The sequence below is a fragment of the Nicotiana sylvestris genome, chromosome 5 (assembly GCF_000393655.2).
Source record: "Nicotiana sylvestris chromosome 5, ASM39365v2, whole genome shotgun sequence".
In the NCBI taxonomy this organism is placed as follows: Eukaryota; Viridiplantae; Streptophyta; class Magnoliopsida; order Solanales; family Solanaceae; genus Nicotiana; species Nicotiana sylvestris.
Window position 1 is genome coordinate 76694955 of NC_091061.1, and position 72089 is coordinate 76767043.

Below are 72089 nucleotides of genomic sequence, written 5' to 3' on the forward strand. Positions count from 1 at the left end.
CCGGATAAGCAGCCGCTAAGGGCATGACCCACCAGCACCATGAAATCAGCAAACCCCGAGGACCCTTGGGAAGCGGAAGCAACCTCACGACTACATACGAAAAGGGCAGGAATGATTCAACACCAACCAAAGGCACCAACCATCGGCACTGCCTCCAAGTTTCGAGGTAATGCTCAACCCCGAAGACCTCCGCCATAGCAAAACAGCGCCCTAGCAGGCCAACAATGCCTTCACCAAATTGGCGTACAGCTTCAAAAGGCCTCCGCCCAAGAAGCCTAGCTTACGAAGAGATGGGCGTCCCTAACAAACGCTCGGTAATGACCGGGGCGGCCCGAAGCACGGTCAGGCCTCCATTCAGAGATTGCCTCCAGGAAGTCACCGGCGTCTCGGGACCGCGAGTCCTCAGGCAAGTCTCTTCTTGAAGGCCATTATGAGGCTCGAAAATGTTATCCACACTTTCACGCAAGGGTCCCGGCGGCCCAAGGTTATTGGCCTAATTCGGGTCTAGTTTGAGAAGTCACAAAAGACCCCACGCGAAGTCGTGTCATCAACCAAAGGCCAGGAAGAATACTCAAGGCCAGTATCACAGGCGACAAAACAGATCATGCATTCGAAGCTGCAAAAAATATAAAGAGATACAACAAGTGTCGAAGGAAGAAATCAAGAAAATATCTTTGTATTTATACAAATGTTCGCTTACAACGACCCTCGAGGGGTCCTTACATATGATTACATTACATATGATTACAAAAGCCCACAGGGGATCCTTATGTAAAAGTAAAAAAGTACAAGTGATATGCATACAGTAGGAGCCTAAGGACCTAGCCTATTCATGTTGTGTCTCTGTCGTCATCCTCTCAGACATATGACCTCAAAGACAATATCTTCCGAGTCTGATCCCCTCGAGTACCACATCCTAATCCTCTCGAAATAGCATCTTCAAAAGGGAGGGCATGGAAAAGGAAGGTAGGGGAGAAGGGAAAAATGACGAAGGAGAAGCCGGAAGAACACAAGAAGTGGCTGGGTGAAAATTTTGGCTAGTACGAACTCCGCCAGTACTGCCGTTTAGAAGCCACTTTTTGAGACGTTGCCTCGGCCCAGAAGGCAATAGACGACAGAGATCGCTGACACATCCCCCTTGGAATCCAAAAAGGGTGTAACACGCCGAGCCAAGGGAGGACGGTGAGAAGCGGTGTATAATTTGAGCCCCCTCTTGAGCAGCGGTGCACAATCCAAAGTATCCCCGGGGTTGGAGGAAATCGGTCCTCTACCTCATCACCCCGGACCAACGATAACAACAACAACAACAACAACACAACGACATAACTTCGCCCAATCAAAAGAGGATTGAGGGTTGGGCCATGGTGCACATGGTATAATATCTTGAGGATGCGAGCTTCAAACATGACTAGATGGCAGAAATTCAAGATAGTAGGAAAGGAAGAAAAGATGGGTGTCAAAGGAAATTTGGATAAAAAGCCAACCACGAAAAGTCCCATTTATAGGGAGAGCAAAGTAACCAACGGCGCCATTACCTCCCTCGAAAAGCGTAACATCAGGCACAATCAATGCGTTCATAGAAGCTGAACTGATAGCAACGAAGATCAAAGAATTGCGATATTCGGGTAATCCTGGAGAAGCGGAAATGAGAGGCTCGTCGACACCTATAAAAAGGGGGCTGCGCCATCGGCGCGACGTCGTTATGAGAGATTGAGAAGTGGGGTGTCAAAATCATTTCTTATCACTTCCCTCTAAGAAATGCGGAGACTATCTGTGCACGGTGAAATCTGGGAGGCCGATTTCTCCTCGACTGAATACCTCGAAGGGTGATCCCGGAAGCCCGGGATCTCGAGCCAGTCATTTCCCTCAAGATCGGCCGGTACCCTGCCAAGGATAATGTTGACTAAAGCCCTGATGAATGCAGGGATCTCCCGAGGAAGGCACCGGGGGTCGATCAGGTCTATTCAAGCAGCTCGACATCAGCCCACGCGTACATCACAAAGTTAGCTGGTTATCCCATCTTATTTCTTTTATCATGCAACGTATCTTGTACGAAGTTGGTACTTCCCCCTTTCTATAAAAGGGGAGTCGCTATAACACCCTGTAAAGGCAGAGCTCCAACCATTCTACTCAAGTGCAATAATATCTTCTCTCCCTTTCTCCTCTCTAACTCGCTTGCCCTCACTGGCTCGAAGCCGTTTAGCTTTTATTACTTTCTTGTATGTTCCTTGTTTATCACTTGGTACTGGCCCGAAGTCACCTTAATATCCATTGCTCTCATACCTGTTCTTCATTATATTACTTAGTATTGGCCGTGAAGAGCCTTGTTTAATTATACCCTCAACTGTTATCCTATCCCTGATAACTCGAACTCGACCCTATCATCGACCCCGAGGTCCCCCATCGACCAGACCTACACCCGGGCAGCAGGCCCTTCGGTTCGATTACTATCTCGTTTTCGCCTACATTTCATCATTAAACTCCATATTATTAGCATCAACTATTATAACAACTAGCTCAGGAATAGATCACGTATTTTTAGAATCCTATTTACAAATTTAATTGTTGTTACCATTTTCATGGTAAACAACCATACGAAGCTATTGGAATTATCAAAATACAATTCCGGAGTCGTCTACGCAAAAGTCAAACACCGGTCAACTCTTTCCACTTATGCTACTAATACAAGAACCACTCTTCCAAATCAATTCCGAATTACCCGAAAATCAAATCCGACTTTACACACAAGTCATAATACACAATACAAAGCTACTCGAGACATTGTACCACTGAACGGGATGTTAATTCTCTAAACGACCAATCGGGTCGTTATATTCTCCCCCTCTTAAACAAATGTTCGTCCTTGAACGTGCCAAGAACCGTTCCGAAGCCACGAAATTAGTGAATGAACTCACCATACATATTCTCAAGGGTGATCCCACGTCACCCCAATCCACATATGCCCGAAAACACCATCTCAACTGAAGATTATTCTTTCTATCCCACCGATAAGCCTTAGAACCAAAATTTTCACCATCCGATCATTTCCCAAAGACCCGATTCCCATATAAGCACACTGTATCATTCTCAACCAGTTGCCAAAGCTCATGCATACACCTACCATGTATGACCACCCGACGTAATACGTCACCCATATGCCCATAACAATATCTCTGACCACAATAGATGCCCAAAATCAAATTGAGCACCGGCAAATAACCTCATATCAGTTAAAACGTTGTCCCAAACCTTCACAACATTGACAACGATGCAAGAAACATAATGATATCATAACCACTCACCCAAATCAACAAGTCACATCCAACGCCACCTGGGCACATACCTCGCAAGCTAAACCCAATAAGCACAATGCGAATATGGAAAGAGAAACACATGAGAGAACTATCAAACTAGTCAGATAGGAAAAAATCCCTATCAGTACCATACTACGAATCCATTCCAAAGGGGAGAATCAAAACATTCTTATATAACTCCGTCGTGGCACGTAACCTGATTCAAATTTATCAAACCACATGAAAACACAAGGATCCCATCCTTAACTGTGAATCACAAGTAGAATACACATCACACCAAATGAAACCTTCCACTAACTCAATTAAGCGAAACAAAATTACAACACGTAATAGACTTCCCATACCGAAAGAGCACCTAAATCACAAATCCTAACCAAACAATCTAGAATCACATCAAAACCTACCGTAATGAGTAACAAAAAGTTCATTCTAGTCTCATAGCTCTCAATAGGGAACAAACCGAAACAATAGACACGAGCTACTACTCTAGAGTCTCTCAACAAAGGTAAACACATAAGCGGAGTACAAGAATCGCGAAACTCACCCATATATAAGGCATGTAGGAGGACTCACTCCGATAAACAGGAATGAATCAAAATACGATTGGAAAATTGAAACCATACCTATAACGACACCATCTGGTGCAACACCTTCAGCCCTACCATGAAAAACATATCAATGGGCCGAGCCTCCCCCTCTAAGGTGCCCTCTACCCACCTGTCCTCTACCCCTAGCTGGTTGTGCAGGTGGAGTAGTAACTAGAATGGAACCTATAACATGAGTGATCTGATGAAATCCACCTCTCCCGAGTTACAATCTCTCATGATGTGCCTAGTATCGCCACACTCATAACAACCCCTCTACGAGCGTGGCTGCTAGTATTGAGTCGGTACAGGGTAACTAGAATAATTGCTGTAGGAATCCCGTGCAGGTGGTGCGCTAAAAGATGAATGCCCCATATGAGTACCCTGAGGTTCCTGACTAACTAGAGTACCACGAGTAGTCTGAAGTACAGGCTGGACTAGCCGACTGGCCGAGCCTCCATCATGATGGGTCATAGATGAAGAGTAGAATTCACTGAATCCTCCAGAACCCCAAGACCTCTAGGCCTCCTTATCCTCCCTCTTGTGACCCTGATTACGCTCTAACCTCTAGGCAATCTCCACAACATGCTCAAATGGAATATCTGTCTCCAACTCTTGAGCCATGTTGAATCTAAGACCATAACTAAGCCCCTCGATAAATCGGCGGTCTCGCTATTGAATGTAGGAACTAAAGTAGGTGCATAACGGGATAACTCACTAAACCTAATAGCATAATCTAACATCATTATGGTTCCTTACCACAACTACTCGAACTCTGTGCGCCATACATCCCGGAGGGTCTGGGGAATAAACTCCGTCAAAAATATCTCAAAAAACTGATTCCAAGTGAGTGGTGCTTCATTAGCTGGCCTACCTTCCTCATAGGCCTGCCACAACTAATAGGCTACTCCCGACAACTGAAATGTTGTAAAAGCAACTCCGCTCACCTCCATAACACCCATGGTGCGGATAATACGGTGATACTTCTCTAGAAACCATGTGCATCCTCAGTAACTGTGCCACTAAAGGTAGGTGGACCATACTTATTGAACCTCTCAAACCTCTTCTGTTCCTCCTCTGATGCCCTTGGGCTAACCTTAGGCTGAACCGCAATAACAGGTTGTACCAGTACCACACCCGGAGTATGGCGAATATGAGCCTGCTGCTCTAGAGTACGGGGGTGACAGTCTGAGATCCTCCCTGAATATGTGAAATAGCTGGTGCAACAGAGATCAATTCCGCCTGAGCCAATTTACCAAACATGCCTAGGAATTGCGCTAAAGTCTTCTGAAGTCAGAGGGTAACTGTCACGACCCTAAACCCAGACCCGGTCGTGATGGCACCTCTCGTGAAGACAAGACCAGCCGACACATTTCCAATTCCGTTTTAAGCAATTAAACAATAGGTTTTTAGTCTTAAACATGATATAAATCCAAAAGTAAGTAGTGCCAGTACAAATAATTTGCGGAATACAACCCAAAATAGCCCAATACCGGGGTGTCATTAGTCATGAGCATCTATAAATCCCAACACAAGTTTGAAAAGCCTACTAAACTATTACAGAATAACTGATAAAGAGATAAAGGGGGAGAAACATGGGACTACGGACGCCAAGCAGCTACCTCGTGGACTCCGAAGTCTGCCGGGAGCTCTCAACTCGCGCTAGCAGGATCCACAACGCCTGAATCTGCACATGGGGTGCAGGGAGTAAAGTGAGTACTCTAACTCACTAAGTAACAATCATAAATAAACGACTGAGAGATATGAAAACACGTAAGGCACATTACAGGCTATAATGAAGCAGTAAAAGAGGTAAAAACAGTGATTTAGTAAAGATATGTAAAATCATATAAGTTTAGTTTAACTTCATGAAATGCCTATTCAACAATTAAACAGGTAAACGATAGATAAATAAGAAAGATAAACACATAAAGGTTCACCCCTCGGGCAATATCACAGAACAATACCAGCCCCTCGGGCTATATCTCACATCACAATGGGTACCCGCGCTCACTGGGGGTGTGCAGACTCCTGGAGGGGCTCCTTACGGCCCAAGTGAAATATCAAGTCATCTCGTGGCATTATCACTAGGCTCTCAGCCTTATATTAACAAACCACCTCGTGGCGTACAAATCTCAGGCCCTCGGCCTCATAATCATAATCAGTGTTTCCTCATAACATAGGCCCTCAGCCTTACTCAGTCAGAATCTCACAAGCCACTCATGCAACAGTAAAACATAATGCTCAGCCCAGAATATTATTTAAAACATCATTTAAGTGTTAAAACAGAGGAAACATGACTGAGTTATGAAAACAGTAGAATATAGCATGACTGAGTTCAAGTATAAAGTCAAACAGTGAGGAAATATCAATAAAAATCCCCTAAGGGTTCAAATAGTTGGCACGAAGCCCAAATATGACATTCAACCCAAAACATGATGATAGCAAATAGATTTCAGTCAAATACGCGGTAAAACAGTCATTTGGGATGGACTAAGTCACAATCCCCAATAGTGCACGACCCCACGCTCGTCATCTAGCGTGTGCGTCACCTCAATATAGTACAACGATGTGCAATCCGGGGTTTCATATCCTCAGGATATCATTTACAATCATTACTCACCTCAATCCGGTCCAAATCTAGCCCGCAACGCCTTTGCCCTTCGAATCGGCCTCCACTCACGTTGAATCTATCCAAAATCAGAATCACAACGTCTAAATATGCTAAGGGAACGAAGCCCAAGCAAAAATAATCAATTTACAACATTAATTCCGAAATTACCAAAACCCGACCCTCGGGCCACGTCTCAGAATTCGATAAAATTCGCATCAATAGATTCTTCATCTCCCCACGAGTTCGTACATATCAAAAGTACCAAAATCCGACCACAAATGGTCACTCAAATCCTCAAGTCTAGGTCTCCAATATGAAGCCCTAGTTTCCCCAATTTTTAACTCTTAAATTCCATTAATTATAGCTCTAATCCATGAAATAATACCCTAGGAACGGGTTTTTGGTCCAAAATCCTTACCTCAATGAAGTTCCCTTGAAATCCTTCTTCAAAATCGTCCAAAAAGCTCCAAAGCCGACTTAAAAATGGTGGAATAACTCAAAAATCGTGAAGGAAACAATTTATACTTTCTGGCCCAGGGATTTCGCATCTGCGGCCATATTCCCGCTTCTGCGGTACCGTATTTGCGGTCAACGAACCGCTTCTGCGGTTTCCACATAAACTGCCCAACTGCGCATCTGGAATGCAATATCCGCACCTGCGCCATCGTAGGTGCGGCTCCTTGACCGCTTCTGCAGTTTCTGCTCTCCTAGCCCTTTTTCACTTTTGCGACCAGTCGTCCGCAAATGCGGCATCGCACCTGCTGTCCCCAATCTACAGGTGTGGAAACAACAAAAGCAGCAAAATCTGCAGCTTAACTAAACTCCCAAACTCTCTGTCAACCATCCGAAATCACCCCGAGGCCCCCGGGACCTCAACCAAAAGCATAAACATACCCCATAACCTTATTCAAACTTGTACCAATCTTCACAACACCTCAAACAACATCGAATCAACCACAACACACCAGATTCAAGCCTAAGTTTTCCAAAATCTTCCGAATTACGCTTTTGATCAAAAGCCCAACCAAACCACATCCGAATGACCCGAAAGTTTGCACACACATCCTAAATGACACAACGAAACTACTGCAACTCTCGGAATTCCATTCCGACCCCTATATCAAAATCTTACCTATCAACCGGAAAATGCCAAAAATCCATTTTCGCCAATTCAAGCCTAAATCTACTCCAGACCTCCAAAACTGATTCCGATCACGCTCCTAAGTCCCAAATCACCTCCCGAATTTATCTGAACCCTCGGAACTCACATCCGAGCCCTCTAACACATAAGTCAACATCCGGTTATTTTTTTTCCAATTTAAGCTTCCTCAAAAGAGACTAAGTGTCTCAAACCTTACCAAATCCTTTTCGAACCCGAGCCAACCAACCCGATCACATCTAGAACCAATAGACAAAGCAATAAGAAGCAGAAATGGGGAAAATGGAGCGGTAACTCATGAGACGACTGGTCGGGTCATCACAGTAACAATAGATGACTTCGGTTCCTGTCCCCCAACCGGAGCTACTAGTGACTCCTCAGCTGCTACTCTGCCAGGTGCTCTAGATATGGCACGTGCTCCTCCTCTGCCTCTACCTTGGCATCGACCTCTCGCATCTCTAGCAGGGGGTGCGAGTGTCCGCTCGGCTGATCTGGTAGAGCGTGTCTTCACCATCTGTGAGAGAATATAGATACAAAGGCTTAAATTTTGAAATCAACTAATCTGTACAACAGGAATGAAAGAAGTGGAATTTTCCTAATAGTTTCGTAGCCTCTCGAAGACAAGTACATACGTCTCTGTACCGATCCGTAATACTCTACTAAAATTGCTCGTAACTCACAGAACCTATGAACCTAGAGCTCTAATACAAACTTATCATGACCCAAAATCTTGCCTTAGGCGTCGTGACGACACCTAGTTTCTAAAACTAGGTAAACCGTTTATTTACAACAATTAGGCCAGTTTAACAATGATATTTTAAAATAGAGTTTAATATAAAAACCAAAATATAGGTGAAACAAGCCTATGCGGCGATAATCACAACAACCTTCCAAGACTAGGCAATACAGATTCACGAACTCTAGTTTGATCTGCACAAAAATGTATAAAAGTGTAGTATGAGTACACCACGGTCGGTACCCAAAAATTATTATGGCTAACCTTGGTGGAATAGTGACGAGGTACAAGCCAAGACACATACTAGTCAAATAACGTGTGTAGTATAGAAGTATAAAGCTAATAATGAAAGCAAGAATCAGTAATTGGCAACAAGAATCAATATGTTATAAAAACAGAAAAGTAATAAGAGCATCGTTAAAGTACAAGTGAAACCAAATAAGGAAAAGAAATAACAATCAATTAATCAAGTCGTTCTAACACAAGCTTCACAACGAAATTACTCCGAGATACCTCATCTCATAATCACAAGTCACGAGTCCCAAATCACGAATCTTACGCTCACGACACCTCGTACCTATATTATCAATCACCACCATGCGAACAACTCACGTGCTAATATCTCAATCCGCCCGACGTGGTCACAGAATTGATATCATAATCTGCCCGACATGGACACAGGCTCACTAACACAATCTGCGCAACATTGTCACAGGTTCAATATCACAATGGAAGCAGATAATACAAGAATACATGAGCATGATCAATGAATTTCAAGTTTCATACCCCTGAACTGGTATAAGTGGCATGCTATTGTGTATGCTTGTGCAAGTGTACTATCACCGTCCAAATCAACAAGTAATTTTAATGACATCGAGTAGATCACTGAAAGCAGCACAACAAGTCATATAATGTGCAAGACCTACACAAGGAAAGTCGCACCATTACACGAATATCATAAACATAATGCCCCTAGGACATCACATATCATTCCTGACATAGATACCATTATCTCTACATGTTGTTAACATTATAGTAGCCACCATTATCACTCCACCCAGAAATTTAACATAATAACCACCTCTATCACTCCGATAGACACCAGTATCACTCCGATAGCCACCTGTATCACTTTGCCCTGACAATATCATCAGCCACCCGTATCATTCCACATAATCACCAACAGTGAGATGCCACCTTTATGCCCCGTACAATGACAACAATGAAATGTCACCCTTATGCTCCGCATAACAACAATCAATCCACACAAGAAATTCACATATGCTAATATTACAACAACACAATATATCAACTCGTACCACAAGTGCCCATAGACCACAACCTTTTAACAACAACAATACTAGTATCACTACAACACAGAGCCCACGGCTCAAACACGATGTGTAGAAAATCTCAATAATGTTGATATGAATGGGGAAAGTAACTCAACAATGGACAACACCCCATTAAACAACAACTCCAACTAAAATAGATTACATACTTTCAGTAACTTCAACTTCAACTAATTGCTCAGCAATAAACTCAATAATGAAGGTATTTTCATGAATTGGAAAACATCAGATTCTAGTGTATGAAATAAGCTAACAATGAAAGAGATGGCATGAACTAGCAACTACATCTGAATGCGTGAGAATAACCCGACAACAAAAGGATATCATGTAATAACAATTTCAATTAAGAATAACTCAAAAATGAAGGAAGTCACATAATGATAAGAGAGGCGACAACTTCAAATGAAGCATATAAGAGTAAAATTGACAAGTAAAATATATAACATGTACTAACAACTTCATATAAATGCATGAAAGAAGCCTAAGAGTCTAAACCGGTGAATATCCACATATAAGTCCGAGTTCGCACTCGTCACCTTGCATACACGTCTTTCACATAATTCAAATAATACAATAAATCCCAAATCCTAAGGGGTAGTTTCCCCACACAAAGTTAGGCAAGATGCTTACTTCAAAGATGCTAAATCAATACTAAAATTACCTTCTCGCGTGAAACAACCTCCGGACGGATCGAATCTATCCAAAATAACTTAATATCATAAATAAAAGCCATAGGAAATAGTCCCAAATAATGAAGCTTCAATCTTTAATGAAACCCAACCGTACCAACAAAATCAAAAGAATCCGAACACCCATTACGATACGAGTCCAACCGTACCAAAAATTTTCAATTCCAACATGAAATTGACCTTCGAATCATCATTTTATATTTTTGAAAGTTTTTTCAAAAATTCCCAGTTTTCTCAAATTTAATTCACTAATTAAATGATAAAAACAAGGATGAAATCATGAAATATAACAAAATCCGAGTCATGATCACTTACCCCAATCCAAAGCGTGAAAATCCCCTCCTAAATCACCCAAAACCAAGCTCTACAACTTAAGATATGATAAAAATGGGCAAAGCCTCGAAATAGAGTACTTTTATATTCTGCCCCAATATTCCTCTTAAGCAATCGCGAAGCACAAATCAAAAGCTTCCAAAACACTCTTCGCGAACTCGTAATATACGTGACTCATGATATCTAGCAACCTTAGTAAACGCGTTATCTACCACGCGAACGCGGAGAGTAAACCCCTGATGAACCTTCCAAATTCCCTTATACGCGATTGTGTAAGCAAAGGTGCGAACATGGAGAGCATTAATTCATACCTTCGTGAATGCATATCCGCTATTGCGTTCGCGATGACCGAAAATACTCAGCTCCTATAATCATTATATGATCACGGCCATATCTTCGTGATTGCGAAGAACACTGAAAAATCAGAAAAACTAGCAACTCCAAAACATGAAGAAATGGCCCGTCGCCTATCCGAAACACATCCGAGGCTCCCGAGACCCCGTCCAATAATACCAACCAATCTCATAACACAATACAAACTCGCTCGAAGCCTCAAATCACACACAACCAACACCACAACCAGGAACTAATGAACTTTCAACTTCTACAACTCACGCCTGATCATATCAAACCAACTCGGAATGAACTCAAATTTTGCATGAAAGTCCCAAATGACACAACGAAGATATACCAACTCTCGAAATTGAAATCCGGATCCGGTATCAATAAATTCAACTCCCATTCAAAACTCTCAACCTTCTAAACCTTCAACTTTCCAACTTTCACAAAAATGCATCAAATCAACCTACGCACCTCCAAAACCAAACCCGGATATATGCATAAGTCCAAAATCACCATATGAAGCTATTAGAATAATCAAAACATCATTTCGGAGTCATCTACATAAAAGTCAAACTCTGGTCAACTCTTCCCACTTAAGCTTCTAACACAAGAACCATTATTCTAAATCAATCCCGAAACACCCCAAAACTGAATCCGACAGCACACGCAATTCATAATACACAATACGAAGTTACTCAAGACTTTAAGCCATCGAACGGGATGCTAATTTTGGAAACCATCGATCGGGTCATTACATTCTCCCACTTTTAAACAAACGTTCGTTCTCGAACGTGCCAAGAACCGTTCCGAAACCCCGAAATCACTAAATGAACTCACACATATACTTGTGGGTGATCCTACATCACCCCAATCCATATAAGCCCGACAACACCATCTCAATTGAAGATTATTCCTTCCACCCACAGTGATAAGCCTTAGAACCAAAACATTTTCACCATCCGATCATTTCCCAAAGACCTGATTCCCATATAAACACAACGTATCATTCTCAAACAGCTGCCACAGCTTATGCATACACCAACCATGTATGACCATTCGACGTAATACATCGCCCATATTCCCATAATAACATCTCTGACCACAATAGCTGCCCACAATCAAATCGAGCACAAATAAATAACCTCATATCAGTTAAAACCTTCACAACACTACCAACGATGCAAGAAATATGAATATATCATAAGCACTCACCCGAATTAACAAGCCACATCCAACGCCACTTGGGCACATACCTTGCAAGCTAAACCCAATAAGCACAATGCGAATATATTGAATATGGAAAGAGAAACACATGGGAGAACTATCAAACAAGTCCGACAGGAAAAACTTCCTATTAGTACCATACTATGAATCCATTCCACAAGGGAGAATCAAAGCATATGAACTAATCACAAGGATCTCATCCTAATATAACTTGCGAAACAAAATCACAAAATGCAATGGACTTCCCATACCAATAGAGCACCTAAATTACAAATCATAACCAAACCTTCTAGAAATCACATCAAAACCTACCGTAATGAGTAACAGAAAGTTCATTCTAGTCCCATAGCTCTCAATAGGGAACAAAACCGAATAATAAACGCGAGCTACTACTCTAGAGTCTCTTAACAGAAGTAAAGCAGTAAGTTGAGTACGAGAATCACGAAACTCACCCATATATGAGGCAGATAGGAGGACTCACTCTGATAAACAAGATCGAATCAAAATAAGACTGATGCTCCTCTATGACAAATCAGAACCATACCTATAACGACACCATCTGGTGAAACAGCCTCACCCATACCATGGAAAGCATATCAATGGGTCATGCCTCTTCCTCTAGGGCGCACTCTACCCCTAGTTGGTTGTGCAGGTGGAGTAGCAACTGGAATGAGTCCATAGCCTGAGTGCTCTGATGAAATCTACCTTTCTCGAGTCTGGGACAATCTCTTATAATGTTCCTAGTATCTCCACACTGATAACAACCCCTCTGTGGGCGTGGCTGCTGGTACTGAGTCTGTGCGGGGTAACTGGAATAACCACCGTAGGAACCTCGTATAGGCAGTACACTAAAAGATGATTGCCCCATATGAGTACACTAAGGTCCCTGACTAACCGGATCACCGCGAGTAGTTTGAAGTGCGCACTGGACTGGCCAACTGCCTGAGCCTCCGCCATGATAGGTCATAGCTGAAGAGTAGAATCCACTGAATCCTATAGAACCTCGAGACCTCTCAGCCTCCTTATCCTCCCTCTCCTCACCCCGAATACACTCTAACCTTCTGGAAATCTCCATAACCTGCTGAAATGGAGTATCAAGTCTCCAACTTTCGAGCCATGCTTAATCTAAGACCATTACTGAGCCCCTCGATAAATTTGCGGATTCGCTACCAAAGTATGTGCATGACGGGATAACTCACAGAACTTGATGGCATATTCCAACAACATCATGGTTCCCTTACACAACTACTCGAGCTCTGTATCTCACGCATTCGGAGGGTTTGGGGAACAAACTCCGTCAAAAACATCTCAAAAAATAGAGTCCAAGTGAGTGGTGCTGCATTAGCTGGCCTACCCTCCTCATAGGCCTTTCACTACTAATACGTTGCTCCCGGCAGTTGAAATGTAGTAAAAGCAACTCCGCTCACTGCTATAGTACCTATGGTGTGGATAATGCAGTGACACTTCTCTAGAAAACCATGTGCATCCTCGGTAGTTGCGCTAGTGAAGGTAGGTGGACCATACTTCTTAAACCTCTCAAGCCTCTTCTCCTCCTCCTATGATGCCCCTGGCCTAACTTTAGGATGAACCGGAATAACATGTTTTATCGGCACTACACTCGGAGTAAGACCAATATAAGCCTGTTGCTCTAAAGTACGGGCGTTTAGTGTCTAAGCTCCTCCCCGATTTTGTGAAATAGTTGGTGCAACGGAGATCAATCTTGCCTTATCCAATTTACCAAACATGCTCAGGAACTACGGTAAAGTCTCCTGAAGTCTGGGGGAAACAACAGGCGTCTCCGGCGCTTGTCCCTTAACCGGAGCTACTAGTAGCTCCTCAACTGCTGCTCTAGCTGTGGCACGTGCCCCTCTTCTGCCTCTACCTCGGCCGCGACCTCTCGCGGCTCTAGTAGGGGGTGCGAGTGTCTGCGCGACTAATCCGGTAAAGCGTGTCCTCACCATCTGTGAAAGAATAGAGATATAAAGGCTCAAAATTTGAAATCAGCAAATCTGCCCGACAGGAATGAAAAAGTGGAATTTTCCTAATAGTTCTGTAGCCTCTCGAAGATAAGTACGGATGTCTCCATACCAACCCGCAAGAATCTACTAAACTTACTCGTGACTCGTAGAACCTATGAACCTAGAGATCCGACCAACTTGTCATGACCCAAAATCCTGTCTTATGCATCGTGATGGCACCTAGTCCCTAAGACTAGGTAAACCATTTACTTAAAAAATTAACCTAGTTTAATAATGATATTCTAAAACCGAGTTTAATATTAAAACCGAAATATAGGTGAAACGAGGCTATGTGGCGATAATCACAACCACCTCCCAAGATTAGGTAATACAGAGTCACGAACTCTAGCTAAATACATAGAAAGATCTCAAAAACTGAAATACAATACTGTTTGGATAACAAACTGACAGTACAACAAAAAGGGAAAGGACTTCAAGGGACTGCGATGACCAAGCAGCTCTACCTTGAATCCTCGCGATCAAGAAGCTAACTCTGCCTGAGTCTGATATCTCCAATACCTGGATCTGCACAAAAATGTATAGAAGTATAATATGAGTACACCACGGTCGGTACCTGGTAAATATTAAAACTAACCTCGGTGGGATAGTGATGAGGTACAAGTCAAAACACCTACTAGTCAAATAACCTATGCAGTATAGAAGTATAAAGCTAATAATGAAAGAAGGAATAGGTAAATGGCAACAAGAATCAACAGTGATAAAACTAGAAAAGTAATAAGAGCACCGTCAAAGTACAAGTGAAACAAACTAAGGAAAAGAAATAACAACCAATTAATCAAGTCATTCTAACATAAGACTTGCAACGAAACTATTCCGAGATACCTCATCTCATAAACACTAGTCACGAGTCCCAAATCACGAATCATACGCTTATAACACCTCATGCCCATATTTCAGTTAAGAATAACTCAAAAATAAGGAAGTCACATAATGATAAGTGAGGTAACAACTTCAAATAAAGTATATAAGAGTAAACATGACAAGTAAAAGATATAACATGTTCTAACAACTTCAAATAAATACATGAAGGGAGATTAAGAGGCTAAACCGCTCAATATCCACATATAAATCCAAGTACGCACTCATCAGCTTGCATACACATCTTTCACATAATTCAAATAATACAATAAATCCCAAATCCTAAGGGGTTGTTTAAATCCTTATAATCTACGCACATTCTAAGTTTGTTTCCCTTTTTAGGAACTACAACTACATTGGCTGACCATTCAGGGTATTTTACCTCCTGAATAGACCCTATTTTGAGAAGTTTGGTTACGTCATCCTTTATGGATGTATGCTTCACCTCAGACTAGGGCTTCCTTTTTTTCTTTATCGGTTTGAACCTAGGGTCGAGGCTTAGCCTGTGTATTATTATTTTCGATGGGATCCCTGTCATGTCTAAATGGGACCAAGCAAAACAATCCATATTATCAATAAGGAATTGAATAAGTTTTTTCCTGAGTTCGGGGGTTAACCCCATACCCAGGTATACCTTTCTCTCAGGCATGTATTCGATCAGTCTGACCTATTCCAGTTCCTCGACCATGGACTTGGTTGCATCGGACTCTTCGGGAACAATGAAAGTTCGAGGAGTAAGGAGATCATCTTCTTCTTCTTCTTTGGTTACATGCTACTCCAACTCGGTCGAGGCTAGGGGAGTTGATTGCTATTTCGTCGTCTGCTTATCTTTGGTGCTTGACTTTTCTGAGGTCGAAGGCGCTAGTATCAGTATCACCTCCTCGACTGCAAACATTTCCTTTGCAGCATGCTATTCTCCATAGATCGTTTCACACCATCCACTATTGGGAATTTCATCATCTGATGAAGGGTTGAAGGTACTGCCCTCATGTTGTGGATCCATGGCCTCCTCAGAAACGCATTATATCTCATGTCACCTTCGATGATATGGAATATTGTATCTTGGATGGTCCCGACCACGTTTACTGGTAGGATTATCTCCCCCTTCATTGTTCACTCGCCATGTTGAAGCCGTTCAGGAGTCGAGATGCAGGTACAATTTGGTCCTGTAGGGCGAGCTGCTCTATAACCCTCGATCTGATTATATTTGTTGAGCTACCTGGATCCACTAGAACACGTTTAACTTGAATTTTATTTAACAAGATAGAAATTACCAGGGCGTCATTGTGCGGCCGAGATATGCCTTCTACTTCCTCGTTATTGAATGATAGGAAGCCCTCAGGCGCGTAGTTCCGAGTCAGTTTTTCTCTAGTGATCGATGCCTTGGTGCGTTTGAATATAGGCCCTTGTGGAACATCGACACCGCCAACGATCATATGAATTACATGTTGTGGTTCTTCCTGCTCATTTTTTCTGTTTTCATCTCTTTCCCTGAAGTGGTTCTTAGCTCGATCCCTGAGAAATTCTCGAAGATGACCCTCGTTGAACAACCGAGCTACCTCTTTCCTCAACTACCTACAGTCTTTGGTTCTATGGCCATGTGTGCTTGGCCTCAAACCACCAAACGACGCGCTAAAGCTCAAAACGACTGGTCGGGTCGTTACATGTGTGCCTGCACAAAAATGTGCAGCAAGTGAAGTATGAGTACGTAAATCAATGCGTACTCAATAAGTATCTAGTCAAACCTCGATAATGGCGAATGACAATTTTTTTTTCTTGAGGTGTATGTTAAATTGTTGTACTGAACTATTAATGCTAATTATCAATAAGACTTAACATCAATGGAAATATAATTTTATTTCATACATTCTGCAAGATGAACATGTACATACACTCATTACAACAAATTACTGGAAGAAAACACTACGGGTATCCTTGATAATTGGGTACATTGGATGAACTTCCACCGGGAGTTGAATTAACACCGCTACCTAGACCAGCTGAAGGATATTTATCACAGTTGTGTCCTGTTTGCGAGCATATGCCACATTTACGCGCATAAACGGTAGCACCAACATCCATTTGGTTCCGTATATGCATTTTTTTGCACTTGTCGCTGACACAAATAATCCTTGTTACACACTATTTCAAATGGTTCTGGCGGCCAATAATGCTCAGCACCCACTAGCTGCAACAGTCCACTATAGGTGTTTAAGTATGCATCAACACTGTATTCCTTATCAACATAGCCGATTGCCATGAAACCTGTATGTTGAAAGCACTTCATGGCATGAGAGCACAACATGTGGTAGATGGACCATTACCACAAGAGCATAACCTTTTGGCTTCATTTACGGTGTATGTATTATTCCCCCGATTTTGATCAATAGCGGTGCGAACTTCAAAAATATTTCGCTTGTTGCAATACTGTAAATATGAATGCTAATGTGCTCGCATCCTGTATTTCTCAAATATTTTCATTGATATTAGCATAAATTCAACACCCCTCTTCATAAATGATGATGCACATCTAGCCCTTTCAACAAACCTCTCCGTCATCTGCTTGAATGACATCTACACCATGGCAGTGACATGCAATCCATGTGCAGACTTCAATAACCCGTTGAAAGACTCTAACACATTTGTAGTCAGAATTCCCCATAGTCTACCACCATCCGCATGCAATGTCCACTTGTCAAGCTCATGTCGTATCAACCAACGATAGGCTCCTTCGTCTTCCTGCCTGATCGATTCCATGAGCCTCCTAAATTTACACTCTTGGTGATCTGTTGCAGCCATCCACATTAAATCATGCAAGTCCTTGTTGGGATATGCCTTCTGGAAATTGGCCTTCAGGTGCCTCATACAGAAACAGTGGTATGCATACGGTTCCTGCCATGCAGGAAAATGCTGTACAGAACTTAAAATACTGCCATGCCGATTAGATATTAGACAAATACCTGAACGATGTCTGACAACGTGCTCCTTCAAGTGGTTCAAAAATAGCGTCCACGTCTCTTGGATTTCATTGGCATAAATAGCAAAAGCTAGGGGAAATATACTTCCATTAGCATATACTGCAACGACGATCAACAACTTAATATCATACTTTCCATAAACATTAGTGTCGTCTATGGATATTACCAGCCGGCAATGCACAAAACCATCAATTGTTGGTTTAAATACCCATAACACATATCTGAATATATGTTTTGGTATTCCCGGACTCCGCTCAAGCTTCCATTCAACAACAATCCCGGGGTTAAAGTGTTGCAATAGGGCCATGTATCTGGAAGAGATGCAAAGGACTTATCCCAATTACCATAAATAATTTCAAAAGCGCGTTTGTGCCCGAGAAATGCCTTTCTTTTGCTAATGGTATACCCATATTCCTGGTGGACAGATGTTATACACTCTTTGACCTTGTACCTTATGGACGCTTCAATGTGTAGAATCAAGACAAGAGAAATCAAGTCAACATCCAAGTTAAAGTGATTCCCATTGAATGTGTCGATTTCACAATTGCGGGTGCCAATGTATTTACCCACAACCCACATATTTGTTTTCTTCTTCCTCGCACGCAACATCCAATTACAACCCGTAAACCATCTACGGCAAATAACTTTGTATACATCCGGAGATGACTCTCATACCATCATCTCACGACACTCTTTTACGCTGTACATTTTCACTGCCATGCTTAGGTGTGCTTTATCAGGAAAAAGCATGCCCTTTGACATCACCGTTCGTCTAGATTCATCCCATATTGCTGTCCGAATTTCGTTAATATCCCTTGTGAGAGCATCCGCATCCGACATACTTGGCAAATGATCAAAGTAGGGAATCTCCCTTGAATGAAACGACACGTGGGACTCTTGGTCTAACGGGAGGTGGAGTATGCTCCTCGTCAAATCAGGTTCAACATTATCTTCCTCTCATCATTACCCTCGTCAGGGAAGGGTGTGTCATCTCCAGACTCATTAACGTTGTTGTCATGGTCACTATTCTCTTCCTGACTCTGCGTATCTCCCATATCCCGATTAAATATGTCATATTCGGGCAATTGAGTAAGGACATGACTATCAAGTTGCTCGTTTTCACGACACAACCAACAAAATAATGAGTTACCCAAATTGGTCCAAACTTTACATTTAACTTTATATATTCACTTACAAATCATAATGTGTTATATCCCATGATGCACATTATCATGTTGATGATGACTCCCAAATGGACCATCATGATCCTCCAAATGGGCGTTGGTTCATAACTTGTAAAATTCATATCAGGTCGGTACCCCCTTGTGTAATATATGAATGTTAATACAAATTCAATACACAAAAATATACATCGTAATACTAAGGAAAATTGAAGTTTACCACTCGGCTTGTAGATTATGTAAACTAGGGGAGAAATTATTTTCTCGCTCCTCATTCGCCCATGGAGATAAGTTTAGATCAGTCCAAACTCTTTCAGCCGGAACCTGTTCGGCTAAAACTGCTCCAAGAAAACCATCCGATGATTGAGGAGCACAACCTCATTATTGCGAACGTCTTTAGCCTTGACGTACATTTCCAATAGTTTTATAACAATAAATTCCCCGTATTTATCCGGAGTCCTCAAAAAATCTCTCAGAGTTTCATCGTCTTCGATGTTAAACTCAACATAACAAGCAACCCTTTGTGGAGTCACATAATACGGATATCTTCCAGTTACTTTAATATTCACCGAACGTTTGTTCACACTCATTTTTTACATAACAACGATACCAATGTATCGTACTCCATTGTAAGTGGCAACTTAACATGACACTGTGGAGATAAACTATAGCTTACTAAGTTATTCGCCACCACAACTTCACCCCCCATATAATGAAACCCTTCGCTCTTCAGACATTATAACAAAATGCAAAATAACTACACGAAGAAATATTTCAGAAGACTTGAAAATGTTTATGAATGGATTTTTACAAAAATCCTTCGCCTCTTTAAATAAGGCAAAAACCAGTCCGGGGTTCAATTATTTGAGGTATAGCGCCGTAGCTCCAAGTGGGTAGGACCTAAAAAGCGAGACAACTGGCGAGTAAAATTTCCCCAGCTAAAAGAATCTTAAATTGAATGAACACACAATAAATGGAAGTCAGAAGGTTATTTTGGGCAACAATCACAGGGGATCAAAAGTTGCAGAGATGTTTGTCGTGATCATCAATGTCGCCATCAGGAGCTTTCCTGGTAAATTACCCTGCTCTTAGATATATCCCTTCTCCTATAAGATTCTACATCCACTCTCTTTCGTTTTCTCTTTTTCTGTACTTATACATACACACACACAGGGACGCACTTTTGTACCACCATATTATAGGTTCACGCATACAACACCTCATTGCAGATGAGAAAATAGACCTCTCGAAAATCTTTGAGATTTTCTCTACAATGGTGGTCAATTTTAGCCAAGAGGTGACGTTTCTCTAAATGACTGACACTTTCTTTTTGGGTTTAAATTAATCTGTTTTTCAAGTTTTTCTCCTCTAATTTTAGCTGCATTATGCTGAACTGTGATTATGGCATTATCTTGTTGCAATATTAACGTTTAGTTCAGTAGTAAATTATGTACTCCATGTTTGTGGATGTGTCTCTTTTTGTGTGTATTGATCAACTTATTTGCTACTATCGTTTGACTAGATACAAAATTTAAGAAAGAAAGAAAGACTTTTGAAACTTGTGGTCGAAACCATGCCTTAGACATAAGATATTTGTGTGATTATAGATCCTCTCTTTAAGTTAAAATGATAAATTTAATATTTCTAATACAAAAAATAGAAATGTGTCATTATTTTCGGCACAAACTAAAAAGGAACAAGTCTCACATAAATTGGGACAGAGGGAGTATTATTGTAAAGCTGGAATTTAATGAGTTCTTTTCGGCTTCAGCAGAAAATTTTCCCCATTTTGTTCCATAATACTGACTATTTAGGGCTCGCTTGTTAGATTCTAGCTTAATGTAGGTTTCTGTTTTATTCGAGTTCTTTGAATTATGTAGTAATGTCTTAGTTGTTCTTTCTATTTCGGCAGAGCCAAGATACAACGAATGCCTGCTGTATTACCTGATAAAGGAGTCATCAACGCACCCTGTGAATCATATATAAATTTGCCTAGTCTTTCAAGTCCAAGTTCTGTGAAAATTCCGATTTCTATGGATGCCCTATCAAGTTTCCAAAATAATGATAACCTAAAGAATGATAGCGCAAATGTTTATTCCACATATATTTTGAATATAGATATTGAGAAAGGAAAGCCCGAGGCTCTTCAATCCACTGAAGAAATGGGAGGAAATGTGATAACTGAGGATTCTTTAGCTGTAAGTTTGTAATTTACATTTTGGCATTACTGCAGGGGATGCTTTTTCTATGTTTACTCGGATATATTGCCAATTACAGTGCCTGATTTAAAACATGATCGTGTTATCTGATTTTGGATATTGACACTGTAATCTGAAACAATAACATATTGTTTGCTATTCAGATAATGTTGCAGAAAGAAATAGCATTGCAGATGGGAGGAAAGCTCATCCAGTTCCTAATGAATCACAACTTTGAGTTACCCAAGTTCACTATTAAAGGTAGATATCATTTTGCTCAACCAATTTGATGCCTGTTTTGCGAGGTTACTTTGACGTGCTCCATTGTCACTTTCCTCACTGCACATGTTTCAAATTCATTTTTTGCCAAATTAACTATATGAATGAATGCTTCTAATAAGCTTAATCTGCCAGCGAACCTCCCTACATCTTCCAATTCTTCCCTCCCTGCCTAACTAGATGATCTGCTAATGCTTCAGATAGATAAAAAGACTGTTCCTATTGGAAAGAAGAGCTATCTTAATTCATAACTAGAGCCGTAGTTATTCTAATGAATAGTATCAACATTGGACAGCATTAAAAATACCTCGTAAAACTGGTATTCATACCCTTTAAAGTCAAGAAAACTAATATAGCTATATCTTAAGTAATGTTTAGATTAATTTTATTAAGTCTAGGTTTCATAGTATATAATATTATGTATATTCTTAATAATTGTGTCATAATTAGAATCTTGGTAATTAGCAAACTTTTCTTATTTGATGTTGCTTGTGATTTTCTTATTTCATTTCGTGTAATCTAAACCCGTGTGTTAGAATCCCTCTACACGTTTTTTCTCACCAATTCAGTAAGAGTTTTCTCTCTTTTTTTCCTCTTTGCTTTACATGGTATTAGAATGAAATCTAAGTAGCTTCCATCCTAAGTTGCTCGTGGGTGCGGGTGTACTACACGGGTGCGGATCTACATGTTGGATCCTTCAAGATGTAAATTCTAAAATTTAGGGATACACATCCTAGTACGGATACGGATGCAGGGATCCGGCTAAAAGTAATTCAAAACAATAAAAATATGAAAATATATCTAAATTATGAGAAATTTTGTGGAATACTTACGTATAGCTTGTGAGTGTGGATTTCTTTTTTATTGTTGTAGCTAAGTAAATGATTGATTTCCTAGATAAGGTATGCTATTTTCTTCAAGTTTACCCTAGTTTTGATTCTGATTCGGGAATCAAATTATATCTCGTCTCGAATTTTTCCGTCCGTCGTGGTCAAAGTACCCAAAATTGTTTGACCAGATCCGGTACGGATCCTATACCCGCACTCGTACTAATGTCATGTCGACACGGGTGCGGCACCTAAACTGCCATGTCGGAGCAACTTAGCCGTCCACTGGAGGGTGGCCTTATGCTACTCGTCCTACTAAAGTTCTGTTGTGTAGTTTTACTAGTTTTTTCTTCTCCGATCACAGGTTCGCTGGCATTACATATCATCTGACCAATGTTCTTTGGGGTTCCATCTTGTTGAGGTGAACATATTTTTGAGGGTCTTTTTATGTCTTCGACAAGTCAGCAAGTCCAGTTTTCCCAGTCAGTGTCATATCATCGCAACCATGTCATTGCATAATCTAAACCCCTTTGTATATAAGTAGCCCTTTATATGTTGTTCAACACTAATTCAGTGAAAGTTTACTCTCTTCTTTCCTCATTTCACACATTGATCTGAAATATCTTAGCAGAAAGATCGTATATATTTTCTGAGAGATCTTAGCAGTAATATTATGTATTGCTGCTTTGTTTCCACCTGCCAAACCTCTGACGCTTATAAAAATAGCAGGTCTGATGAGAGGAAAGAGTACTCAATAAATGAAGTTGCTAGTTATATTACATAGGTTTGCCTTATGCTATAAAAGTTTAAGGATCTTTACCTTTACTTAATGGCACGAAAGCAAAGTTTAAAAAACTAATGTATTTACATTAGCATGAAGTTGTCCAATTGCGTCAATTTTTTTTCCCCTGTGACCACCAAATATTTTGTCCGTTGCTCGATTATCCAAAAGGGAGCTAAATTTGAACTTTAAAATCAATAGGCTAAACCATAAATCCCAGCTACCCCATTTGATGGAAAAGCCCTTACAGCATTATCGCTAATCAATTCCATTCTCATTTATCTGGGAGTACGGATTTAATCCTTTTTGCTTTTTCCTGAACACTCGCTTTAAAAATGTGCATGTTGGTATTGAAGATCGATACGGTACCGTCATTTTGTACTGCTAATCAAGTTCTCAAGCTTTTACCATCATCACTGGTTGAATTAACTTTGTAATCCGTTATCCTTGGATCAGTCAGTTCTAGTGTGACTTCTCATTGTGTCCCCCAACAAGGTTGACATGATGAGTAGTCTGATTACAAGGACAAGGCTCCAACAGACTTCCTGCTTAAGGGGAAAAAGACTAGGTCTTTCACTTCATATCAAGACCTGAACGATACCCTTTACAGATTCGGTCAAGAGGAAGAAACTTGTAACATCGTAACCGCTCAAATTTTTAAATTGATTCAATTATGAAATAACATGACATGTGATCTTGGGAATTTCCTGTGACTTCAATCCTAAATCTGTCAGAAACCTAGGACATTCATTTTGAGCATTATTTGTACGATGCGATAGGCGTTTTACAAATGTTTCTTGTTTTATGTAACAGATAAATGGGTGGCTGATAAAATCTTTGATACTTCTAGCAACAGAGTGAGAAAATACAAGCGCACTGCATCATTTAATTCAAGAAGAGTTGTTCTCCTCTTCTCTGTACTGTAAGCTTATTCCTGTTTTATTTATTTATTTTGTTTCTGTTCGGGCACTATAAACACCTGCATCTTTTGAAGTTAATCTTGATCTTCTGCAATCTATTTGTTGATGCAGTAATCAATATTGAATTATTTAGACTTTTGAGTTGGACTACCAAAAACTGTGACAATTAGTTGCCGGGTGCAGTTGCACCTATAAGTAAATAACTCTATATTTGCGTGCATGAACGAATCAACAAGGCCATGTGCCTAACCAACTTAAACTTTCAAGGAAAGATGAGTGTATCAAAAACTAAGAATTAAAGCGTATAGGCTGCAGAATGAATTAAAGAAGCTATGTTTTATTAATGTGGAAGGATCTCTTTATATAGAGCAGAATTACAGCAGAATAGATATAGAAAGATATACATAAAGATACAGAAAGTTCAGATACAATTATTAACCTAACAAACTCCTAAAGTAACGGCTAACAAAAGGAAACAAAAAGATACAGAAGATAATCAAAAGCTCCTATGTTAAAGGAAACAGTTGAACCAAAGTCAGGAGGCCTTTATACGCCCCCGCAAGGTGGGACCGATGTCAACAAGACCCAACTTGGGATAAATACGCATAAATTGCAGAAAAGGACAGTGGCTTTGTAAGAATATCTTCAATTTGATCTGCAGAATTAAGATGATGGACCTCAAGAACCTTAGACTGCACAAGCTGACGAACAAAGTGAAAATCGATCGCAATATGTTTCATACGGCTGTGAAAAACCGGATTGGCACAGATCTAAGTAGTGCTCATGTTGTCACAGAGAACCCCAGGAGGACCTGACAGCGTAAAGTAAAGCTCATGAAGCAAGTTGGTGAGCCAGACAACTTCAGAAGTTGTAGCAGCAACAGCTCTGTATTCGGCCTCAGTAGACAACCTAGAAACAGGACGTTGCTTCTTAGAAGACCATGAGATGGGAGAATCACCAAGATAAACAACATACCCCGTGATAGAGGTTCGATCAAGTGGGTCACCAGCCCAGTCTGGATCTGAATAAGCAACCAATTGAGCAGTAGATTTTAGCAAGCTTAATACCAATATGAGCAGTGTGATAAAGATATCTCATACTCAAAAGACACTTGATAGCTCTCTAATGAGAAACACCAGGTTGATGCATATTGAGATAATTTACCTACTGTAAAGGCAATGTCAGCCAAGTAAAGGATAGGTAATGAAGCTTTCCAATGACTCGACGATAAAGAGTGCCATCAACTTTGGAATTGTCAGGAGAAGTTTCAAAGGTACATGTCATAGGGGTGGGAACGCGTTTGCATTCAGCCATGTTAACATCTTGGAGGTCTTTGACATACTTATGCCGAGATAGGAGCAAACCATTTGTTGTGTGAGTAAGCTCAATGCCAAGAAAGTAATGAAGCAACCCTAGATCTTTAAGGGAGAACCGTAAAGACAAAGCATCAATAATGGACACCCTGTGGCTAGTTACCCGTCACAATGATATCATCCACATAAACAAGAATGTAAACAGTAAGTCCAAATAATTTGGAATAAAACCAAGGGTAACAAGATGATTTTCAGCTTAGTGTACCAAGCTCGTGGAGCTTGTTTCAGACTGTAGATTGCTTTATTAAGCTTACATACATGAGCATGATGCTGAGTTGATTCAAAACCTGTAGGCTGCTTCATGTAGACCTCGTCTTCAAGCTTTCCTTGTAAGAAGGCGTTATTAACATTCAACTGGTGAATGGGCCAGAATAGTTGATTGGCAATAGCAAGAGCTAAACGAACAGTTGTGGGTTTAGCCACCGGACTAAAGTGGAATGATAGTCTAAATCAGGTCATTGAGTGAACCTTTTCGCAACACGTCTTGCCTTGTACCTGTTAACTGTTAACTGATCCTAAACAACCATCTGCAATCAACCACATTCCATGAGAGATCACTAGGTACTAAATACCATGTCCTGTTTCTGACTAAAACATCAAATTCAGACTACGTAGCAGTTTGTAATGAGGGTAGGATTGGGCTTGTTTGAAGGTATTTGGTATAGGACTATAGGTTTAGATATGGGGGTGGATTGAATTGAGAGATGTAATTGCTTGGGTTCAGACTCTTAGTCTAAGACCGTGTGACCATTAGGTGACGAGGGGGAGGGTGATTAGAGTTGGTCGGGAGCGAGAGTTGGTCAGGGTTTGGTGCAGGTTGTTGAGGGAGGGTGCTTCGGCATTAGTAGGTTATGGTGATAGGTGGGTTGGATCTTGGAGGAGCCGTGGAGGTGGGTTGGTTTGGAATTAAGGATGGGTTTCGCTTATCTTGGCCAAAAGGGTTAGTTTTGGGTGGTGAAAATTGAGATGAAGTAGAGTGAGAAAACGAGGAGGAGAGATGATTACCTGAACGTGAAGATGAACGCATAGGGAAAGGAGGAGCATTCGATGACTGTTTATGCATGGAAATCGAAGATGGCAATTCAAAACTTGCACTTAAAGGAGATATATTAGTATATATTCCTTTTTAAAACTGATCTTTAACTAATATATCCCATGCTGGAAGTTTATTAGTATCCTTATACAGGGGCGGCTCAACAGTATTTGTGGCCTAAAGCCAAATATTGATTAGAGGCCTTAAGCATTATTTTTTTATTTAAAAACACCATATATATATATATATATATATATATATATATATATATATTACACACACACACACTTACTTGAAGATTATTTTTCTAATGTTTTGATGAAATAATTAATAACTCTTATAATTGGTTTCTCCTAATAATCCTTTTGGTGACTGTATTATAGTTTTAGTTTTTTTATTCTTTTTTGAGTTTTCGAATTACCATATTCATATTTTCTAATTGACATATTAAAATTCTAATAAAGAATTAAAAAAACAATATATAACTGTAAAGTAAATTTAACATAAACAAAAAATACGCTTGAAAGTTAGATAATGGAATCTCACTCAAAGAAAATTGATGACTTGATTTCAGAATATATTCTACCTGCTTCAGTAATTCAATAATATCAAAAGTGCACAATATATTCTATTAATAGTGCTCTTAAGCTATGATTTTCAGAGAATAATACTAAGTTACTAACTTATCAGACTTGAACTCGAAAAAAATAAACGGGAATATAGAAGTATATAAATGTTGTGTAAGAGATTGACTCTTCAACAAACCAAAAAAGAGTTAATAGTGTAAAATATACTACTTTACATGTTTTCTGATTGAAAAAAAGAAAAAGTGGAATATAATTATTTCACTTGATAGATCTTTTCACACATAAACGGCTTGGAAGAGTTTACTTAAAAGTATTGTAATTGTTTTTCCAAAAAAAAAAAAAGAAGAACAAATTAACCTATTAACGTATTATTGATTAAAAAAATAGGGCCTCCCAAATTTAGGGGCCTAAAGCACGTGCTTTAGGTGCTTCACTCTAAAGCCGGCAGTGCCTTATATTTTTGGAAAATATCTGCAAAGGGATAATTATTTTCAAGAAATACCACATCTCGGGAAAAATATATTTTAGAGGTGACGTGATCAAAACATTGACGAGAATATTTATTTGAAAAAACCTAAATAATAAAGGTTGTTGATTTTGGTAAATGGAACCACTGAACTATGTCTGATCAAACATATGTAAGTTTAAACTATCTATTCATTGAAAAAGAAGCACTTTAGAACAGTGATAGTCATTGCTGCTGGATGGAATAGGCAACTACATATTGTTCTTAAACGATCTTCTAGGAGAAATGTTGATGAAGATCTCATGTCAGATAACTGCAAACATTTGTTAGAAGAAAAATAGGAATTTTGCATTCATAATGTTGGCTGGGTTGAAGAATGAAGCAATCTAGAACTTGGCCAGTCACTATAAGAAACTACATACTATGTTTGAAGAATTCTTCAAAGAGAACTGTTGGCCACTTAGTCTAGAACTTGGCTAAAGAAGTAAGAAATGCTGATCTACATTGCTCTAAGAGTTGTCTGTTGTTATGTGTTCCTTCTTTTTTTTGGGTTTGTGTGTTGGTATACTACTTAATAGAACAAATATGCCTTTCTTTATTAAGACTTATGTCACCTAGGCAGGACTAAAAGGAGACTTTTCACAATATAAATTATCCCTTCTTGATATCTGCTTTGAAGTTTTGGTTTGTTTGCAGAAACATGCTCTCTGTGAGTTAATATGGGCTCTCCAAATCTGGAACTTATGCACATTAGTTGTCTCTGTGTGTGTGTTTGAATTGTGTGTATTTGGAATTTTGTGTGCTCCTATTCTTACTCGGACTTCATATATGTAACGTGTTTTGGTTCATTTCTCTTTTCTTGCAGCTCAAGCGTGGGAACGGTTATACTAATATTTCTGACTCTAAGAGTTAGAATGAATGTGAATGGCTCTGGTGTTTGATGGCGGCTTTTATCATCTTCCAGCCACCGTATTTGTAAAATAAATCTTTCCCGGAATTTTTGCTTTCTTTCTAAAGAATAAGATCGACGACGCCGAAATTTGGTCGATGACATGTCCAGTGTTGATAAATTAAAAGGAGATGCCAGGGACTTCCTTAATGCCAAAAGATCTGGCCAGTCGGTGGACGATGTTGCAAAAGAAGTTGGCAACTGTAATGTGACTGAAACAGCTAATGGAGAATTAAATAAGGCTAATGCTGGCCAACAGAAATCTGCTGAAGGAATTTCTGATGATAATCGAACAGGATCAAAGGTTGTTAATGGTCAAGCTAACGTAATGGAAACTGTGACAGGGGCATTGCAAGATGCTACTGATCATGAAAAGCAGACTGTCAATGTAGAGGCTAAATTTCCAAATGCTCAAGCTGAAAGGGAGTAGGGATTTGAGCAGGGGACTCTGGCTCAGGGAACTGCTGTTGCACCTGTTAAGCCAGTGGACAAAGCAGCAGTAGAATGTGCTGAAGGTGTTGGTCAATTCAGGACTGCTTCTAAGTCCCCTTCAGTTACTGGACAGGTTAATACACAGCAGAAACAGTCTAATGTTCTGCAAGTATCAGGCCCAAAGGATGTTGTTGATCGAGGTGAGGTATCTGCACAATTTGGCAAGGACAAGGTTGGTACTGGTGCTTTGCAAGCTGCAGCTAATGCTAAATGTCCTGATGCTCGAGCAACCAATGCCAAGAACCATGCAACTAATGGTGCTTTGGTCACATTAAATACCTCTGTTTTTGATGTTCCATCACAATCAGTTGAAACCTACAGCGACTTTGAAGGTGAAGCTGGGTAGATTTTTCTGTCAACTGGAAACAATGATGAATTTATCCAAGCAAAAGTGATCAAATCTAAATTTTGGTTACAACAACGTGAAGAGGATGACGAATACGAGGATTGGGGTGATGGTCAGGGTTTTCATCTGAAGAAGCTGATCAGGAGGTCGATCAAGAGAGTGCAGGTGAAGATCTTGACTGTCTAGCAATGGCAAAATATGATGAGGGACCAGTAGCAAGTCATAAGAGCAAATTGAATATCAACGCTCCAATATTTTTGCCCAGAAATTCTCCAAATGGAAGCTTGAAGCGAACTGCAACAACACATACAAAGCAGTTAGTCCTAGCTGAAACTGATCAAACAGCTGCTACAATAAAATCTGGGCAGCAACATATTGTAACAGATAATCCAATCTTCGATGCAATGGAGCAACAACTTAATCAAAATGATCCAGTTATTAAACCTACTGCTGATCGCACATCAACAGTAACAACAATTTCTGGGCAACAACAAATTGTGACAACCACTCCTACTATTACACCAGCGGAAAGAAAGCTATTGGATGCAATGGTAAGCTCAAAACCTGCTAGCTCATTAAATCTTACTGCTTTAAGCACTGGTCGAGTGAATTATAGCAGGAACAAAATGCAAAGCATATTACAACACAAAAACAAGGCAGCGTTGGTTAATAAACAGGATGGAAACAGTGTGGTAATTCAAGAACATGTTCAAGACTTGCAAAATCAGGTGTTTGTGGGCAGAGATACATATGAAGAAGGTGAAGAAGATGATATTCTAAATCAATGCAGGGCAGAGGCAACAAGAAAAGGTGATTTGTCACCTATGCATAACGGAAAAAATAGGAAATCTCATACAAGGAAAAATAGTTGGGACGACAAGGTTAGTGATTTTTTAAATGTTAGGCGACTCCCAATGAGAGTTGCCAAACAAAAGAAGGCCGCCCCAACTACATCTACAAAGTCCAATCGTTCAAAAAAGAAATCATGAATTTTGAATACATCTTGAAGAATTGGGATTGTGATGAAAAAGAGTTACAAATTGAAGAAATTACAAGTTCGGACAAGAAGGGACAACATTTTAATTCCTTCATCATTTTATTCTACCATTATATTAGTATTCTCATTTGTAATATCATCACAGAGTATGTTATAAACTCTGTGATGATCATTGAATATTTGGTAATTTCCAGCTCTTATTTTTTACATGCATGCTAGTAGGTGAGGCTACTTAAAGCCTCAATAGGAATAGTAAGGTAAGGTTTAGCCCGGTTAGTGTTGCCTTGGTCCTATGCCTTTGGAAAATATCCTCAAGGTTATGAGATTATATGCTCTCGTGAGACTTTGCCGGCAGCTACCCCATGAATCCTCGACATGAGGCTGCCATCATAAGGCAATGTGAGGCGCAGAGGAGTGATTATATAGCCAAGGCATATGGGTAACAATACCGGTGCTATTGTCCCCCTTATTTGTACTCTTCCTAATTGTTGTATTTTTCTTTTCTCTTGTTAATAAAAAACTAGCCCTAGGCGCTTGCGTAGCGGATTGCCAAAAAAAAAAAAGTGTCTAATACACACCGCTTTTGACCAGGACTCAGCATGTGTAAAACACCACGATAGAAGCGCGTCTACTAATAAAAATACTGTCTAATTATTTATTTTATGCCATGTGTCTGCAATCTCCTCATCTTCCCCATCCTTCCTGTATCTCTCTCTTCCGCTAGCCAACACCTCCCCCCACCAAATCCCTTCTTTTTCTTTTTCTTTCTGATTTTCTCTTAAATATACATATTTTGTATTAATCTCAAGCTTCCAATCTATTTTGAAGAGGAGGCTGAATTTTTTATTCTGAAAGTTGGTGGTGGCGATGACAACCATGGAAATGACAAACAAAATTTTAGAAGAGAGCTATAAATGAAAATAGTCCGTTTATGTCTTTGTTGATGTAGATAAGCTTCAATAGATATGGTACCCAAGCAGTTGTAATTTTCGATCTACCTTTGCCATTGTTGCATTTGTTTTAACAATGGCCTTGTTGTGGTGATGATACGGTGGTGTGAGCCATGGCTTATTGGCTTTTGATGTTTTTATTTCTTTTTGGGATTAAATCATTTGGGCTCCTAATTTTTGGGTTGAATTGTGTGTTCTAATTTTTTGGGTGGTCCGTGGAGGAGGAGATGGAGGTGGAAGAGATGGGGTTGGAGAAGATGAGGGTATATGTGTAATTTTATATTTTTTGTTTTATTTATTTATGTTAATGACACGTGTCACGACCTTATTGGTGCGTGACATTACCCATATTTAGGTAAAGTGGTCAAGAAAAAAGTGGGGTGTATTAGACACACTTTTAAAAAGTTGAGTGTGTAATGTTATTTGTGTCCACAGAAAGTGTGTAACAGGGATTTGAACCATTGTTCGAGTGCCAACTTATGTATTTTGCCATTATGAAGATATATCGTTAGATTCAAAAAGATGCACCTCGATCATCATTGTCTGTGCGTGTGTTGTGAGAACTTTGACAAATGAAAAAGAACTCCCCCCGATATGTTAAGTGGCGTATCAATAAATAATAGGTGGTACAACAAGCTAAAATGAATGTAAAATACATTGACTTATCCAGAACAAAAAAGGTTCCTGAACTAGCTAGGAACCATTAAACACAGGGAGTTTTAAACAAAAATGCGATGACACTAACAAACGCGTCCTCAATGGTCAGACTGTCTTCGGCTACCTCTTTGATGGAGTTGTACATCATAGAAGAAAAAGCCTACATTCTTTTAAGTACAATCTAGCATGCACAATCTCCCCCTTGCTGCTCATTTTGGGATGTATTTGTGGTAGGCTTCAAATTAACGTCCACCATATCTTCCCCTTTTGTGGATGATAGTGTCTCCATCCCAGGTAACGCAGCAGCAATCTTTCGGAATAGAGGCTGCAATATTCAATTTCATATTCTTAGGATCATGCAATTTGAGTATGAAAAAAATGATGCCATTCTGAGCAGAATTAAGTGAGATCAGGATATGATATGTAATTTGACTGATGGGCAAAAGAATTTCTTGAATGATAATTGCACTTAAGAGTGTGTGTACCTTGATATTGAATCCAGCTTTAGCACTGGTTTCTATATACATTACTCCAACTTCACGAGCCTTAGCATCTCCTTCTTCTGTGGAGACTTGCCTGGCGTAAGATAAATGAAAAAGATCCATACACTAGTGAGAGGCCGAAACATTTTAGTCATACCCAGCCAGAATACAGAGGAAAATAATCTAAGAAGTAGACGGCCCTACCTTTTATCAACAAGATCAGTTTTGTTCCCAACAAGAACAATAATGACATCACTGCCACGTTCAGTACGTACTTCCTCAATCCACTTTGAAGTGTTAAGAAATGATTGGCGGTCTGCAGATATATATATATATATATATATATATGATGATTAATGTCAATGAATATCATACAATATAGAAATATTGTGCCATGTCAAGATATCACTTACTGGCAACATCATATACAATGACAGCAACAGAAGAATCTCTAATGTAGCTCGGAATAAGACTCCTAAATCTCTCTTGACCAGCAGTATCCCTGCGCGATAATGCTTTAATTAGAACAAATAAAATAAGATGATTTTATTGGGCAAGACTCTGTTTGCCCAATATCGTCAACACAACAGATTTGAGACTATTTCCGATCCTAAGCAAAGCATGTAAGCTTTTCTCCAAGTTTGCTATTTTCTCATATCACCTAACATAAGAATAACTGAATAACAAAAGCAGATGGAACACAGACGTGCATTTGAAAACTATTAGTCTTTATAAAGACTATTCTAGCTATAATTAATTCACGCTTCTCTTTCACATTTTCGAGTACACCCTACAGATAAGTTTAAAATAAATAATATTAGCTGAAACAATCTAGCTAATCAAAACTAAAAACAAGAGAGAGAGAGGGAGGGAGAGAGAGAGAGAGAGAGAGAGAGAGAGAGAGAGAGAGAGAGAGAGAGAGAGAGAGAGAGAGAGCCTACCAGAGCTGCAAGCGAACTGTTCGATCTTCAAGGTACATTGTCTTTGATAAAAAATCAATGCCAATGGTAGCCTGCATATATAGGGGGAAAACACTGATTTAATTGATAATCTGGAAGCAATGTATCCATCCAAAACCATCATAAAGGATGGTAAAATTTGATCACTTTTAAAAACTGAGTTTTCTCAAATAGACAGTATCACGCACAGCTGTAAGTCATGTATTCAGAAATAGAACAGAAATCAGGAAAAGATTTTTTTTCCTAGTCAATCACTTCAATCCTTTAAGTCCTCATATACTTTCTCATTCAGATTGAAGCCCTCACAGAAATAGGGTGGATGTAGAGTATATGTGTTAAAATTCACTAAATAAGTTTTTTTTTTAAAAAAAATTGACTTTGAACCCAGTAAATCAAATGATTTATGATTGTATTTCAAACTCAAAACACATGAAGTTCAAATCCTAGATCCGGCTCTGCATACAAAGCTAGAAAGCTCTTTGCGTCTTTTCAATATACAATCCCTTCAGTAGCTAGAAAGCTTTCGTTACCATTTTAATTAAAGTTTCAGTCTTTTATCATAGGAACCATACAGGGGTATTCTGCACTTTGGTATATTCATTTTTAAAGAAGGATGATATCATAGGGGAAATCAAATAACTCAAAAAATAAAAATCCAAGCATCAAATTCTCCCTATAATTAACATATGGATGGCTTATCAAGAACGGTACAAAAACTGAACATTAAATTATATATATGCTGACGAAACAAAAAAAAAATTAGAAAGAGGAGACCTGATAAGTGGTGTCGAATTTATCGTACATGAAGCGAGTAATGATGCTGGTTTTGCCCACAGATTGATCTCCCAAAAACACCAGCTTGTACTTTGCTAATGGCGACACCACCGCCATTTTTGGGTTTTCCTTATCACAAACTAAACTTCCTGAGATGATGAGATCTGAAAGAGAAAGAAAAGAGAGAAAATTAAGGAAAAGAGAGACGCAGGCTCTCTGCTTGCCTTTGAATTATCAATTTATATACCGCTCTCTCAAGAAACCGCCAACTAATTAAACGACCGCCCGCTCAATTTGCCTTTAGAAATACTTAATTAAAAGTTAATAGAGTCAAATATCTTTGCAACAGTTTCGTTCGTTCCGAATATTTTTAATATTATAGCAAAGTATTTGATAATAGGCGAAATCTAGGTGATTTAGCTATTGTTTATGCTTCCGCTTGATTATATTCCAATGACATATTATGGTTAATGATGAAAAATAGGCTTTAATTGTGATATGTATACATTGCAGGATGATGAGCCTATATGATGCTTTCAAGAGGATACTGGAATGATTTATGAGCAAGAACAACCCCTCGGAGTTGAGTGCGCGCAAGGACGAGATGAAAAAATGGACGAAATCAAGCTCCAGGTGCGCGAAGCAACGCGCGAAGGCGCGCAGGAGTTCGCGCGTAAGAAAGTCCGAGACAGAATCATGCACGAAGTTATGCGCGAGCTCGTGTGTGTCCGGTCCGGAAAAACGTTATTTAGGGGTAAAAATTGGAAATCTGGAGAGAAACCCACTTAACCTAAATAAAGTCAAGCTCGCCCAAGGTTAAAGTAGGAAGGGTTTTCATAGTTTAGTGCAAGAAATAGAGAGGCAAGAGGCAAAGAGGAGTTTTGACCATCAAAGTTCTTCTTTTCTTCTCTTATTTTTGCTATTTTGTGATGAAATTGAACTTATTTGGGATGAACACTAGTATGAGTGGCTAAGACCCATTGTTCTGGGGTCATGGGTAAAACATGAATGTTGTTGTTTGGAGTTTAATTTGACAAAGTGGGTTTATCATATTGGGTTGTTTATTTAATTCTGCGTTCAATTATTTTGCTGAGTAACTAACAGTGAAATACTATCTACGAATCTTTAGTTGAACTCGAAAGTGGGAACTTTAGATTGCATATAGAATTAAATAGAGCAAGTTCTTGAACCCGGGTTTCGGGGAACGGATTCGCAATTGGGATAGACATATACCCAATTGCCTTGCTTGGTTGAAATACAGGAATTGTAAATGCGTTCTTGTTAATCTTAATTCCATAGACATATAGGCATTGAGTTGACTAGAATAGGCGAGTAAGAACTCGACAGATTATTATGAGTAATATCAACCCTGTCAATCAATAACCCAGATAAATTGATTAGTCATTCTAAGCCAAGAACACAACACGATTGTTAACTATGCCCGTGACCCTGGAATATCCTCTCCTACTGTTTGTTACTCGAAATTGCTATTCGTTTGGTTACTTGCTTTAGTTAGATTAATTCTTTATAGTTTAAGTAGTAAAACAATTACATCTCTCTTTTGTGAACAACCTCTTGGGTAGATACAGGAATTGAGTTTGAATCCGTCAACAATTAATCATAAGTCTTTGTGGGAACGATACTCTACTCACTACTCTATTACTTGACGATCACGTGCACTTGCGTGAGTGTTTTTGGTTGCAACAAGTTTTTGGCGCAGTTGCGGGGGACTTAGAAATTAGCTACTTGACTAAATTGAGCTTTTATTATTTATTTATTCGAGTTTTAACTCTCAGTTCACTTTGTTTGTGCTAATACAGGAGTTTCTATTGAATGCGAAGAAGTAGAAGCGCAAACAATCTCCTTCCTCTCGATCCCGAAATTGAACAAACACTTCACAGATTGAGGAGGAAGGTGGACGCTAGAACCAGAATTGAAAGAGAGTTGGACATCGTAGTTCAACCATAGCCAATTGAGATGGCAGATAATGAGGAACTCGCGGTGATTGAAGCCGCAAGGCCCAGTCTGGCTAATATGACTTAGGCCATTGTGAAACCTGACATCACTGGGCACTTTGAGCTGAAACAATACATGGTGCAGCTGATCCAATCCACAGGGCTGTTTGTGGGTTTACCTCATGAAGACCCGCAAAGGCACATTTAGAATTTCTTGGAAATTACGGATACCTACAACTATCCGAATGTTTCCAAGGACTATATCAGGCTGACACTTTTCCCCTTTTCACTGATTGGGGAAGCTAAGGAGTGGTTGAATAAAGAGCCAGCAAATTCAATCCGCACTTGGTATGATCTGGCGAGGAAATTCTTAATCAAGTTTTTTCCCACTAAGAAAACAAAGGTATTGAGGAGTCAAATTCTTGGGTTTGAACAACGAGTTGGCGAGACACTGCGTCAAACATGGTAAAGGTACAAGAAGATGCTCAGAGACTGTCCTCATCATTGCCAGACAGACGAGGTATTGGGTCACACTTTTGTAGATGGGTTAGATGATGCTTCAAAGATGAATCTTGATTCAGCTTGTGGGGGTAGTTGCATGGCCAGACCGTACAGTGAAATCCAAATCTTGCTGAATAACTTCACTGCTAATGATAATAACTGGCAAGGTGAGGGTGATTCACGAAAGGCAGTTAAGCAAAAATCAGCTGGGTTACTTGAGTTAGACGAAGTGTCAGCCATGAGAGCCGATATGGCAAAGCTGGCCAATCAGATGACTAGGATGACAATGCAACAACCACAGACAATGCAATACGTACAACAAATGACTATTTTCTGGGAACTCTGTGGCGACAGTTATATGAGTGATATGTGCCCCACGAATCCAGAATCCATCTATTATGTGGGGCAACAGAACAGAGGTCCATCGAATCAGCATGCACAATACGGGAATTCTTACAATCCAAATTGGAGGAATCATCCCAACTTCTCATGGGGTGAAAATCAGCAGAATCAGAATCAGCATAGACCCCAAGGGAATTTCAATCAGCCTTAGAGACCACCCCAACAAATGGAAGAAAGTACCAATGATCTGCTAAAGAAGTTGTTGATTGACAATCAGCAACTCAGGACCGACTTCAGAAATCTTGAAAGGCAAATAGGGTAGTTTGCAACAAATCAAAACACTAGACCTGCAGGCGCCCTCCCCAGTGATACGGAAAAGAACCCTCAAGTGAATGCAGTTACACTTAGAAACGGGAGGGAGCTAGAGGAAGTGCCAAAGAAAAAGAAAGACAAGCCCATACCTGAGGGAGAGTTGATCCCTAAAGTGACTCAAGAGCCAAAGAATGCTGCTGAAATTTCAGAGCCAGAGGAGGCCCCAAGACCACCACCACCTTTTCCCCAGAGATTGCAGAAAAAGAATGATGATCGCATGTTCACAAAATTCCTCTTTATGTTGAGCCAGGTTCAATTGAATATCCCACTTGTTGATGTGCTTCGTGAAATTCCAAAGTATGCTAAATACATAAAAGATATAGTGGCTCACAAGAGAAGATTAACTGAATTTGAGACAGTGGCACTTACTGAGGAGTGCACTTCAAGGGTCCAAAATAAGCTCCCTCAAAAGCTTAAGGATCCTGGCAGCTTCACGATTCCTGTGCGCATTGGCAATATTGATGTGGCTCATGCTCTTTGCGATTTGAGGGCGAGCATAAATCTAATGCCCCTGTCCTTGTTCAAGCAACTGGGCCTGGGAGCTCCAAGGCCCACTACTATGATGTTATAGCTGGCTGACAGATCGATAGCACACCCTGAAGGGGTGATTGAAGATGTGTTGCTGCAGATTGGGAAATTCATCTTCTTTGCTAATTTCATTATCCTCGATTATGAGGCTGACGAACTGGTTCCAATCATATTGGGACGACCTCTCTTAGCTACTGGTGATGCAATTATCAAAGTGAGAGAGGGAAAGATGATTTTGAGGGTAGATGACGAGGAAGCAGTTTTTAATGTCTACAGAGCAATCCAACTTCCCCGCCACTATGAGGAGCTCTCAATGATATCTGTTGTTGAGGCCGATGAGCAGATTCATTATCCGAATGTATATCTAGACGATTCTCTAGAGAAAGCACTTATATTGCTTGATAGCCTGGGGGTTGATGAGGAGGTTGAGGAGATGATGCAAATCCTTGATACATCTTGTGCGTACCTGCAAGGGACGCACCCCTTCGAGCCTTTGAATAGACCAGAGGGTCCTCCTCCAAAGCCGTCAATTGAGGGAGCGCCAAAATTGGAACTTAAACCCCTTCCACCTCACCTGCAATATGCTTATTTGGGTGACTCTGACACTTTACCTGTTATTGTCTCGTCTGACTTGTCTAAATTGCAAGAAGAAAAGTTGTTGAGAGTGCTACGTGAGCACAAGCGAGCACTTGGGTGGACTATGTCTGACATTAAGGGCATTAGTCCAGCCTTCTGCATGCACAAAATCCTCATGAAGGACGGACACAAGCCCATTGTAGAGCAACAACGCCGACTCAATCCAATCATGAAAGAGGTGGTAAGAAAAGAAGTGATTAAGTGGCTCGATGCAAGTATTGTATTTCCTATCTCAGACAGCAAATGGGTAAGCCCCGTCCAATGTGTACCCAAGAAAGGGGGATGACTGTAGTAGTTAATGAGAATAATGATTTAATACCTACAAGAACTATCACCGGGTGGAGAATTTGTATTGATTATAGAAAATTGAACAATGCCACCCGGAAGGACTACTTTCCCCTCCCCTTTATTGACCAAATGCTTGATAGAGTAGCTGGCCAGGAGTACTACTGCTTCTTAGATGGTTACTCGGGGTATAATCAGATTGCTATAGCCCCAAAGGACCAAGAGAAGACCACTCTTACGTGTCCTTATGGCACGTATGCGTTCAAGCGAATGCCCTTTGGTCTTTGTAATGCACTTGCGACGTTTTAAAGGTGTATGATAACCATTTTTACTGACATGGTTGAGAGGTTTGTGGAAGTGTTCATGGATGATTTTTTTGTGTTTGGATGTTCTTTTGATAACTGCTTGATGAACCTTGATAAAGTACTTGCTAGGTGTGAAGAAACTAACTTGGTGCTAAATTGGGAAAAGTGCCATTTCATGGTACGTGAAGGTATAGTCCTGGGGCACAAGGTGTCCAAAGATGGTTTGCAGGTGGACAAGGCAAAGGTGGAAGCGATTGAAAAATTGCCTCCACCGATATCTGTCAAAGGCATTCGCAGTTTCTTGGGCCATGCAGGTTTTTATCGTCGTTTCATTAAAGATTTCTCAAAAATTTCCTCTCCCTTGTACAGGTTGCTTGAGAAAGATGTTGCCTTCAAATTTGATGATGCCTGTCTGAAGGCATTCGAGGAGCTGAAAGGAAGGTTGGTTACTGCACCAATCATAATTGCTCCGGATTGGGAGTAGCCATTTGAGTTGATGTACGATGCGATCGACTTAGCTGTTGGTGTTGTCTTGGGGCAAAGGAGAAATAAGATATTCCACTCCATCTACTATGCGACCAAAACTCTGAATCCAGCTCAGATGAACTACACCGTCACTGAAAAAGAGTTGCTTGCAGTGGTGTGTGCATTTGACAAGTTCAGGTCATATCTTGTGGGGACCAAAGTTATTGTCTACATAGATCATTCAGCTATTAGATACCTATTTGAGAAGAAGGACGCCAAGCCGAGACTGATTCGGTGGGTCCTGCTCTTGCAGGAGTTTGATTTAGAGATCCGAGATCGCAAAGGAACAGAGAACCAAGTGGCTGATCACTTGTCCAGGTTAGAAAATCGGAACCATGTGGCTGAAGGGGGTGCAATCAAAGAAACATTCCCTGATGAGCAGTTATTGGCAATCACCTCAAGCACAACCCCGTGGTATGCAGATTATGTGAACTTTATTGCAAGTGGGGTGACACTACCAGAATTGACACCAGACAATAGACGAAGGTTCTTGTATGACGTGAGGATCTACATGTGGGATGAGCCATTCTTATACAGGCTATGTGCGGATCAGTTGATGCGGAGATGTGTTCCTGAGGAGGAGATGAGTGCCATACTTCATAGTTGTCACGCCTCGTCATATGGAGGTCATCACGGTGGAGACAGGACCGCCCAAAAAGTGCTACAATCAGGTTTCTATTGGCCAAAATTGTTTAGGGATGCACACGCCTTTGTTAAAATGTGTGACAGGTGCCAAAGAACCGGGATGATCACTAAGAAGCACGAGATGTTGCTGCAAAACATCCTGGTAGTGGAGCTTTTCGATGTTTGGGGAATTGACTTCATGGGACCTTTTCCATACTCGAACGGCCATAGATACATCTTGGTGGCAGTTGATTATGTGTCTAAGTGGGTGGAGGCCATTGCTCTTCCCTCTAATGATGCAAAGGTGGTGGTAAGCTTTGTCAAGAAGCATATCTTCACACGCTTTAGAACTCCCAGAGTGTTGATCAGCGATGGAGGTATGCATTTCTGCAACAAACTGTTAAACAATGTCCTTGCAAAGTACGGGGTCAAGCATAAGGTCTCCACTGCCTATCACCCACAGACGAGTGGTCAAGTGGAGGTTTCAAACAGAGAGGTAAAGCAAATTCTTGAGAAAACAGTGAGTGCAAATAGAAAAGATTGGGCCGGAAAGTTAGACGACGCATTGTGGGCGTATCGAACAACATACAAAACTCCTATAGGTGCTTCTCCTTATAGATTGGTGTATGGGAAGGCATGTCACTTGCCCGTCGAACTTGAGCACAAGGCCTATTGGGCAATAAAGAAGTTGAACATGGATGGGGACTTAGCTGGAGAGAAGAGGTTGCTGCAACTCGATGAGCTCGAGGAGTTTCGATTACATGCATATGAGAATGCCAAATTGTATAAAGAGAAGACTAAGAGGTGGCATGACAAGCACATTCAACATCGAGAGTTCGAGCCAGGGAAAGAAGTTCTGTTGTTCAATTCGAGGTTGAAGCTTTTCCCCGGAAAGCTTAAATCTCGTTGGTCGGGCCCTTTTGTTGTGGTAAGCGTGAAGCCTCATGGAGTCGTGGAGTTGAGAGATATGAGTTCAACTGGCACTTTCTTGGTAAACGGTCAACGGATAAAACATTACTAGGATGGTGACTTTGCACGTCACAAGACCTCAGTGGACTTGAAGGATGCTTGAGAACATGTTGAGTCGTGTCGCGACGTTAAATCAGGCGCTGGATGGGAGGCAACCCATTGAAATGTTGTAACCGTCGTGCCACGACGTTAAATAAGGCGCTGGTTGGGAGGCAGCCCAACGATAGTAGTAGTGTTTTAGTTTGAGCTTTAACTTACTAACAAATGCAGGCGATGAAGGGCGGGTGAAAGGACCATCCACTAGGAGCAAACCATGTGAAAATAAGTGCAAATATAAACGCCCAGGAGCGCGACTTCGCGCCCACTTCGCGCACAAGTTCGCGCGCCTGGGCGAACCATTCTGCCTGAAAACAAAAAAGGACACGCGAAGACACGCGCGAGCTCCTAAACTTCGCGCCAAAGTTCGCGCGCCTGGGCGAACCATTCTGCCTGAAAACAAACAAAGACGCGCGAAGACACGCGCGAGCTCGCACATTAGTTCGCGCGTCTGATGGAACTCTTCCGGCGTTTTATGTTTTTTTTAGTTTTAGTTTTTCTTTTTTATTTTTTTTTATTTTTTAGTTTAATTGGTTTTTTTTTAGTCACAATTACCCCCCCCCCTCTAATAAACAACACCCTTTCCTCTCCCCCATTCTCACCCAAAAACACCCAACTCCTTCACCAAATTCCAGCACCCCTACCCCCATCCCCCTCTCACGATTTTATTCCCCAAACTCACTAGCATCCTCCCCATTCTCCTTCACAAGGTATAAGCCCTAGTTGTAGTTTTCTTTCTTTTTCTCTTTCTATTTTCAGATTTTTTTTCTTTTTGTATGTTGTATCTTATGCCATTAGTGTAGATGTGTTTGGTGATTTGGTGTTCAAACTTGGTGAAATACGTTGTGGGGTTAGTTTGTTGCAAGTGTGGGGTGGGTAGTACTTGATTTAGGTTATAGATGAGATTTGTGGGAGGCCTTTGTTGCAAGACACTTAGAAAAGAGTTGTGAGAGCCTAATGCCCACAAGGTGTTTGTGGAAAGGCTTCAATGAGCATGATTATGTAGTTGTGACCAATTTTGCATGTGAAGTCTGAGTAACCACATTAAGTCACACTAATTTTGTTGGGCTGAGCTAATGTGTCCATATTTTGCAGGTATTATGGCACCATCGAAAAAGCGCCAAGCCACGGGTCCATCCTCAAGCCGCCAAAGGGCAACTCCTGCACGTCCCTATGACAGCAACAAATTTGTCTCCCCTGAGGCTCAGACCCGTTTTATAGAGAAGGCTGCCAAGAAGCCAATTTCGGAGAGGGGCATTGACATCAAAAAGGTCAAGGAACGATGCCCCCACATGTACAATGAGTTGATGGAGCGGGGTTTGTAGGCCTTCATTGACGAGCCAAGGGAGGCTAATGTAATAGTTGTATGTGAATTCTATGCTAATTTACCAGAGCATGTCAACCATGTGGTCACAGTGCGCCGCAAGGCGGTGGATGCCTCCATTGAGGCGATACACATAGCATATCAATTGCCCGACCCTCTGCCTGAGAATACTGACTTTTATGAATATGGGCGAAATCCAACCGATGCCAAGTGGGAGCGTTTCTTTGATGACATTTGCGTACCAGGAAAAATGGTAGAGTGGATGGAACATGGAGAGAAGTTCCACTCCTCCGTTTTAACTCCAGAGGCGAAGAGCTGGCTGTATGTGATTAACAGTCGCCTTATTCCCTCCAAAAACACTACGGAGGTGAATGGACCCCGGGCTGCATTGATTTGGTGTTTCATCAAGGGTCTTCCCTTCGACATGGCCAAAGTGATCCACGACGAGATGTTTATCTGATGCCCCCAATGCCTGTATGGGTTCTTTTTCCCATCCTTCGTGACTAAGGTTTGCAGGAAAGTGCAGGTACCTGAAAATACTCGTATGGACGAGCTGGTAAGAAAAAGCCACAAGATCCGACCTGGCAAGAACACCTCGGGGGAAGCCGTAGCAGCAGCGGCAGGTAGAGAGGATGAGAGTGGTTCTGATACATCGGAGGAGGAAGAGGAAGAGCAAATGGATGTGGAGGGCAAAGCGCAGGCCCATGCGCCCAGCGCAACAGCTGCAGCACTGTCACAAGCAGAGTGTCTCGGCACACCACATTGGATCAGGAGGTGGCTGGTCTATGCACCTCTATGAATGATTTGGTCACTCATGTGGATGCGATAGCTGACCGACAAGTCAAGTTGGAAAAGAAGTTCATGGGTTGGCTGCGAGCTTTGGGGCGTGCGTGCAACGTGAACCCCGAAACCGTTTCCGATCAAGAATGAAGCTTCAGGGAAGTCTCTCTACCTCACTGCTCTTTTAAGTTTTAAGCCATGGGGACATGTCTTCTTTTTTAAGTGTGGGGTGGGGGATTCCTTCATTGTATGTTGTATGTAGTTGTGCAAATTCCCGGGTTGTTTTGTTTGTTTCATGTTGACTTGATAGTTTTTGTTAAGCAGGAGTAGTTTTTTTTGTTAATTTAGATAAATGGCTCGGCCCGACGATGGATCCCTTTCGATGGGGTTCTTGAGGGATTGAGTCGAGAAAAAAAAACTGAAAAACTGAAAAAAATTGTAGGCTCTTCCTGATGACGGATCTTTTAGACGATTTTCTTGAGGGAAGTGAGTCTAGAGAAAACAACAAAAAGATTTTTTATTTTTTTCTTAGGTAGTGTAGCAATTCCCCCTTGGTTTTTCTTTAAGCCGCGGTTCTTTTTCAAGGGTTTAGCTTGAACCGGGCATAGGTAGTTTTTATTTTTGTTTTCTTTTTGATTTTTAGATTAGGGTAATGGGCTACGATCTATAAAATTGAAAGAGAACCCATAGCGTTGACACACCTGAACACAATAGACCCTAGAGTGTAACGCTTAGTCCTAATTGTTGAATCTCACTGAAAGTGCCTTAATTTGTATGTTTGTTACTGAATTGAATGCTCGTAATGGAGTGTCTTGATGAGCTGATCTGGAATGAGTCTTATACCATGTGTGGTGAGTTTTGTGTAGTCCATGTACTGTACTTGTGTCTAGAACTTGCCCGGTATGTGAGTTGAAGCGAAATTTTAGGTGATGCTCGGTTTGAAAAATGATGTTAGGCTTTCTTTGACCTTTTTGAGCTTAATTGCTTATCACAAATAAAATTTGTCCCTAGTTAACCCTTTTGAGCCTTTAGACTTTTGTTTGGCACCCGCATTACAAGCCTATACCTTTTTGTTCTTAATTGACATTGTTTTGATCCTTTTACCTCTTAAAGCACTTCAATTGTGAGAGGAGCGTTAAAAGAAGTAAGAAGGAAATAAGTGTGGGGTGGCTTTTGAGTGGAACCAATAAAAGGATGAAAGGTGCACTATTGTTGTAAACGAATACACCACTAGCAGGAATTGAGTGACAAGAAGAATATTAAAAAAAAAAAGAGATGATTACATTGTATCTTGTTCCAGCTAGTGGGAATGAATTAATAGAGTGCTTAAAGAAGAAGAGAGTGTTTGTTGGATGATATTATGTGTGAATGAGAAGTGGGTTGAAGAATTTGCGCTAAACATTGCTCATGTGATGTGTTAAAGTGCTTAGGGGTTGAGTCACTATTCCTAAACACATCTTACCCATCCCTTAGCCCACATTACAACCATGAAAAAGTCCTAATTGATTTTGGATCGAGCTAGCTTACATTAGTAGAGATTTACATTAAGGGCAAGCTTATGGTACCAATTGCATGCATGTGACCTCTTTTGTGAGAGTGAGTGATTTACTTGATATATGTGAGTATATGAATTGAATGTGGTGGATTGAACTCAATTTTTGTTGATGTAATTGTGAGGGCATATGATTCGTGATGGAAAAGCAAGTCTTGACTTCTGTGTAGAGTACTTTGAGGAAGTGTAAATATTGCATGGCACTTGAGAGTTGACTTTGAGGCTAGGATTGTTCACTGCTATGCGTAATATATGTACATTGTTCTAGGTGTAATGCGTTAGGGGAAATGGTTGAGTGAAGGATTCTCTAGAGAGTATAGTTGATTGCTCGAGGACTAGCAATGAATTAAGTGTGGGGTGTTGATAATAGGCGAAATCTAGGTGATTTAGCTATTGTTTATGCTTTTGCTTGATTATATTCCAATGACATATTATGGTTAATTGATGAAAAATAGGCTTTAATTATGATATGTATACATTGCAGGATGAGGAGCCTATATGATGATTTCAAGAGGATATTGGAATGATTTATGAGCAAGAACAACTCCTCGGAGTTGAGTGCGCGCAAGGACGAGATGAAAAAATGGACGAAATCAAGCTCCAGGTGCGCGAAGCAACGCGCGAAGGCGTGCAAGAGTTCGCGCATAAGAAAGGCCGAGGCAGAATCATGCGCGAAGAAACGCGCGAAGTTATGCGCGAGCTCGCGCGTGTCCGGTCCGGAAAAACGTTATTTAGGGGTAAAAATTCGAAATCTGGAGAGAAACCCACTTAACCTATATAAAGTCAAGCTCGCCCAAGGTTAAAGGAGGAAGGGTTTTCATAGTTTAGTGCAAGAAATAGAGAGGCAAGAGGCAAGGAGGAGTTTTGACCATCAAAGTTCTTCTTTTCTTCTCTTATTTTTGCTATTTTGTGATGAAATTGAACTTATTTGGGATGAACACTAGTATGAGTGGCTAAGATCCATTGTTCTGGGGTCATAGGTAAAACATGAATATTGTTGTTTGGAGTTTAATTTGACAAAGTGGGTTTATCATATTGGGTTGTTTATTTAATTCTGCGTTCAATTATTTTGCTGAGTAGCTAACAGTGAAATACTATCTATGAATCTTTAGTTGAACTCGAAAGTGGGAACTTTAGATTGCATATAGAATTAAATAGAGCAAGTTCTTGAACGCGGGTCTCGGGGAATGGATTCGCAATTGGGATAGACCTGATAAGTGGTGTCGAATTTATCGTACATGAAGCGAGTAATGATGCTAGTTTTGCCCATAGATTGATCTCCCAAAAACACCAGCTTGTACTTTGCTAATGGCGACACCACCGCCATTTTTGGGTTTTCCTTACACACAAACTAAACTTCCTGAGATGATGAGATCTGAAAGAGAAAGAAAAGAGAGAAAATTAAGGAAAAGAGAGACGCAGGCTCTCTGCTTGCCTTTGAATTGTCAATTTATATACCGCTCTCTCAAGAAACCGCCAACTAATTAAACGACCGCCCGCTCAATTTGTCTTTAGAAATACTTAATTAAAAGTTAATACAGTCAAATCTCTTTATAACAGTCTCGTTCGTTCCGAATATTTTTAAATATTATAGCAAAGTGTTGTTATAGAAGACATATGTTATAACATAACTTGAATATTGGTTCCGGAAAAAGCTTGGGTGGAGTGTTGTTATATAGTAATGCTATTATAGAGAGGTCTGACTATAGAACTTGAAATATAGTAGAGTTTAACTTGTGTATATCAACTAGGGCTGCTTATCGGGCGGTTATTTACTCTTAACGGTTTGGCTTATCGGTTATCGGCTTTTAAATGTATTAATTTGCTAGCCACCCAATAAGATATCGGGCGGATTGGTATCGGTTTAGCTCTTATCGGGCGGTTATCTGACGATTTATTGGCCTAATTCAATCTTGCGTGCATTAATTGTTTGCTGACAACCTAGCATACAAATTCAGAATAGGAAATTACATATTGAGTCCAAACATACATGTTTGTTAATGCCATGTAGTGTGTCATGTGTTGTAGAGTAAAAAAAGCAGAACACATTGCATAGAGAGTGGAAACCATGATAAGGTTATTGTAAGACATTGGATAAGGACAAAGATAGGTACAATTATATCCTTTAAGGAAGTCTGATGGTGTATGACTTCTTATGAAGTACTAATTACTAAAAGTTTCCTTCTATTTAGTGGAATGGGCGTGTTACAGAGAATGTTTGAATAGTTCAAGCAAGGTGACACGACCATTCTAAGGTTAAAGTGTACATCTGTCAACTGTCATGAGAGGCGCTAAGCTTAGTATCACATGAGCTTATGAGAAGATGAGTTGAGTGTCAAAGATATGACAGGATAATCGAGTGAGAATAAGTTACCGTAAAGCTCTAAGACTATGTCTTTTTGGCTTTAATCCAAGTGGGGAACTCTATCATTGATAACTAGATCGCATGAGCATCTGTTGTTATGGTCCCTAGACTAGGGTTAGAGATAGAGTACTGGAAGTGGAAGGGTTTTTGATATTTAATATATATATATATATATATATATATATATATATAACGGGTTAACGGATTATCCGTTAAGAAAATTGAATAATTCGCCCCCAAACCGATAAACCGTAATAAAAAAAATTTAATCTGTTCCCCGTCCGTTAAACCGTTAACCCGATACCAATAAGCCATTAAGCTTCGATTTCGATTCGGTTTTCGGTTTCGGTTCGATTTTGAACACCCCTAATATCAACAATGTCAAAAAAAAAATTACTATAAAAAAATATTGATATATAATTATCTAGAAAAAGTGAGATCGGTAATATTTAAATATAAGGCAGATTAATTACCACAATAGGTAAATATGACATGATTTTTCATAAATTACAACATTTATATCATCAAATGAGAGTAAACTTATTTCTTTTTTTCATGTATTTTTTCATAAAATTACAATGTGTATCATCGTGCACAAAACTGTAGTTTTCAACTATCCATATCTCGAAAGATAATGAAGATGAGAAATCAGTTCACATGTCTTAAGGGGAATTCCATTTCTGTGAGGTTATTGACTACAACTCTCCCATGGCAAAATAACAATACATATGCATTTTCTGGTACACGAGCAATTATTCATAAAACTATCTATATACATGGCGTAATTTAATAGCTTACTGTATCGAGTATACGTATTTCTTTAATTAACTTTAGCTTGTAATCTTATCGTTTTTGAAATTATCAAAAGTTTAATTGTTAAGTAACAACAAATGATCATATCTCATAATTAAAGGATTACTTATTATTACTACATCTTACCATTTATTTGTTTGATAATGAATTAGATGAATGGAGCAAACATCATTTGAAGTTCCAAATTGGCTATTGGAGTTTTTCCGACCTTTTACTTTTCAATTAAAATCGCTAACACATCAAGTAACATTGACTTTAAATGCTTGTTTTAAAAAAAAGGACTTTAAATGCTAATCATGAGCTATGTGGTGAAATTTTAATACCAAACTATATGGAAGAAAACCATGCTTTTATTTTAGTAGATCTCCTTTCTTCTTTCAGCAAAAGATAATCCAATACCATAAAGGATTGTTGATTCGGCTAAATGAAGATTCACTGGACGATTTTCCTAATATTACCGACAACTAAAAAGAAATTTCAACGTTTTTATTAGCAACGAAACTTGTAGGTGATACAATTACCCATAATCAGACCAAATGGTAGTTGTTTTGCAAAACCCTCTACATTGTGATTTTAAGATTTGATTTCCATTTGGTCGTAGAACATTTCATGAAGTTTAGGAGTATGAAAATATTTAACTTCACAATGTGAAAATACTAATAAAAATATTGAAAAAAATTGTTTGAAAAGTGTGTCTCCTTCAACTATTATCCAAAACCAAATGCCTACAAAAATCTGTAGTATTTGATGTCGTCACAAATGATTGAATGTTCAAAACGATCAATCGTGACCTCTTTCCTTAGATTGGTAAGGGTGGAGATGCCAAACAAATATGCAGCGTGTAAAGTATCCTTTTCAATTCTTTTCCGAAATGAGAAGTTATGAGTAACATGCAAGGCATTACTTTTTATTTTTATTTTTTATTGCATGAATAGTTGGTCACATCGATCGATTTTCATTTTATTAAAAAAAGCTCTACGAGTGCTCACGCACCTATGTTGACTTTCAGCACAACACTTCACTTCCTCTTAGATTTCTTGTGTTATATGAAAAACCTATATTAATTCCTCTTTAGTTATGCAAATGTCAAGCTTTGTTCAAGAACTAGGACAGCGAAACCAATCACAAGAGGAAGCAAATTACCCCATGACATTCTTTAGAGTAGAAAGTGGAATTTATTATTCTTACATTTTGTAAGGCAAATCTCTGTTTGGATGAAACTCTTCTACTTTTGAATGAATGGAATTACTTGAGCTCGAATGTCTTGGATCAATTGGAAGGATGAGTGCCTACCTTTGTCAAATTTGTTCGGTCATTCTTTCAGCAATAGATGTCTCGATACACATGAATTCATGTAGTGTAACACTCATTAAAAAAAAGTGCTTCCTAATAGGAATTTATCACCATTTCCAACATGAGACACTTTGGTTAAGAAGGGAGGAATCCAATCATCCATGCCATGGGTGAGAGTATGATTAAGAATGAGAAGACAAATGTACAGATCAAGACACTTGGCCGTTGGACACCATAGACCACATTAAACATGGGAATTTGTTATAACCTGAGGAAAACAGTGGGCGAAAGAAATTGATGCCAAAATATCTCCATTCATAGTACAGCCCACTACTTTACCAAGCTCGAATTACATTCAGATATACAGGTCACAGTTCTATGTTTACCCTGAGCATAAACATAAAGAAACCCAAGCATTTGGCTGGTGGTATAAAATGAGAAGGTAAACAGATTTATTCAACACACACACACATTCGTCTTAAGCTACAAATGATCACTTAGCTGAAACTTCTATTTGCATGATTTTAGCAACATTCTCTTACTCCTGCAACTGTTAGTTGCACTGTCAATAGATACTGTACTTTACTGGAATTTAAGAAGCCATCTACTGAACCCCTAACCAGTGAAGAGTACATCACTTCCATCCAAACAAAGATTCATATCCTTTATCAGATGACAGAAGCAAAGGAATGAATTTTCCACATTTTCCGCCCTTCCATAAGGGACAACACCATCACAATGCTATCACAGTCCTTAAGACGAGCATAATAGACGCTATGGAAAGCTCTTATAACAAATCATGCACCAAAGGCCATAAGACATAGTTGGAAACTCCAAGAGAAAACGAACAACACAGAATTTCAAGCTAATGTCTGCACATGTGCAAGTAGATAATTTTTTGTTGAAAATGCAGTACCAATGAAAATGGAACAACTGAATTGAAGGAAAATCGTAGAACGGATGTAAGAAGCCATTAAAAAGAGGATAAGGGTCACCTAACCTTAAAAATCAACATATAGCATAAATGCTAGAACCTACCTTATAGACATGCTCATACATGTCTGAATCTGCAATCTGCAAAGAGAGAAACTTGCAATCTGCAATGGAAGGATCATATGGCAAGGTATCTTTACTCAGGAAGGAGAGTAGGTGGTCATACACAAAGAAGGAAGTCAAGTCGCTTAAAGAAGAAAAGAACTTGCCGATGCAAATATCAGGAGGCAGAGTTTCGGAGAGACTACAGTGAGCTACAACAAGAATATGAAAAAAAGTAAACAATCAACATAAGAATTTTTTTTCTTTTTTGATAAGGAAAATAATTTTATTAACAATTGGGGAAAAACCTGTATACAAGCCGTATACCCAAAAAAGAGAACCTACACCAAAACATGGTTCTCGACAAATAGGGAACTCATGCATACACCAAAAAGAAACTAGAAACAAAAGACTATTTTACAATTAACATAAGAAATTTATATGGCCGAACATTTGAATGGAGGAAGATTAAAAGATTTGGTTTTTTCCATGGAAAATTGGACAATGAACAAACTGATGAAAGCAATTATATTATAACAATGTAGAGCCAGCTCTCATTGAAGGCAGCCCATATCCTGAGATTCCCAAACTTGAGGCTTTTCTCATATCTGATACACGAAACTGGCAAGTTTACCAATTCTTTGTCCTGGATAGAAGACTGGTCTAACCTCTATTTTGTAACATAATCAGTTTCTTTCTCAATGACACAGTTACCTGATCATTTCACAGTTCCATCATGTGCAGCAGTCACAAATTCAATTAAATTTGCTGAATTTTTTTTCCAATCAAGTGTTTTTGTTTAGCTTTGACTATTCCATCAGCAAAAGATATCCTGAACTTTCTAATACCCATTTCAAGATTGAACATTAAAAAAGAAGAAGTACATCACCGTTACTTCTTCCAAAGAATACTTTTCCCATATTACAAAGTGTATAGGACCACATCTTCGAACATTAGTTTGATTCAAAAACTGGAAAGCAGCTCATCTGGTTCAAGCTACAAAGTTTTACATGCCTACAATATATAATTAACATAAAACTATAGAACTCCATATAGCTTTTCAGAATTAAACTAGCAACATTTCCAAGAAAATTCAAATTATTCCAAAGAAAATAGATGATCTACCTAGGAGCATAAGACCTCATACTACTCCAAGGGAACTTTGCTGCTGGAGCACCAACATCTGAAGACCGTTCTCCACCATGTTCACGATCACGACCACGACTGAATCTCCTCTCTGAACTACTCCTCGTGTCTCTCTTCTCGTCAAGCCAATGCATCTTCTTAGGCTCATCATCCTCAACAATGCTAGACTTAGATTTCTTGCTCATATTTTTCTTTTCCTCTTCGATCATTCGTATAGGATAAAGATCCCTCGATATAGACAAAGGGTTTTTAAGTGTAACATAAGCTTTTTTGTAGTCTGGTTTAGCAATTAATAGGCCACCTCTCTTCTTCTTCTTTCCATCCATGTTTAAAGTTTGGACCTTTTCAACTTCAAAGCCGTACAATGACTCCAATACCCTCTTTATCTCAATCTATACATAAAATTCCAAGAAAAATTTAAAATCTTTTGTATCAGAGAATCCGCAATTATTGAATAGCACAAAATGGATATTGAAGATTCATATAGCTTATGTTGGGATTGAAGGGTTCCCTGCCATTGTATTTAAAAACTACTTAACTTAAAACTTTTCGTTTTACCTTAATATAAGATAGATTTATAGTCATACAAATACCAAGTCTTTTTTTTTCTAACTATGTGTGGAGCCAAACAGCATAGCACAAAATGTGAAATATAATAAAAAAGATGTTACCTTGGAAGCAGAGGGGATGGTTTTGAGGGAGATCTCAGTGATGTTGGAGAAAGAGGAAGGCATGAGAAGCTTAATCGGAAGATTAGCGAAGTTTACAACTCTTCTTCCTAATCGACTTCCCATTATTCTTTTGATTGCAGTTGCGTAGAGTGATATGGAAATGGCACCTCAGCAATGGCGTCCCGAATAGTCTGTGTAGGGAAAGAGGGTAAAACTGTGGGTTGGGCCTAAAATGTGCGTGGGCTTTAGCACTCTACTACATTTTTTGCCCACTGCCTAACAGCAAATATAGGGGCATTTGCATCTATACCCGCTTCTTGTGTCACATTTTAACTTGTGTTTACTTTGCAAAAAAAAATTGCAAGCGTACCCGCTTTTTCGCATAACTTCAGCACACGGGGCTGAAGTAGCAAAGACAATCACGCAAAACTTCAGCATTCTAGTAGCCGGGCCTGAAGTTCAGCTCTAGAGCTGAAGTTTTTGTTTTGTAACTGGCGAGCTGAAGTTTTTGTGTTGTAACTGGACTTCAGCTCTAGAGCTGAAGTTTCTGTGTTGTAACTGGGAAACTTCAGCTCTAGAGCTGAAGTTTTTGTGTTGTAACTGGCGAGCTTCAGCTCTAGAGCTGAAGTTTTTGTCTTTGTAACTGGCGAACTTCAACTCTAGAGCTGAAGTTTTTGTTAATTTGTTGTATTTGTCAATTATAATTTTCTAGCTGTATTTTTGCTGTTTTGCCTTAGTTGTAGCTAGTGAATGTTAGCTGAAGTGGACTAGAATGAGCAAGTTATGTTTTTAAGAAAGCCACAAGATGCTCGATATATGTCCTCTGAGACAAAAGAAGGAATAACGGTGCTCAAACAAACAAAAATAAGTAGAGAGGCATATGAAAAATCATACCAAGAAATATATATATTTCCAAAAGGCACACAAACAATTGGCCTTTACGCTTTCCAACCGTGAGCAATCCAAAACAAACCCAACTAATAGCTTAAACTTTTTCCTAAGACTAATTTGCTGTAAATTTGGAGCAGAAATACAACTGCCGAACTGTTCAATTAAAAAAAATTGACCTTATAACTAAAGCAACGTTGCTTCTGGAGATAAATACCAATTTATTTTGTAACTTGAAGAAGAAAACAAAGGAGGAGAAGGAGGAGGAGAAAGAGGGCTGAAGTTATTTAAAAAGTGGGTACAAGTTGAAAAAAATTTAAAAAATGGGTATAGGTTAAATGGAGGCGACCAAATAGGGCGCCCCCATGCAATTTTTATGCAAATATATTATAGGAATTTTTACGGGGCATTTGCATCTATACCCATTTTTTGGGTCACGTTTTAACTTGTGTCCGCTTTACAAAAACAATTACAAGCGTACCCACTTTTTTGCGTAACTTCAGCATACGGGGGTTGAAGTAGCAAAGGCAATCACGCAAAACTTCAGCATTCTAGTAGACGGGCCTGAAGTAGCAAGTGTGTTGAACCAAGTGTGCTGAAGTTTTTGTTTGTAATTGCTGAACATAAGCATAGTAGCTGAAGTTTTGTTCTCTATTTGCTGAAGTTTTTGTTTGTAATTGCACTAAATAAGCTGAAGTTTTTTTGTCCTAGATTCATTAGTTTTGCCATTAAGCTTTTTCAAAAACTTCAGCAGAAGATGCTGAAGTTATTTAGTTCATTTATAAAAACTTCAGCACTAAATAAGTTGAAGTTTTTTTTGTCCTGGATAAGCTTTTTCAAAAACTTCAGTAGAAGATGCTGAAGTTATTTAGTTCATTTGTAAAAACTTCAGCACTAAATAAGCTGAAGTTTTTTTGTCCTGGATTCATTAGTTTTGTCATAAAGCTTTTTCAAAAACTTCAGCAGAAGATGCTGAAGTTATTTAGTTCATTTGTAAAAACTTCAGCACTATATAAGCTGAAGTTTTTGAAAAAGTTTTTAATACGTCAAGACCTTTTTTCTTAACGTCGCCAAGGTTCGTCTTGTTAGTAAAATCGAATTCCAACTTCTCATCAACTGAGGAGTTATAAGTTTGTGCCGAGTTTAAGAGGATTTCCAAGGATTCCCAGTGATATTCAACTTTTTTATCAAATTGTAAGGATTTCTGACAGAGATTTCCATATAATTTGCTACTTTCTTCATCAAAAAGCATAAAAAATATCTACTAGTGATATTTTTATATTTTCAGTGTAATAGCCTTACGCGGCACGAATTCAGATATAGTCTGGCTCCAATAAGGGTACTGGACACCGGGTGGGAAACCAAAAAAAATGTTACTATTTGTCTTCTGTTTCACTCGTCAATTCATAGTTTGTTAATTGTAGTTGGCTTTATATAAAGTTTACAAAGAAAAGGGCAGAAAACGAAGGAGGAGAACGAGGAGGAGAAAGGGGGCTGAAGTTGTTTAAAAAGTGGGTACAAGTTAAAACTTTTTTAAAAAATGGGTATAGGTTAAATGGGGGCGACCAAATAGGGCGCCCCGTGCAATTTTTATAATTTTAACCCCTTATAGCAAAAGTTAACACCTTATTTATTTTAAATAAATACCATTTAAAAAAATTATATTCTATAAATACCTTTTAATGTTTATAGCAAAATATTTAATTTTGGTTACCTCCTGCCTCTAAGCCACTAAATACGCTATCTTTTATTTTTCTCTCTCCTTTTTCAGATTTTTCTCTCACATAATTACCGTATTTCACATAAACATCTCACTCCACGTTCTTTCTCTCTCTACTTTGATACACGCCATTCTCTTCCCCCATTCCCTTAAAACACGATGTTCAAACTCAAAATTCCTCTCACCCACATCGCCTAGTTCTTCCCCATTCTCAGTCTCCACCCTAATTTCATACACGCCATCTGAATTGTATCTCTTAATTGTCGTTATTTTTTGCTACAAATAGTTGCTATAAATACACGCCAAAGAATATGTGAGTTTTTTATGCACATATTAAACATTACAATTTAGTGCTTAACATTCATATATTTTTGGGGCACCTCTCTAATTATTTCTGTATTGCTAAGGTGATGGGTGAGTTCACTTCTCTGAGATCATTGATCAATGAAAACTTTAAGAAGCTTTCTGAACATCTTTAAGACAATCAACAAAAGGAAAGGGTAAGAAAACCACAGGGAACGTGATGATAGTATTCAAATGTCATCTGATGCCAACTTGTAAGATAATCCTAAAGGCCAAATACAGAGTGATATAGCTATCGGCGAGAATGTAGAGGTTAACCTTTTTTAACCTCTTTAGTATATATTTATATCTCGTTTGTGCACTTATTCAGATTAATCATATATAAAACATCATACACATTCTGAAATTCAAGTATATACACATTACTTCAGTATATTTAATTAATTTAACCATGTATGTAGATGTATTTATTTGTATTCTCTTTTTTGACTGCATTTTACCTAATACTATTGATCTTTGCATGTTGTATGTAGATGTATTCACATGTATTAAAACATGAATTTATATATATATTTAAGCTTGCACTATATAATCAAGTTAAAAATAGTAGTTAGATGCATTTAAATACTGCCTCAACAAAATACAAATTCACATTCAAACATGTATTGTATTTACATGTATTTAGATGTATTCATAAACATGGATGAGTTTATGTATATAGGTCTTTTATAATACGCTAACATAGATATGTATACATTTAACAGAATATAGATGTTAATGCTCTTTGTGTTAAGGTAAGAGTGGAGGAGAATACTACATCGGAGGTGTCGTGTAACATATCACATATATGCCAAGAGGGTGTATCTAGAGAATTCGATGTATCACAATTTGAGCTGGACGACAAGTTTCTTCCAAGTCAAATTCCTGAAACTAGAATTGTGATACATCATGCAACAAAAAAATGTTGAATCAACCACATTACCATCTCATAGGAATCGACAACCAAGTTGATGGTATTCTTCACCTTATGAGTCGAACTTCGACTCTGCCGGTTAGTGAATAATTAAACAAAAATAATTTTTTATAAAGTTATGATCTATTTCCCCATGGTATCTATAATTAAATGTCTTTATTTATGACTTCAATGAACAGTATGTATATCAGTAAAGTTGACTCCCATATTTGAAAGAAGATACCCATTTGAAGATGATTTAATATCGGGGTCACATCCTACATTAGTCACTCAGGAATACGAGAAATGAGTTCGTGATAGTCTTCTCGCTAGACATGAACAAAAGTGAGTTTTTTCCCGGTATGTCTATTATATATTTATCTTTTTGAAAATGGATATAATGTTGTTTCCCAATTCCTTGTAGAAGTGATTTGGAAGACCATTACAAGAAGAACAAGTCAACACTGCAATACCGTTGAATTTTGGAGTTGATCAAGTCACTTCAAAAAATTGGTTTTGCCTTCTCTCGTTTGACGGTAAACTATGGGATGACAATGTAAGTTATACCCCTTCAAAATCCAGTTTAATTTATTTTTTTTATAATTGGTTTGTCTAATTGTATAATTCACAATTTGAGCTCTCACACAAATTTGTATTTATATTGTTCATTTGCTATGTAAACATACTGTTATTCATATGTCTTACATGATTTCTATGTATTTAACTGTATTCAGTTGTATGGGTTACATGTATATTTAATTGTATGCATTTGTATTTATATTGTTCATGTGCTATTAAAGCAATATGTTCTCTTGATTAGTTTCTGAACTATTTAAGTATTTATATTTATTTAGTTAACAGAACGTATTTAACTGTATTCTGCATCAAATACATATATGTATTCAGCATTATGTATCTTAACAGGTGATGCCAATTTTTATTCAATTATTTTTTAACCTTTAATGTACAGAATTATGTTCATTCCATTTGTTTTCAGCATCTGATACTTCTACATTCAGTTATTATATTCAGTTTATTTTCCTTGATTTCATTCAATGTACTAATGCTATGTATTTAAATTTGTATATAGCATATTGATGTCATATTTTACTATTTGAGAAAGAAGGGCAAGTACAACAAACTTCAAGTATACAACTATTGATTGTATATTCAAGACAAGAATTGTTGAAATCTTCGACAGGTATGTTGATACAGATAGTAATGCAAATGTAGCCAAAGAAGAGGATGTGGTATGTGAGTATATAAGGGGCTACAGATTGCTAGCTAATGTACCTTGATTCTGTTTTTGTTTTTATAACAGTTGAAAGGTCCTTTTTTACGCAACTTACTTTACTGTATTCACGAATACAGCTCGTGAATACAGTCGAATACAACAACTGATTAGTTGGACTTCCCTGATTTACGCCTATTTTTGCTACTGTATTCATGAATACAATAGCTTAAATACATCAAATACATCTTATAACTACAGAAAACATATCTACAAGCCGTAATATAGCAAATGGTATCTATAGATAGCTAATAACCACTAAACTATAGGGCTTTATAAAAATTCTAGTATATATTTTTACCTTGTTATACTATATTAGAAACTTATTTACCTATATTCTTTATATTTTACAGTTTTTAATAACTATCTAGGTTTTTCTTACAAATTGTATACATTGCTAAAAAGCTCTCACCCCATTATTAGTGCCTTCAATTAAAAGATTTAATTACATCCTTTCTATTATAAATAGAATTCTATTTAAGGTGAGATTTCTATATTTTAGAAAGATTGTAGGGATTTTACTTGGTGGATAAGTCACTCTTTCCCTATAAATAGAGAGGTCCTATTCCATTGTAACTCATCTCAAAGCAATAAGAATTCTCTCCCTCTTTCTTTGCAATATTCTTCTTTTATTATTTTATAACACGTTATCAGCACGAGACTCTAACCAATTGAGTAGAAGCTTTGGGATGGAGCAAAATAATTGACAATTGTTCCATGAACTTCCTTCATGATTAAATTCTTGATTTAAGGTAAGTATTTTACTTTATTTTTCTCTTTTAAATTCTTGACATTCTATAATTTGATTTTAAATACAAGCAAAGACAATAATTTCTTATTATAACTCTAATGGAGTTAGTAAGAAATTAAAACCACACGAAGTGGTAAAATTTCTATGCCTTGCCATGATCAAATTCATGTATGATTGTGGGTAAAGAATTAGAAACCCGTCCCATTGAATTTGCTTCATTCTCATTCCCTTAAGAGAATGTGATAGTAGTATGTGATAAGCCTGAAAGAAGACAAAATATTACTATGAATGTATCAATGGATGTGGACGTGACAGAAACAAAATTATAATCGTCATTGTTGCGGTAATGAGAACAATAAGGATTCTCAAAATAATCCTTCACTTTGTGAAAGTAATATTTGTCATCGATTTGACATGTAATTTTGTAAAGCGCATATAGATGATTATGGTCCATTCATGATATGAATGTGACAATATGTGATTTATGAATACATACTCATTCTTGGAAGAATATGAATATGCTAGTGGTAGTGAATATGCCACACTTACCTCTAGAAAGTGGCTTGAGATGAAATAAGAAAATAATTTCATTATTATGGCATGAATGGTAATTGATCACGTACCTATTATAATTATGCCAAAATATTATGGCAATGTGATTATTACAGTGCAAAAGTAATAGAAGCAACATATCTTGCCTATAATGATTTGACCATGACCATAATGATATAACTTTCTCCTTGAAAGAGATATCCATTGTATGGATGTTGATGAATATGTGGTAGTACCAAATTAATTGAGAGCTCTGGAAGAGCCAATTATTATTATTTTGGAGGAATAAAATTGATTATCAATAAGACATTGTAATGTAGTAAGTCTCAAAGAAACTTAATTGAGTTTCTAAAGTATTCGCGAAAGCGGTTGACTATATTGAGACTATAAAGAAATGAAAGATTTAATATCTTGTATTACTACAACTTATAGCGGGGTAATATGTATGTGAAAAGCTACCCGCTTTATTCTCCAATTTGTGATACACAAATAAATGAATGCCACAATATAGTAAAAGTTTATTGATATCAAAACCCATATCGTAATAAACTTGAAATTTATTCCTAATTGCACACGTCATGTGTAAACCTGAAGTTTGGCAATATTGATAATTTATTTAGTTGGCATAATTGGTTTAGCCATATCAATTTAAGTATGATGTGCAAAAATAAAAGAGAATTCACATGGGTAAATATTAAGGAACTAGAAAGTTCTTTACGGATTCTCTTATGTTGCTTGTTCTCATTATTTAGTATACCAACTAAAATTGGGATTAAATCCCATGAATGCTAGAAATATCAAAGGTGAATATGGACCCATTCACCTGCCATGTATACCACATAAGCTACATCTATGAGATGGTTACATGTGCGATTATTATTAACCCGCAACATGATGTTTGCCAGGTAACTTGCTCAATAATTTGATTTAGAGCATAATTTCCTATTTTTTATTCAAGATAGTTCATCGTGATAAGTTGGTTTACATCACAGTTGGTTTAGCAAAATAATTTATTAAGTGCCTCCGCTTAATAGCTAAACTATTGCTTATGAGAATAAAGTTATCTATATCAATTTGATATATGTTATATACCAAAGTATATTACATTCTCCCCTAACAAGTGGTTCAGGGTCAGGAACCAAATAATTTTATCTTATTATTATTGATGTGCAGGGTATATTTTGATTAATATCATAACACATAAAGATGAGTTCTCAAAGTTGAGAAAAATAAGTTAGTATTTCTAACATGAGGGGGAGATATGATAAACAGTTGAGATTTTTTTTTTACGTGGAATGAATTATCATTTGTACATTTAGATCCTCGAATAAGATAATATGAACTTGAAGTTCATAAAAAGATAAGTCATTTGCAATATATTGCTGTCACGACCCGAGTTTCCCACCTTCGGGACTGTGATGACGCCTAACATTGCAGTCGCTAGGCAAACCAACGTTACATAATTTTTCACCTTTTTCCTTTATCCTTTTATAATTAAAATTTAACAAACTAAGTCAGCAGAAATAAAAGCGGAAGTACATAATTTAACTGATTACCCTTATACTATTAACGAAAGCCGAAATAGATACCACCCAGAAACTAGTATCACAACTCACGAACATTCTACGAATACTAAAAGTAATGGTTTGAAAGAAAATACATATGTCTCGAAGAAAGTAAAACAGAATGAAGTAAAGATAGGAGGGGACGCCAGGGCCTGTGGACGCCTACATGACTGCCTTGGGTCTCCTGAGTGAAGTATCAGCAATCGACCTCTCGATCAGCCACTACCAACTCCGAAATCTGCACAGAAAGTGCAAAGTGCAGTATCAGTGCAATCGACCCCATGTACTGGTAAGTGCCGAGCCTAATCTCGACGAAGTAGTGACGAGGCTATGGTGAGGCATAAACAATATATATCCTACAACAGTTTATAATAGGGAAAAAAGAAGACACGGAATGAAATATGACACTGACTTGCATTAAATAAACATGGAACCCAGTCGTTCTACCAATACTCAGCTATAACCAATCCTTAAGAGAGTTTCAAGACCAAAATAATGAATCTCAGCAGAAGAATAATACATAAACAATAAATGATGCAACGCCCATCCCGATCCCACCATGTAATCCATAGCAGTATAAACATTCACCCTTATTCCTCCTTGTTGCAGCGTGCAACCCGATCCCACTAGTCCACCCTAATTACTCCTCAATATATCACCCTTATTCTTCCTGTTGCGACGTGCAACCCGGTCCCACTTGTCCACCCTTATTACTCCTTGTTGCAGCGTGCAACCCGATCCCATTAGACAATTATATTTCACCCTTATTCCTCCTGTTGCGGCATGCAATCCGATCCCACCATATCAGTACCAATCACAAAATAAGAACAAGTATTTCACAATTTAGCTCAAACCTTCCACAACATTTATAACTCAAATCATAACCACGGGAGATCTACACAACTACGAAACTTCAACAATTAATACTACACAGCGAGACCAACCAAGGTGTACCATAAAGCACCAATAAACCAACTTAAACCAACAATGTAATAAAATGAAACTACGAAATAATTAATACTTCAATAGAGAAAACAACAGTTAACATGAAGCAATTAGGCATGGAAGCATTTATGAGCAATTAACAATTAAGATAGGAAACAATATATTAGGAAAGGGGGAAGGAACAGGCTAAACAGATAATTTGGCGGTGTATAGGTACTCGTCACCACACCTATATGCCATGCACATGGAATTTCACATAGCAAATAAGTCGGGGGATCCCTAATCCCTCAAGTTGAGGTTAGACCAAATACTTACCTCAAGCTAACAGGTATTTCAAAGCTCAATTACCACTTTACCTCTCGATTCCACTATCAATCCACTCATATCTAGTCATAATTAACTTAATAACATCAATAAATGCTAAAGAAACCAATTCCAATGCATAAATATAGGTTTCCTAGCATTTTCCTAAAAAGTCAAAACCTGACCCCGGGCCCGCTTGGTCCAAACTCGAAATTCAGACCAAAACCCGATTACCCATTCACCCCCGAGCCTGGATATACAATTGGTTTTGGAATTCGAACTCAATTTGAGGTCTAAATCCCCAAATTTCGAAATCCCTAATTTCTACCCAAAATTTCCCAATTCCACCATGAAAAACCCTAGATTCTAGGATGAAATCTTGTGAAAAGAAGTAAAAGATTGAAAGAAATGAGTTAAGAATCATTTACCTATGATTTGGGGAAGAACTAGTCTTTCGAAAATTGCCTCTTGAAGTTTAGTTATGAAAAATGGGAGAATGAATGAAAATTCCCATCCAAAAATCGTTTTGAACAGTTGCAGATATTGCATTTGCGATCACAGGTTCGCAAATGCAAACTCACTAATACGGACTTTACTTCGCAAATGTGAAGGTTGGCCTGGCCTGCTAGCATCGCAAATGCGAACAAGTGTTCGCACATGCGGCATGTTCTCATCGCAATTGCGACACTAAGCTTCGCAAATGCGAAGGTCCCCTTCCCAGCCTTCTGATTGCAAATGCGAAATATCTTCGCAAACTCGCATTTGCGAGCCAGATTTCGCAAATGCGAAGTCTATAAACCTGAAGCATACCAACAAAATTCCTTAAGTCCAAATCACTCCGTAGCCTATCCAAAACTCACCCGAGCCTTTGGGGCTCCAAACCAAACATTCACACAAGTCTTAAAGCATCATACAAACTTGCTCATGCGATCAAATCGCCAAAATAACACCTAAAACTATGAATTTAGCACCAAATTGCATGAAATTTTCAAGATAGTTTCAAAACTTCTATTTTCTCAACCAAAGGTCCGAATCACGTCAAATCAACTCCGTTTTCACCAAATTTCACAGACATGATGTAATTATCATATTAAACCTGTACGAGGCTCCAGAACCAAAATACGGGCCCGACACTAACGAGATCAAACATTTACTAATTTTTCAAAACCTTTGGGGACCTCGGAATTTGATTCTAGTCATATGCCCAGATCCCATATTTTACTACGGACCCTCCGGGACCGTCAAAATACAGGTTCCGGTCTGTTTACTCAAAATGTTGACCGAAGTCAACTAAAATCAACCTTTAAAGGCAAAAATTATTATTTTCTCGAATTTTCACATAAAGGCATTCCGGAATCGCGCCTGGACTGTGCATGCAAATCGAGGAGAGACAAAAAGAGGTTTTTAAGGCCTCAGAATATGGATTCAACTTCTAAAATAAGAGATGACCTTTTGAGTCATCATATTTTCCACTTCTAAAACAACCGTTCGTCCTCGAACAGACATAGAGAAGTACCTAAGTCGGTGAAAAGATGGGCATATCTGCTCCGCATATCAGACTCGGACTCCCAGGTGGCTGCCTCAGCAGGCTGACCTCTCCACTACACACGAACCGAAGGGTAACTCTTCGATCTCAATTGTCAAACCTGCCGATCTAGAATAGCTACCGGCTCCTCCCGTAGGTCAAATCCTTGTCCAACTGGACAGTGCTAAAGTCTAACACGTCGGATGGATCGTCGTGATACTTCCAAAGCATGGACACATGAAACACTAGATGCACAACTGATAAACCTGGAAACAACACAAGTCTGTAAGTCACCTCTCACTCGATTGAGGACCTCAAAAGGTCCGATGAACCTAGGGCTTAGCTTGCCCTTCTTCCCAAATCTCATCACGCCCTTCATGGGCGACACTCGAAGCAACACTCTCTCTCTGACCATGAATGCCACATCGCGAACCTTACGACCAGCATAAACTTTTTTGCCTGGACTAAGCTGTACGAAGTCTATCCTGAATGATCTTAACCTTATCCAAGGCATCTTGCACTAGATTTGTACCCAATAACCGAGCCTCCCTTGGCTGTCGCGCCCCCTTTTTTTCCCTCTACAAAGAGAAATTCGGGTTTCGACATTCATGGGGGTAATAACTCATCTCCTTTTGGGATTTGGGTATTTTGAAGAGTTGTCACCTAACGGATTATGGTGCGTTATGGCACCTAGAGCAATTAACTCTTATACTAGTTTGCATTACCAGAGATTTAAGGCAAGGGCTCGAAATAATCTTGAGGGAAAGGTGTTAGGCACCCCTCTTGGTCCACAATGGTGGGTCTCGACCGAACTTATACTTATGTGAATTAGTCCTTTTAACAAATAAATAGTTTAAACACATACTTGCAAATAAAGGCATTTTTTGAGCATATGTATGATTCAAGTAATGAAACAAAGGGAAAAGACCTGGACAAGGGGGCACATATAGAAAGGTAAGTAAAATTTATTTAAAGAACGGGAATTGGGAAAGAGAGGTCCTAGGTTGGTTAGCCTACAAGATCATATCCACACAATGCCACGTAAACACTCCTCAACGAGGGGATACACATGACATTAGCGCGTAGTCATCATATTCCTTACTACCCAATTCCCCCCTTGGTCATAGCCTAAAGCGTTCTAGCAACCTTGAAAGATATCCTATGTGTACACTACCCGTCCCTTCCACGTGGCCCTAGAGGTATTTAGGACCTTTAATTTTAGGTAGTTCTAGACCATCCTAAAGTTTTAAAGGATAAAAGTCTAGGCGTAAATCAAAAACAATTATGATTGCACTTAAAGGAGGAACAAATAAAGGCTCACATTTTACCCCCACAATCATAACAAACAAGTGCACGTCTCAAACAACAGTTTCAAGTATTTAAGAGAAAACCCTAAAACATGATATCTAAGTGAGTAGAAAGTATACAACATTGAATTAGGACTGAAGTATCAAAGACCTATTCAGCTTGCCTACTGATTTTAGACCTGTGAATGTGAGCAGCTTTAAAGCACAGTTTTATAGTCACAGAGTCTTAATCGCCCTACAGGCTTGCCTAGGTGTGACGACCCGGTCGGTCGTCTTAAGAATTAATACCTCGATCCCTATTAACTATTTTTCCCGAGTTTATTTCTGCTATTTTAATTTGCTGGGATGTTCGGTTTTGAGTTTCGGAGAGTTTTAGGACACTTAGTCCCTAAATGAGAGCTTAAGTGTTGGAAAGTTGACTATAGTCGGAACAGTATGAAGACGGGCTCATAATGGAAATTCGATGGTTCTGTTAGCTTTGTTGGGTTATTTCAGGCTTAGGGGCGTGTTCAGATTGTGTTTTGGAGGCCCGTAGCTAATTTAGGCTTGAAATGCCGAAAGTTGAATTTTTTAAGTTTCCGGTCCAATAGTGAGATTTTTATCCGAGAGTCGGAATGGAATTCCGGAAGTTGGAGTAGCTCCGTAGTCTTGAATGTGACGTGTCTGCAAAATTTTAGGTCATTCGGACGAGGTTTGATAGACTTTTTGATCAAAAGCGTATTTTTAGAGTTTTTGGAATTTTTAGGCTTGAATCCGATGAAAAATTGGTGTTTTGATGTTGTTTGGGGCATTCCGAAGGTTGGAAAAACTTTGAATGATGTTATGGGATATGTTGGTAGGTTTGGTTGAGATCTCGGGGGCCTCGGGTGTATTTTGGATGCTCAAACAGGCACTTTTGGTCTTTGGGAGATTGTTGGTTTTCTGGTATTTTTGCAGCAGAGTTTTGTTCGTTGTGATCGCGTAGAGTAAGTTGAGGCCGGAAGATTTTGTGAATTGAGATCGCAAAAGCAGGAGTATGATCGCATAGGTTGAGCAGTGTTGGTCAATGCGTTCGCATAGAGACCTTTGCGATCGCGTAGAAGGACTTGGAGTGACAGTGAGGTGATGGAATTGCTCTATGCGATTGCATAGAGTTGGTCGCAATCGCATTGCTTTGAAGAAATTGTCTTATGCGATCGTATAGGTGTTCCTGCGATCGCGTAGGGTTAAATCTAGGCAGTATTTAAATAGCCAATCCACGACCCTTCTTCATTTTTCCACCATTTTTGAACGGGATTGAAGCTTTTGAGGGTGAGTTTTGAGGAAACCAAAGGGGAATCACTTGGAGATAACATCTTTGACTTCATAACTCGTTTATATGTGATTAAAGACCTAATAAGTGGTGAAAAATTTGGAAAAAAATGGGTAATTAGGGCTTGAGTTTAAGAGACCTTAATATGGGTATTTGAGGGGTCAATTGAACTCCGATTTCAGCGTTCTTGTTATGCATAGACTCATGAGAGTACGAGGTTTCTGAAAATGTAAATTTTACCCGATTCCGAGATGCGGGCCCGAGGGGCATTTTTGTCATTTTTACCTAATTTAGCGTATTAGCTTAGAATTTAATTGTAAAATCAGTTACATGAAGTGTTATTTACATTATGCAATTGATTTGAATAGATTTGGGCCATTTGGAGTCGAGTACTCGTGGCAAGAACGTGGTTTCAGGTTGATTTTGAGCCGGTTCGAGGTAAGTGGCTTATCTAACCTTGTGTGGGGGACCTTTCCCTTAGGATATCATATATTTGATAATTGAAATGCCTTGTACGTGAGGTGATGAGTGCGTACTTGAGCTAATTGTTGAAAATCCAGTTTTTCCTTAAGTATTTCAATTGAATTCTTTTTCCTGTTTTATTCTACTTGTGAATTTAGCTGGTTGCTAGTTTAGAGAAGCATGTTTAGTTGACTTAATTACCTATTTGCTTAAACGGACTTAATTGCATTATGTGAAACATGTTAGGCTAGAATTAACTGTTTACTTGGTACGAAATTTAGCTTAATTGGGTATTCTTGTGTTGCTACTGTGCATTTTTACTTTGGGAATATAGGACGGCATCCCGGGAGATTTCCCTATATGTATTTATGATCTGAACTGAGGTGCGGGATACCAAGAGATCCCTGGCACGTATATTGAGGATACCAAGAGATTCTCGAGATACCGAGAGATCCCTAGCATATATTGAGGATACCATGAGATCCTCGGGATACCAAAAGATCCCTAGAATATATTGAGGATACCAAGAAATCCTCGGGATACCAAGAGATCCCTAACATACATTGAGGATACCAAGAGATCCTCGGGATACCAGGAGATCCCTGGCTATCATCCTTGTTATGAGTGGTACTTCCTGGTGTTTGCCTTTATTTTTGTTTCCGTTATTGTACTCCTTTTTATCCTATGTAGATTCTTACCATAGGTTCTCAATTGTACTGTTTATCTTATCATGTCATCTTATTAATTATTTAACCTCAGTAGGGCCCAGACCTTCCTCGTCACTACCCAACCGAGGTTAGGCTTGACACTTACTGAGTACCGCTGTGGTATACTCATGCCCCTTCTGTACATGTTTTTCATGTGCAGATCCAGGTACCGCTACTCAGGACTATCATCCTTGAGGAGGCGACTGCTCTAGAGACTTCGAGGTACATTTGCCACGTCCGTAGACCGAGAAGTCCCTTTCTATTCCTGCTTTTAGTATTTAGCCCTTCTGTATTGTTCTGTTCTTATTAGACATTCCGGAGTTAGAGCTATGTAGTATTGATCTTAGCTTGTGATTTGTGGGTTTCCGGGTCTTGGATTTATGTTTTGGTATTGAGAGTTGAATATGGTGTATGCCGAGTGGCACATTTAAACACTGCTATTACTTTATTACTGTTTAAAGTTGTTTTACTTTCCGCAAAATTTTGGTTTTCTTCCGTAATTTTGGCTTACCTAGTCGTAGAGACTAGGTGCCGCCACGATGGTTGACGGAGGGCGAATTGGGGTCGTGACAAGTTGGTATTAGAGCTCTAGGTTCATAGGAGTCATGGATCACAAGTCGGTTTATTAGAGTCTTGCTGATCAGTACGGAGACGTCTGTACTTATCTACGAGAGGCTATGTAACTGTTAGGAAAATTCCACTTCATTTGATTTCCTTGTCGTGCGATATTTTGACATCACAATTCTAATATTTTGTCTTCTATTCTCTCACAGATGGTGAGGACACGTGCTACCCGAGACGATCAAGCACCCGTGCCCTCTACTGCAGCTGTTAGAGGCCGGGGCCGGAGTAGAGGTCGAGGACACGCACGTGGTGCAGCCAGGGCACCTGCGCGAGCTACCGCCGAGGTACCACCAACAGTTCCAGCTAGAGTCCAGGCACCTGACACGCCTACTACTACTACTACTCTAGCCCTTCAGGAGACTCTAGCATAGTTCATGAGCATATACACCACTCTGGCTCAGGCAGAGTTGCTTCCCCTTACTGCAACTACATCTCAGGCCGGAGGAGGAGCATAGACTCCCGCCGCCCGCACGTTTGAGCAGCGAGTGCATGTTGAGCAGGTCCCTGAGATTATTCCTGTACCGCCTGCAGTGCCAGTTCAGCCCGAGGATAGGAAAGCGACTTCCGAAGAGGAGCAAGTAAGGCTTGAGAGGTTCAAGAAGTACAAGCCTCATGTATTCAGTGGTATAGCATCGGAGGATGCTCTAGGATTTCTAGATGAGAGTTACCGCATTCTCCATACCATGGGTATCTCAGGATCGAGCAGGGTTTCCTTCACTACTTTCCAGCTTCAAGGAGCCGCCTATAAGTGGTGGCACACCTATGAGTTAGACAGTTAGGATAAGGCTACTTCATTGACTTAGACTTAGTTTTCAGATCTGCTCCTGAGAGAGTATGTTCCTTAGAGCCTCAGGGACGTATGGCGTGCAGAGTTTGAGCATTTACGCTAGGGTGCTATGACTGTCTCAGAGTATGTTGTCTGTTACACTATTTTGGCTAGACATGCACCAGCCTTGGTTTCTACTGTTCGCGAGAGAGTTCGCCGATTTATTGAGGGCCTTATTCCTAGCATCAGGTCTAGCATGGCTCAGGAGTTAGAGATAGATATTTCTTATCAGTAGGTGGTGAGCGTTGCTAGGAGGATTGAGGGTATGCATGCTAGGGAGAGGGAGGAGAGGGAGGCCAAGAGGTCTTGAGAGTCGGGCCACTATTCTTGTGCCCGTACCCCAGCTGCAGGTTGTCAGGGTAGGGGTTATATGAGTCGCCTTGTTCATTCAGCTCTTCCAGCAGCTAGTAGTGCTCCAGCTCCTCCTAGGCCTCAGGAGCCTTATTATGCACCTTCGGTTTCTAGCGCGCCTCCTGCTTGGGGTGCTTTCAGAGGTCAGTCCAGCAGACCTGGTCCGAGCCAGTCACAGCCGCCACGTCCTCCTAGAGCTTATTTTGAGTGTGGTGACATACGCCACATGGTGAAGGATTGCCCTAGACTTGGGAGGAGTGCACCTCCACAGACTTCTCAGCCACAACGTGCCCCGCAGAGTTCTCAGGCTATGATTACAGCTCCAGTTGCTACCCCACCTGCTCAGCCAGCTAGAGGTGGAGGTCGGGGAGGTAGAGGTCGCCCTAGAGGGGGAGGCCAGGCCAAATACTATGCCCTTCCTGCCCGTACCGAGGCTGTTGCCTTCGATTCTGTCATCACAGGTATTATATTGGTTTATCACAGAGATGCATCGTTTCTATTCGATCCAGGCTCCACTTATTCTTATGTGTCTTCTTATTTTGCTCAGCATTTGGGTGTATCTCGAGATTCTTTGAGTTCCCCTGTTTATGTTTCTACTTCTGTGGGAGATTCTCTCATTGTGGACCGCATTTATTGGTCGTGTTAGGTTGCTCTTAGTGGTTTCGAGACCAGAGCCGATTTATTATTGCTCGGCATGGTAGATTTCGATATTATCTTGGGCATGGACTAGTTGTCACCCCATTATGCTATTCTTGATTGACATGCCAAAACCGTGACGCTGGCTATGCCAGGTGTGCCGCGTGTTGAGTGGAGGGGTACTTTAGATCACACTCCCAGTAGAGTTATTTCTTTTCTTAAAGCTCAGTGTATGGTTGAGAAGGGGTGTGACGCGTATTTAGCTTATGTAGAGATTTCAGTATTGATACCCCTTCAGTTGATTCAGTTCCAGTAGTATGGGATTTTCCCGATGTGTTTCCAGCTGATCTTCCGGGCATGCCGCCTGATAGAGATATTGATTTTGGCATTGATCTGTTGCTGGGCACTCAAACAATTTCTATTCCTCCATATCGTATGGCTCCTCCTAAGTTGAAGGAGTTGAAGGATAAGTTATAGGAATTGCTTGATAAAGGTTTTATCTGGCCTAGTGTATCACCTTGGGGTGCTCCTGTCTTGTTTGTGAAGAAAAAGTATGGTTCTATGCGTATGTGTATTGACTATCGCCAGTGGTACACGGTTATAATTAATAACCGTTATCATTTGCCTTGTATTGATGATCTGTTTGAACAGTTTTAGGGCGCACAAGTGTTTTCTAAGATTGATTTGCGCTCAGGTCACCATCAGTTGAAGATTTGGGAGCCAGATATCCCAAAGAATGCTTTCAGGACTCGGTATGGTCATTACAAGTTCCTTGTTATGTCATTTGGGATGACCAATGCCCCAACAGCCTTTATGCATTTGATGCATAGTGTATTCCGGCCATATCTCGACTCGTTCGTCATTGTCTTTATTGATGATATTTTGGTGTATTCCCGGAGTCGGGAAGATCATGAGCAGCACCTGAGGAATGTGCTTCAGGCTCTGAGAGAGAAAAAGTTATATGCTAAGTTCTCAAAATGTGAGTTTTGGTTGGATTCAGTGGCATTCTTAGGCCACGTGGTATCGAGTGAGGGTATTCAGGTGGATACGAAGAAGATAGAGGCCGTGCAGAGTTGGCCCAGACCATCCTCAGCTACCGAGATCCGCAGTTTCCTTGGTTTGGCAGGCTACTACCATTGTTTTGTTGAGGGGTTTTCATCGATTGCAGCCCCTATGACCAGGTTGACCCAGATGGGTGCTCCGTTCTAGTGGACGGAGGAGTGTGAGGCAAGCTTTCAGAAGCTCAAGACAGCTTTGACCACAACTTTCGGGTTCTAGCTTGCGTGGTTTCTCGGTCTTCCTTATTTGATCGTATCAGGGAGTGACAATATGATGACCCTCATTTGCTTGTACTCAAGAACAAAGTTCAGCACGATGATGTCAGAGATGTGACTATTGGTGATGATGGGGTATTGAGGATGCAGAGTCGGATTTGTGTACCCAATGTTGATGGGCTTCGAGAGTTGATTTTAGAGGAGGCCCATAGCTCACAGTATTCCATTCATCCGGGTGCCGCGAAGATGTATCAGGATTTGAGGCAATACTACTGGTGGAGGCGGATGAAGAATAATATAGTTGGATTTGTAGCTCAGTGCCTCAACTGTCAGTAGGTGAAGTATGAGCACCCGAAACCGGGTGGGTTGCTTCAGCAGATAGAGATTCTGTAGTGGAAGTGGGAGCAGATCACCATGGACTTTGAAGTTGGACTCCCACAGACTTTGAGAAAGTTCGATGCTATTTGGGTGATTATGGATCGTCTGACCAAGTCCGCTCACTTTATTCCTGTGTGTACTACTTATTCCTCGGAGTGGTTGGCAGAGATTTATATACGGGAGATTGTTCGTCTGCATGGTATTCCAGTGTCCATCATTTCAGATAGAGGTACTCAGTTCACGTCACAGTTCTGGAGGGCCGTTCAGCATGAGTTGGGTACTCGGGTGGAGTTGAGTACAACATTTCACCCTCAGACGGACGGACAGTCCGAGCATACTATTAAAATTCTTGAGGATATGCTCTGTGTGTGTGTGATCGAGTTTGGAGGGTCTTGGGATCAATTCTTGCCATTGACGGAGTTTGCTTACAACAACAACATTAGTTCAGTATTCAGATGGCACCGTTGTTGATACCCAATTTTTCCCTATATATTTTCCATATGCAAATACTTTCAAAATAGCGTACGTATTCATATATAAGCATGTTCAAGTGTTTTATTATTTTTCCAATTTTTAAAAAAGATTTTTAAATCAATTTATCGCCTTATTTTATCAGAAAAAACCAATAATTATTTCCCAAATTATCATTTTTGGTAACTCCTTTATTGAATTCTCATATTTATATCAAAATATAGCTAAAGTAATTTTTTCACATTTTTTAGAAATTTATTGAGTATTTTTAAAATTAAATTGCACATAATTGCAATTTTAGCCTATTTTAAGATTTAATTGCATTTATAATTACAAAATTGATCCCAGTATTTTTAATTTAATATTTGTGTATTATT

The 72089-nt window shown here is 39.4% G+C and overlaps 4 protein-coding genes across 12 annotated transcripts; 1 reads left to right on the forward strand and 3 right to left on the reverse strand.

Moving 5' to 3' along the window:
- Positions 1 to 17818: 17818 nt before the first annotated feature.
- Positions 17819 to 19062, reverse strand: LOC138868848 (uncharacterized). Its single transcript, XM_070146421.1, has 2 exons — positions 18929 to 19062; positions 17819 to 18533 (listed from the first exon to the last, which is right to left on the reverse strand). Exons 1-2 carry the CDS (start codon positions 19060 to 19062, stop codon positions 17819 to 17821), a joined length of 849 nt encoding a protein of 282 aa, XP_070002522.1.
- Positions 19063 to 20304: 1242 nt separating this feature from the next.
- Positions 20305 to 30694, forward strand: LOC104248041 (uncharacterized). 9 transcript variants are annotated; one of them, XM_009804227.2, is made up of 6 exons: positions 20306 to 20475; positions 20577 to 20700; positions 21316 to 21601; positions 21766 to 21862; positions 24302 to 24410; positions 28733 to 30694. In XM_009804227.2, the coding sequence occupies exons 3-6, from the start codon at positions 21332 to 21334 to the stop codon at positions 28806 to 28808; spliced, it is 552 nt and encodes a 183-aa protein (XP_009802529.1). In that variant the 5' UTR covers positions 20306 to 20475; positions 20577 to 20700; positions 21316 to 21331; the 3' UTR covers positions 28809 to 30694. The 9 variants fall into 9 exon arrangements, with proteins under 9 accessions (XP_009802530.1, XP_009802529.1, XP_009802531.1 ...); XM_070174475.1 differs by having other exon boundaries at positions 20327 to 20475; XM_070174476.1 differs by having other exon boundaries at positions 20327 to 20475; positions 21522 to 21601.
- A 1500-nt stretch (positions 30695 to 32194) lies between these two features.
- Positions 32195 to 34684, reverse strand: LOC104248043 (ras-related protein RABH1e). Its single transcript, XM_009804230.2, has 6 exons — positions 34474 to 34684; positions 33682 to 33752; positions 33154 to 33242; positions 32945 to 33056; positions 32744 to 32834; positions 32195 to 32583 (listed from the first exon to the last, which is right to left on the reverse strand). Exons 1-6 carry the CDS (start codon positions 34588 to 34590, stop codon positions 32440 to 32442), a joined length of 624 nt encoding a protein of 207 aa, XP_009802532.2. The 5' UTR covers positions 34591 to 34684; the 3' UTR covers positions 32195 to 32439.
- Positions 34685 to 51603: 16919 nt separating this feature from the next.
- LOC104247191 (uncharacterized) lies at positions 51604 to 52808 on the reverse strand. The gene is made up of 2 exons (XM_009803149.2): positions 52591 to 52808; positions 51604 to 52311 (listed from the first exon to the last, which is right to left on the reverse strand). Exons 1-2 carry the CDS (start codon positions 52711 to 52713, stop codon positions 51895 to 51897), a joined length of 540 nt encoding a protein of 179 aa, XP_009801451.1. The 5' UTR covers positions 52714 to 52808; the 3' UTR covers positions 51604 to 51894.
- Between the last annotated feature and the right edge of the window lie 19281 nt (positions 52809 to 72089).

Coding starts and splice junctions, on each gene's coding strand:
- LOC138868848 (XM_070146421.1), bottom strand. CDS start 19,062: ATGTCGGATGCGGATGCTCTCACAAGGGATATTAACGAAATTCGGACA. Junction 18,534..18,928: donor CTAAGCATGGCAGTGAAAAT/GTACAGCGTAAA, acceptor CATCTCTTCCAG/ATACATGGCCCTATTGCAAC.
- LOC104248041 (XM_070174475.1), top strand. CDS start 29,843: ATGGCAAAATATGATGAGGGACCAGTAGCAAGTCATAAGAGCAAATTG.
- LOC104248043 (XM_009804230.2), bottom strand. CDS start 34,590: ATGGCGGTGGTGTCGCCATTAGCAAAGTACAAGCTGGTGTTTTTGGGA. Junction 33,753..34,473: donor AATTCGACACCACTTATCAG/GTCTCCTCTTTC, acceptor CTATATATGCAG/GCTACCATTGGCATTGATTT. Junction 32,835..32,944: donor ACTGATCTTGTTGATAAAAG/GTAGGGCCGTCT, acceptor ATCTTACGCCAG/GCAAGTCTCCACAGAAGAAG.
- LOC104247191 (XM_009803149.2), bottom strand. CDS start 52,713: ATGGGAAGTCGATTAGGAAGAAGAGTTGTAAACTTCGCTAATCTTCCG. Junction 52,312..52,590: donor CCATCCCCTCTGCTTCCAAG/GTAACATCTTTT, acceptor TTTTATGTATAG/ATTGAGATAAAGAGGGTATT.